The 71563-nt window shown below is 40.5% G+C and overlaps 3 protein-coding genes across 5 annotated transcripts; 2 read left to right on the forward strand and 1 right to left on the reverse strand.

Annotated features, from left to right (window-relative positions):
• Positions 1-10035: 10035 nt before the first annotated feature.
• PTDSS1 (phosphatidylserine synthase 1) lies at positions 10036-38400 on the reverse strand. 3 transcript variants are annotated; one of them, XM_018078241.3, is made up of 13 exons: positions 38204-38400; positions 32961-33052; positions 31395-31439; positions 29089-29213; positions 25920-26078; positions 22895-23046; positions 20796-20937; positions 19731-19843; positions 18271-18336; positions 15585-15684; positions 14363-14431; positions 13782-13851; positions 10036-12496 (listed from the first exon to the last, which is right to left on the reverse strand). In XM_018078241.3, the coding sequence occupies exons 1-13, from the start codon at positions 38314-38316 to the stop codon at positions 12384-12386; spliced, it is 1359 nt and encodes a 452-aa protein (XP_017933730.1). In that variant the 5' UTR covers positions 38317-38400; the 3' UTR covers positions 10036-12383. The 3 variants fall into 3 exon arrangements, with proteins under 3 accessions (XP_017933730.1, XP_017933723.1, XP_017933714.1); XM_018078234.1 differs by lacking the exon at positions 38204-38400 and adding an exon at positions 34707-34777 and having other exon boundaries at positions 10036-12493; XM_018078225.1 differs by lacking the exon at positions 38204-38400 and adding an exon at positions 34707-34777.
• Positions 38401-38672: 272 nt separating this feature from the next.
• MTERF3 (mitochondrial transcription termination factor 3) lies at positions 38673-51873 on the forward strand. Its single transcript, XM_008924050.2, has 8 exons — positions 38673-38794; positions 39243-39593; positions 41058-41210; positions 42154-42343; positions 45501-45648; positions 46869-46940; positions 49693-49854; positions 51620-51873. Exons 2-8 carry the CDS (start codon positions 39263-39265, stop codon positions 51812-51814), a joined length of 1251 nt encoding a protein of 416 aa, XP_008922298.2. The 5' UTR covers positions 38673-38794; positions 39243-39262; the 3' UTR covers positions 51815-51873.
• Positions 51874-53366: 1493 nt separating this feature from the next.
• On the forward strand, positions 53367-58009 carry LOC103757868 (cytochrome b-c1 complex subunit 7). The gene is made up of 4 exons (XM_008924051.3): positions 53367-53429; positions 54661-54732; positions 56417-56583; positions 57770-58009. The coding sequence occupies exons 1-4, from the start codon at positions 53411-53413 to the stop codon at positions 57845-57847; spliced, it is 336 nt and encodes a 111-aa protein (XP_008922299.1). The 5' UTR covers positions 53367-53410; the 3' UTR covers positions 57848-58009.
• Positions 58010-71563: the final 13554 nt, after the last annotated feature.

A 71563-nucleotide genomic window follows, 5' to 3' on the forward strand; every position in this document is an offset into this window, starting at 1 on the left:
CCCCATGCATGCAAGCAAAGAAAACAGGACTAGATACAAATACTAAGTGAATCCCCATAATTTAAATGCTGTTTTTTACTATCTGCTGTTTATTACAGGTAGTAGTCTTGATATGTTCCTTGTTTTCAGAATGCTCACATGGTCTGGGAATGCACAGCTCTGCATCTTTCTAAGTCATCCTTACATTAAAGAAAGTTGAAAGCCCACTGTTTTGTATTTCATGAGCAGAGACAGGCAGAGCAGACTGGGTCCTCTGTGGAAGAAAAACAACACGTGAAAAATAGTAATGTTTGGGGTGATTTTACCCAGCCTATTAAGAACTATAGTTCTGACAAAAGATAAATTGCCAGTATCCGAAGATGGCATAACAAGGAGGACCTGAAATACCCTATATTAGCATGTATATTTGCTCAGTAAATGATCTAATTTCTGTTTTTCTATCTTTGGTCCCTGCCTATCCACTGCATTACTTTATGCAATAATAAAATGTTTTCTAAATAAAGCTCCAAGCCCAAAGACCCCGCACTGTGTCAATTAATGGAAGTAAATAAGCAAGCAGCTGACTGGAGCTAATTATATATCTGCCAGCAGACTTGCTTTAAGCACCTTACAGGTGAACATTTTAATTACTTAATGTGCTCTATTGTTTCTCAAATTAGATATAAGAAAAATAACATTGATGCAATCCTTTTTTTATTTTTACGCACTGGAGTTGGAAGGCAAGTGGCTTTGTAAGGGGATTATGTGTGTGTTAATCCTCTTTAGCTATGATAAAGTTCTCTGCTTCCTAGTGAGATTGTTTAACCCTCTTCTAACAGCTGCAGTGCCTAAAGAAGGAAGCTGGAGAAGATGAATTACAGCTTGGGAGAGTTGAGAGAAGAAAGAAAAATAGGTTTGTCTCTTATCTTTTCCCATGCTGAATATTGCTTATCACACTAACAGGAATACAGCCTCAAATTTAGCAGGTCCTGTAAGAAAGCAGGTGAATGTCATGTTTGTTCCACCATGAAACCCTTAGTTTCCTTTTTGACACTGTGATGGGCTCAGAGTACCAGGAGCATCCTAAAAGCACACCATCAGGAAGAAAGGTGACAAGTAATTCCCACCCCATTAGATGGAATTGTCCATTGCTGAAGTACAGTATTTCTGCATTTGGAAAACAGTGTCATGCTGTGAGAACCAGTGGGGAAAAGGGATGGATGGCTCAAATCAATGGAGCAACAGGAGCAAGGGCCTGGACTCATCCCTTGTAATTTAGGTGCTACCAGGAGGTGATGCATTTAGAAGGCTGGCATAGCTACACACCTGCTATCAGCAGTGGAGGATCCTTTGGAGGCCACCTCAACTCCAAAGGATGATTAAACCATGTACAACCTCCCCTGCTCTTTGAAGGGACCTACTGAATATTACTGACTGTCAAGGAAGCCTACGGGGACTCTGCACCTAATAAAGGCCCTTCTGTCAATTGTCTCAAGTGGAGATGAATCCAGGCATCCCATCCTGCTGCTAGAAGGGGAGAGGCTGGTTGCCTGTGTGTGGGAAAGTGATATGGCTGCTGAGGGAGAGGAATGAAAAGTAATTGTTAGGGGAGCAGAACAGAGGCTGAACCAGACTGTCACCAGAACACCTCCATCACCTGCTGAAAGCTGAAGCCTTGTGGGGTCACATTAGGTGGAAGGATAGAGATGAGCCAGGAACCCTGCTCAGAGACAAAAGCTGTATTTTAATTCCTTTTTCTTTTCATTTTAAAATGACCGGGATTGTCCCATCAAGTTCAAAAAGTAATTAATCCTTGATGAAAGATCTCTGACGTATCAAGGCAGAGAAGCAGGGCTGATGGAAGCAAATTCCAGGATCTGGACAGGTTCAAGAACATTGAAAAGCAGAACATTTTAACCTGGCACAAAGACACGTGACATCATCTCCTTAATTCTTGCTATAACGAAACAGGGAAAACAGCATGATGCCAAGGAGATCAGCTCACTTAGCAATTACAATAAATGCAAAACCAAAACCATGAGAACCTTAAGGTCCTGCTGTTAAGTAGCAGGACTGTACCAAATCATCCACTTCTACAGTTACAGTTTCTTCATGCAAGAAGGCAATGCATGCCTGGGCACACAAACTCACAGCAAACCACTTTCTCTGGAGTCGTTCATTAAAAAAAGAAAAAAGCGGTGGTCAGATTCCTACCTCATCCCAGCTTTGGACTCTGCAGACATCAGGATCTTCAGAGAGACAACTGATGTTTCAATGCTTGGTGCTCCAAGGGATCTATAGCAGTGTATTTCTGAGCCAGCAGTTGCTTGGAAATATTGTGGTTATTTGGCATGGAGCCATGACCCATGCCAGTTTTAATAGCCAGCAGCACACAAGCACTACTCATAGCCATCTCCATAACCAAGCTAAGGAGAATGAAATCTGAAAGATTTGCTTTTGAAAGAGACACAGGAGGAGTGTGCTATCAGCTAATCACAGCAGCTTTTCTCAGAAAGGTCCTCTGGAAAATTGCTAGTGTTCAGGTGTCAGATAAGCAAGAATCAAGTGATGGTGACTGTGGATGCCCAAATAAGGACAATCTGGCAGTAAGCTGAGAGACAAAACTGATTTGGGCTCATGAGAAATGGACACATCTGAGAAAGGCAAAATAACCTCATACCCCAAGAGAGATGTGGAGCATCTCAACAGAGAGTGCAGCTCTGCAGGGAGAATGGGTAGAGCACCTGCATGTGCCCAAAGAAGTATAAGGAGCCGTGAGATCCAAATAGTTTGTCTTGTTATTAATTTCAGAATAGTTCCAGCTGCTATTTTTTTTATGTACATGGAGAACGAACAGTCTTTCAAAGGACTAAGTTTTCCCTTTGAAATCAGTTCCAACTCCAACACAGAACAAGAACCCCACTCACAACCTCTGGCTGCTGTCCCTTCTGCAGCCCTGGTTCAACCAGGACCATTGGACTTTGTGAAGTGTGAAGCAGGCAACATAGCCTGCCTGTTTCATTCCCTTGGAAAGTCAAATGTATTGGACTAGAAGTGCTAACAAGAACAGCAGAGAGTCAATACTTTGATTCAGAACCATGGTGCCCCAGCATGCCTTTGAGATCCAAAGATCACAGAATCACAGAAGAGCTTGAGTTGGAAGGGATCTTAAAGAACACTCAATTCCAACCCCCCTGCCACAGGCAGGGACACCTTGCACTAGACCAGGTTGTTCAGGGCCCCATCCAATCTGGCTTTGAACACTTCCAGGGACCGGGCATCCACAGCTTTTCTGGGCGACCCGTTCCAGTGACTCACTACCCTCACACTAAAAAATTTCTTCCTAACATCTAATCTAAACCTGCACTCCTTTAGTTTAAAATGATTCCCCCTCATCCTACCACTATCTGCTCATGTAAAAAGTTGCTCTTCCTCTTTTTTATAGGCCTCTTTCAGGTACTGGAAGGATGCTATTAAGTCTCCCTGGAGCCTCCTCTTCCCCAGGCTGAACAACCCCAGCTCTCTCAGCCTGTTTTCATAGAAGTGCTCATCCCTCTGATCATCTTTGTGGCCCTCCTCTGGACCCACTCCAACATACCATGTCTTTCCTATGCTGAGAACCCAGAGCTGGAGGCAGCACTCCAGGTGGGGTCTCACAAGGGCAGAATACAAGGGGCAGAATTACCTCCCTTGACCTGCTGGCTACGCTGTTTTTGATGCAGCCCGGGACACGTTTCGCCTTCTGGGCTGTGAGTGCACATTGCCAGCTCATGTCCAGCTTTTTGTCCACCAGAATCCTCAAGTCCTCCTCCACAGGGCTGCTCTCAATTAGTTCTTCTCCCAGTCTGTATGCAAGATCTTCTACCTTGCCCTACCTGACCCACCTTTAGCAAACCCTACTTTTAAATCAACAGCCAAGGTGTTGGTCATGAAAGCTCATTGGAAAAGGTAGGTAAATTGAAGTAAGCCAGTGAAACAGAATATATCACCTCCTGTTCCCTCTTGCATTATATTTTCATTTGTAAGGACTAAGAGACGTGGATAACATTCTTGGATTTACTACAGAAGCTCTTTCTTAGCAAATCCCATGGTAATTTCCTGGTAACAGCATGGGAACCAAAGGTCTGGGATTTTACTCTTCTCTTTGTCTTCAGCTTCCTGAGGAAATGTAGACAAGTGACTTACCCTTTGTCCCCATTTCTGTTCTTTAACATGAACTTACTGACTACTCCCCCAATCAAGTTTGCAATATCCTATGCATTGTTTCAAAGAAATTTCTCCAACAAGAAGAAAACTCTACAGCATGAAAGATCATTATTGGTAATCATGTTACCATCCCTGTGAGAAGCACCGGGACTGAATGAACAGCGCGTGCTGCTGAAACCTGAAGTCAACAAGTGGAACATTTCACTCTGAGAGATATTTTGGGATGTTTCGAGAACATGTCACCAGGAAGTTGCATTCAGCTTTATCTGGTTTCTCCGCCCCAACCTCTATCCTACTATTCCAGATGCCTTTTAAATGTGGGCAAAGGTAATGTGCAGATTTGGATTTGGGAGCCAAATATGGAGAAGTCAGCAATGGGCAGAAATAAGAATATTTTACAAGTTGTAAGCATCATTTTGCATCACCTACAACCCTCATAGTACATAAATAAGAAAAAAACCCAACCCTAAATGTCTTAGCTAATTTAATAAAAGGTCTTGGTTTTCTTCCAGGTTATTTATTTAATGGAAATATGTGCATTTTAGTGAAATTTTTCACTGTATTCTTTTTCCTCTCCATTAAGTACTGAAATCAGGTTGCAAAAAAACCCAACACAGGCTTATTTATATTATTAGTGGCTACTCTATAGAGACCCAGACTGAGAAGAGCAAGGACACTGTTTCCTCCTGCAAGGAATAAGGGCTGCAATTTCTTCTTTCAGCTGATCACATAAAAATTAAATGATTTTTTTCCCTGAGCCAATAGTAACATGTTAGTGTTAACAGACAGAAATCATAGTAATTGGAAAAAGTCGGATGCCCTGTTGAGGTTTGTGGCTAGTAGAATTTTCCAAATCTTTAGAAAAAACACTTAGTGGCTCTTAATGGAAAAATGGGAATTCTTTGCAGATGGCATGAAGTTCTGAATGCTTGCTGATATATACTCTGAACCATCCAAAACTCTGACCCACACAAAGATATGAGGCAATAACACTCTACACACAGTGGCTTCCCTGTCCCTAAGAGATTGTCAGGGATGAGGGACAGGCTCATCTGAGCAAGCAGATAAAACTCACAACTTCATGGCTACAGCCAGAAACTGAAGCACTGGAGATTGTGCCCTGGTCCAGCTGAGTTCCTGGGAGCAAAAACCAAACCACCCTTTCAAACAGCAGTCACCCTGTCCCACCCCAATGCCCTACACAAAGGGCAGTGGGAATAGCAGGAAAGCCAGAAGAACCCTGCCCAGAGCTTCATCCCAAAAGTCCTCTGGAGAAATCAGTGCTCCCTTCAAACGGGGAAGGTACCCAGACAACAAATTGGTAGTCCGTATATGGTGGAAACTGAAATAGAAGTCTCTTGCCCTTGCTCTACAAAGACCAGAGCTATAATTTAACTAATTGAAAGTCTCCTCAAAGCTACTCATTCGATTTTATTATGCTTTGATTGTTCTGTAGCAAGTTTGACAACAAGGGCACTTTGCAGGGCTGTGTGTACAGCACATGTAATTAAAGTCAACAGAACTTATGAAATCTTTCAAACTGAGCCAGGGTGGCTAAAGCCAGTCACCCAAAATTAGAAGCAATGTTTGAAAATCCAGGTCACGTTCTCTGTGGGTTTGTGTTACAGCATCCCCTAGGGGCTGCAACTGAGATTAATGCCTACTGATCCTGGACTTTACAGGGTACAGACAGACCTGGATGCTTCCAAATGTCTAGATGCACAGTAATCTTTGTCACAGAGACTACAGTGAACCAGGCCCTGAGCATTTTGATGAGAAAGTTCATCTGGTAGATTTATATATATATATATACAAACACACACAAGTATTTTATGTATTTTTTTAAGCAAGAACCACTGAAATACTGAACTGGAGGGCACAGTAATTGTAGAACATACTTGGATCACAGCCATAGGAATGCTGCTGCTGTAAATTCCCCTACTTTAAAAACATTAAATAAGCCATCCAGTTATTTCATGATCATCAGCAAACTGAGATCCCCAAAAATGAAGAAAATTAAGCCCATGTGTATCCTTAGTATAGTCTGGCAATTACATTGTTGCTGATTATAGGAATCTAATGTTTACAATTTGCATTCTTTCCCACATTTTCTTTTTTTTCTGCATTGAAGTAAAAACTCACTTGGTCTTACCATAGCATAATTTAGACTACTGAGGGCAGGACTACTCCTCTGTGAGAAAACCAAAATCCAAGGATGAGAGACCAATTCTGGTCTTTTGTTGAGAGGTGATGGAAACACAAGAAGATACAGTCCAAATTAAAGACAGGGGAAGGAGCTGGAAATAAAAATTGATATCCAAAATTTCAAAAGTCCTTTGAGATAACCATGACTTGGACTCATCTTTAGAGTATGAGGGAACTTGATGAATTTTCCTGATCAGTTCTCCAAAGTGAACAGAGAGGTGAAAAACACACTACAGACTTGTGTAGGGTCTGCTCTTCATGATGTTCTGGAAATGTATAGCAAACTGTATATTGCCAAAAGCAACAGCGGGTCTAGAATTGTCCAGAAACAAGAACAAATAATAAAATAAAAAGTACTTTCTCCAGACCCAAACTGGGTTTCTAGAGCCAGCCTTGTTGTTTATACATAGAACTCTCACATACAGGCAGGTCATTAGCTTGATTGGTACCATATAAAATGTAAGCAAGCCTGAAAACCTACTCACTATCTTCACACTGTCAATGGTAAGCCCTCTGGTCCCAGATGTGCTGAGAAGTCTGAAAGGTGTATCACTTACTCCAAAAAAACCTGGGAGCAGCAGAGCTTGATTATCGACTGGCTTCAGAAGGGGCTCGTGCACATGAAACCAGCACAGGGGAAGGCACCTGAGGTGCACCTGCAGTCACAGACACAGCTCTGCTAGATGAGTGAGCAGGCATAAAGATAACAGACCATGCAGCTTGTTGGGCATAAGCCACGAGCCTGGTTGTTCTTGTGCTTTTCAGCCCAGTGTATGAAGAGCTTGTGGTTTTTTAGTTCCACTTTCTTTAAGTAACAATGTACATCCCCAATTCCTGACCAGCCATTCAAAAGCAAATGCAAAGTGAGTAAGGGGAGCAGGTGTTTGTTCAAAACACATTTCCACTTTAAGGGAACTACCTTAATTTGCTGAATTAGGACCTGGCCCTGACAGGGCTCCAGAAAACAGAACTATGTAGTATAGATAAGGCAGCAGATCAGACCTGCAGGGAGAGGGAGCCAGAGTACTGCAGGAGGTATTTTGAGCATACAAGGCTTAAAATCAGCTCAGAAACCTCTGGTTAAACCTAATCATGTAGTCCTTATAGCGCTCCAGCATATACCCGTGGGAACACAATGGCACAGGAGAGTTTTTAGGCCTCTGCACATGTTAGTAGGGTGTAGCTGAATGTGAGCAGACACCAAAGTAAGCATGGACACCAAAACCTACTTCAGTTTTTGGCTGTTATGACACCAGTTTTTGGCTCTGGCTTCCAGTCTGTGACAAATCACAAGATCTAAATAGCATGCAAGTTGTGCCACAGGGCAACCGAGCAGAAATTGAAGCCATCTGGCCCATTTGACCCTATCCTGACACTGCTCATTAGAGCTCCACCCACAACAGCAACTACCAAGACACACAACAAAGATTGATCCTTCAAATATAGTAGAGCCCAATGCTTACAAAGGAGCGCATTTTTCAAGTGGAAGCAGAGGGGCTTCACCCTCCTGACCAGTGATAGGACTCAAGGAAATGGCATGAAGCTGAGTCAGGGGAGGTTTAGGTTGGACATCAGGAACAGAGGGTGGCTGGGCACTGGAACAGGCTCCCAGAGCAGTGGTTACAGAACCAAGCCTGACAAAGCTCAAGAAGTGTCTGAACAATACTGTTGGGCACATGGTGTGATTCTTGGAACATCCTGCACAGGACCAGGAGTTGGACTTGATCTTGATGGGTCCCTTCCAACTCAGTATATTCTATGACTCAATGTAGTAAGCAGTGTTCTGTGAGAGGGGTGGCTCTTATAAATTGTTTAATCAGGTACTTTCCCACCCTTCAGAAGAGATTTACAAGCTGAACAATTGCCTCGTAGCCATTTTTCCCAGGGAATGAACAAGATTAAGTTCTGGCTATTCTCGATTTTACTACAACCTCAGAATTTATGGGCTCTCTATATATCAGTATTCAAAAAGATAATTCACGTTGAAGAAAAGCCCTTCCCAGAAAGGCAGAAAGTCCCAGTATTCAATGTCAGTATAGAGAAGGAACTGAGGAAGAAAGGGAAAGCTATGCTGCTTTACAGACTAGACAACAGGCTAGTGCCAACAGCAGAGGAGCAATCACCAGTTCACAACAGGTTTTAGGTATTAAAAAACTTGGAAATTGCTGTTGTGGAAACTGTGCTAGCAGTAAAAACCAAGGCAAAGTGTTTCTGAGACTCAATGACACCTTTATATTGGCAAAAGTTTACTTTCCACTAGCCTGTCTTACAGGTCCTTCTACAAGAGGTCTCATTTCATTTTTGAAGGTCTGCCATGAGATCATCTCGCAACTCAGCTCTCCCATGCAATAGTAAAACAAATCCAGAAAGAATAAGTAAGACAAGAATTTACCCTGTATACTAGAAAGACTTCAGAAGGGGTAACATAACTGTTCATATTATCAGATCTGCTGCTCCAAAATAATAAATTACAGCAAAACTTTAGAGTTTACTGTAAGCTGCTCAAGAACCACTGCATTTGTCAGAATGCAATTACTTAGAATAAAACATAATGGCTTCTAAAAGCAGTATGTAATCATTTCCTATGCCTTATAGGTACAGACAAACACACATATTGGTGACATGGGTTGATTTACTCAATTATTGCAAAATACAGTACTTTGCAACCAATACAGAGCAACTCTATTCAAAAACTACTAAATATGTGGCAACATCTGTGTCCTCTTATGATAACAAAGTAAAAAATATTAAAATTTTAACAGCTGGAACATGAAATGATGATCTTCACAGCAGAGTAACAAAAGAACTGGTTGAAATCACACTCCAAATATTTAATTAGATGCGGTGTATGATCCACGCAGCAACTTTAATACTGGAATTCAGTACCCAAGGCTAGCTCTAGTTCACTGTACACCTGCATTTTAAAACTTTCCATTTTTATTTAATCCACTACTTAAAGTTCTTGCCACTACCCTCTGCTTACACCACCCTGCCTTGAATTAGCCTCCCTTCAATGACTGACACTACTGATGGTCAGCCTCTGGAGAGCCAATTCAGATCTCTCCATAGCAGCAGGGGGGATCACTAGAGGACAGAGAAAGGAAAGAACGCCAGAAGCAGGAAAGTAGGAATGAGTGGCTGTGACAGAACAAGTAGTTGAAAACAGGACAGTGCATCCATGACTGTTACAAAACACTGTTTAAGCAGCAGAACTCATACATGGATGCTTGTTGCTAAACAGCTCAGTGATTTGTCATTACAGGTGTTACACACATACAGAATTCAGCAGCAGCACAGTAACTGATAAAATTGAGATCACTAATTTTACAGCAGTGATCAAAAGCACCTTTCTAATGCCTTCCAGTGCAAAGCTCATGTCCAAAATGATGGGCTGAAAATACAGCTGTCAGTCAGTGGAGGACTTGTGACAATTCCAGCCAGAACCGCTGATAGAGACAAAGTGACATTTTCCAAGCAGCACTTGAATAGTTTACTTAAGTTTCACCTCTCCCTAGCCATCCCTCTTTTAAAATTGAAATAAAACAGAACAACAAACCCCCAAACCAAACAAACTAAAAAAAAAAAACCCAAACAAAAAACTCCCACAACCACAAAACCAAAAAAAACCAATCAAACACAAAAAAATTAAAGTAAAAAGACTTCATTGGAAATATCTTTAAAGGTGTTGTCAAACAACATTTCTTCAAGGTCAAGCTGTTACAACAGTATACAGAAGTCAGCTTCCAACAAGATGACACTTCATATTGACCTTTCCAATATTTTTAGGGTGCAGTTCAGCAGTGTGAGCACCAGGTCTGCATTTACAAAATATGTGTTTGTCCCCACAGGCAAGTAAATATGGTACTTCATAACCATATTAAAGCTTACACATGTAAGCTTTGTATACATAGTTGGTGTGTATACACCTTGCAAGTACAAAACAGGCTCTCACCTTTGAAAACCACAGTACTTAAAATATCTAAACCATTAGACTTCAAATCTCTTGCTTTGGTATTGAATCAATAGAAAATTTACAATGCCATTTTTCAGTCTTACTCAGACTGAGTTATTAGCCAAGGAAATAAAAAAGTAACAAGTCTCAGTATCCAAAGAAATCTACAAATACATTCATCCATATGTAGTACATTACGAATAGGAAGGCAGCATGTGGAATTCTTATAGCATGAATGAAAACCAAGTAGTTGTAGAAGAGCCTGAAAATCTTCCTTACATTTTTCTCATGTAACAGTTAATGTCACTGTAGCAATGATGATATTGCAGCTTCTACTGTGTTACTTCCAAAGTTGTACACTTATGTTTGATTGAAGAGCAGGGTGGGAAATGAAAGGCCTCTGAGGAGTTCAGCAGCAACACTTAAGTGCATTGAAAACATTGATAATCTACGGCAGGTAGGAACTGATGGATTACAGAGGATACTTTTTTCTATTTACAGTATCATACACTTGTACAAACTCTCTGCTGCATCTTTTTTTTTAGTACTTAGCCTGTGGCAAATCACAGTAATATTATTCAAAGAAAAAGGAAATCTCATTTTCTCATAAAAACTAAGCAACTTAAGCTCTGAACACCTTGAATCCTAAAATTTAATTGGCACAAAAACATTTGGATAACTTAATACAGGAGCTGATTGCTCATGATTGTTTACCTCTTGACTTAATAATTACATTCACTGCTGGAGATTTATCCACTGCCAGATGTCAGAATTAATACACTTAAAAAAAATAAACAAGGCAACAAAACAACACCCAGACAAAAAGTAAACCTCACACAACCCTCAGAAAAAAAAAAAAAAACAAAACTGCAAGAAAAAAACAACTTTGCTGCTCGGTGTCTGATGCATGATAGGAAATACCAAAGCAATGGGGTATATCAGAGTAACATCATGCTGCCTCTCAGACACCAAAGACTACAGCAAATCTTCACATGTAATTACGGAGATGGTAAGCAACTCTGCTTCAGCGAAAGACTGCCTTATCACCAAGCTCAGCAGGGCATCTGAGCCTTCAAAGCAGTTTCTGGTATCAGTCTGAAAACAATGGGATTTCTGGTTCCAGCTGAGATGGAGGCAAATTAGAAGGGAGTGGGAAGGACCACTGTACACAATATGGCACAGCTGAGAAAATGACATCTTTACACCTGAAAATGCAAAACACATTGCAGTAAAGGAGGAAAAACAATGAAATAACAGGACATCTGTCTCTGAGGACAGGAGGCATGTCCCTCTACTATGGAGCAGGTTTGTATATATGTATTTTAAAAATTCAAAAGAAATTGAGCATGTATCAATGAAGCAGGACAGTATAGAACAAAAAAACTGTTAGAAGATTAATGTCACATGCTTTACAAGAAACCTGGACTCATTTTCCTTGCTGATAAAACCCTGACACAAGGTCTAAAGAGCCTTTAAGCAAAAGCAAGCAGTATGAAATTTTTACTAACTGTTGTATGGAACAAGTAGCTGCTTTTACTAACTGTTGTATGGAGAAGTTTTGGTGCGAGACTCAGAAAGAAGGGCAGAGTTGCTTTTAGTCAAAGGATTGCATACTCTTGTAGAAAACAACAAAAACAGTAAACCAAAACAAACAAACAAAAATCCAACCGTGACAACTATCAATTTACTAACCTTTGTGTTTAAGTCCTCAACTAAGATATTAAAAATGCACTTGCAATATCTGAACGCAAAACAGGGTGTACCTACTATGACAACAGTACACTTTTTTCCAGCATACCCTTCATGAGCTTTTGGTGCCACATGCTGAAGAAACTAGATTTATATCAGTGAATGGCAAGTGTCAGCAGGCAATTATCTGCACTACACTGGTGGCTCCATCTTCATCATCCTTTTCTTCCATTCTTCTTCATCCTTTTTTAAACTTTTTAATTTAAAAATCCACCTTCCATTTGGCAATTCAGAGCCAGGTCTGATCTTCATGACCTCTGGTCACACTGTAGGATGTCTTTAGAGACCACTCTTATTTCTTGCCAACTCCATTTGATAGTTTTGATTTGGAATGCCGATTCCTCCTTCTAGATGAGTGGCTTTCACTATTGACTGAATGTTTTGGTGGACTATTGTCAGTACCTGCTGAGAAATAAATATTTTTTTATTATATATAGTTGACATTGTCAAGTTCTTGTCTGAAAGACAGTAAGGCTTTTGAGAGCTACAGTGTTTACAACAGTATGGATTATTTCAGGCTAAACTGGTTGATACTTGTACTCCATCTAGTGGCCTATATTTTTTTTTTAAAAAGCAATTCTCAAGACTCCTGTAAAATTCTTCCTCCACCAAAAAAAATAAAATCAGAAGTTTGCTATAGCAAAATATAGTGGTGAAATATTTTCCATTTAAAATCACATCAATAATTAAACTTTCACATTTTTCTTAGTGGCAGGTACTACTATTAGAAATTAAGAACTATGTAAACGAGGTCACAGATCCTTGCAAGAGTACATTTCAGGTTTTCATATGACAGGCCATGTTTGACACTGAGAAAACAGAGGAGACCAAAAGAAGAAATGAAGGACAAAATGTGAAAGAGGCTGAAGTGTGTAATTCAGAGGTCAGAGAAAAAGACTTGCTTGGCCAGATTTCTCCAGCATACATACAAGGGAAAAACATTTTGAGTGCAAGTAATTTTTCTTGAAAATATAAAAGTCCACAAATCTACTTAACTGAGAATAAACATCCAGAAAAATCACATATGAAATATAAAGAAACTCTGCTGTAGGTGCTTTGCAAGCATGTGATAAATAAGAAATATTTTTAACGATACAAACATTTGGAGCATAAACTCTGACAGAGATAACTTCCAGGTGTGAATAAGCATGACCACACTAAAGACCCAATGGAGGAGGCAGATAACTGACCTCTAGCATAGGGAAAAGAAGTCAAAAGAAGGCTGCCTTTGCTTAATACAGAGAAAGCTGTTTATTATGACCATCAGCACTGCACTGACTAGGCAAGTGTCAGTAAGAACACAAGCTCCTGGGCACATTCTTGACTGTTTCTTAACAAGCAGAAATAAAAGCACAATTCACATTAATATGTTTCAAATCAAACACAAAATGTTCAGAGAGAAAACCTGTCCAAAACAGTTATGAAATGCATAATGCCCAAAACATACAAGAATGACCTGGAGTAACAGCAGAAAAATTCAGTTGATTCATTAAAAAATAAATACTTTTCCACGAGTTAGAATAAAAAAGGCAGTAAAGCAAAATAGCTTTGCAGATGATTTATCCACATAGCTCCTGCAGGGATATTAAATAAGTCCAGCTGTTTGCTAGCTAAGTTTCTCAAGCCTCATTTTCTAGTGTTGAGCCTTAATGTTACCATTTCAAAAATATAGCTACAGAAGTGCCAATACCTGTGGTGAATTTAGAATGAAGCCAGGAAGCATCTGGACTGTATGGACTGTCTTCACTTTCTGACAAGGTCTGCAAAATCAAGGACACGTCATTGGGGTGCTGGTGATTCTTGTGATCAGTATTGGACTTGTAAACTTAAACTGTGGCAGAAGTCCTCATAAAGCATTCGTACAGTACTTAAGAGTTTTCCCTTCCAAATTAGAAGGTACAACATAAATGATACAATAAGAACTCACCACTTGCCACATGATATGTTGTGTAACCAAGTATTCTTAATATTCCCCTAGCATTCCACCTGTACAATGGGAACATTAGCTAACCATTCATCCTTGAATGCTTTGCTAAAATTACAGCCTCATTTTGAGCAACTAAGAGGACAGCATTCTTTAGAAACCACAGTGTAATTTGGGATCTGTCCAAGGCCTGCTGAATTCAGAGCTCTTTCTATTGACTTCAGTTAGACTCTGGACCATCCCCCCTCATCCCCATTTATACTAGCTCTGGTAAAGAATTCTAATATCTAGGAGCTTTGCAGTTTTAACTGTTATAAAACAAACCCAGGTTTCTTTAATTTAAGTACCTTTTCTCGGTGGCCGTAGTACTCTGCGTACCAAACCATACCATACAGACAAAGGAAAGTTGTAAAGGCCTAAACAAGGGAGGAGAAGAAAAAGAAAAAAATAATCTGTAAAACTTTTTCAAAATTTCTTGCTGGTTCAAGGTCTCAGAGTCCCTGGAGATTTCACATTTAGATTTCATGCTCTGTTTCTTCCTGTATCTTTTGTCAGATGAGTAGAGACTCGTGCTTTAACTTCAAGGTACCCATGGATTCTACCACCATGGGGTATGCAGACCAATTCTCAACAGGAGCATGAAAATACATACAGATCACCCACAGTGCCAGCACGGTTTCTGTCCACAACCTGACAAAAGGAGTCAGTAGGCACTTGTATTTATGTTATCAAGAACAACCAGTCTAGGAGAAAAATGAGTTCTCCTTCTCCCTGCCCCATACTTCAGGCTAGGCTGCATGTTTGTTTTTGTGGTGCTCTGATCCAGGAAACAATGCAATACTTTTCTCTTCTGAAGCTTCAGGAATAAAATTAACATGCTAAATAAGAGAACAATAAGTTCTGACTCCCCATCACCTGTTCAAACTGTGTTACCAACTAGAAGGGAGAAGTATTTATCTGTCAGCCCATTATAAATGCCTTATTCTTCACTGACCATGAAAAATGCGTTTGGCATCAGAGTTACAAGTCTGGCAAGGCAAACATCCATTTACTGTTATAAAATGGGCATTTCATGCTGCATTTGCAGTAATCACACTGAAGTACAGAAAGTTACAGGCTGAGTGTGAATGATTTGCCTAATAGAGCACAGTTGTTTATGTAGTTGTAAGACTTCAGTGTGACACAACACACACTACTTATTAGCACTACCTATTAACTCCTGTTCACTTCCAGCAGGCACTACAGCAAGCACCACCAAAGTTAGGCTCAGTTGAACTGACACCTTCTCTCGTTAGGATAAAGCACCCTAAAACTAGTGTTTGTTTCATTGTCAAGCACCAGTACAGTCGCTATACTTTGCTATTTATAGATATAAGAAAATAAGTTATTCTAGTCCCTTCAAAGTGAGCTCTAAGCAATCTAGCATTTGCTTTTTCTAGGACGCGTACAAAGCTCTTTACCAGCATTTCCCCACAATGATCCCCTGCTGCCAATGTTCCAGAGGAAGCTATTTAGATGCTTTCAATGCTTTTCTCATGCTTTAGGTTTCACATGAGAAATCTCACTTACCACACAGAGAAGCCAAAACACAACATACAGTATTTGTGTTTTGGAAAAAAGATCTTGTCCAAACTTTATACACACAATAGCTTCAAGGAAAGCAATAGCCCTGTGGATAAATGAAAAAGGGGGGAGAGTGGTTACAAACACTAAGGATTTAACTCACGTGATCACAACCCAGATCCCAGACTGTCAGCCCTAAACAAGCACTACCCTCTAGTGAGCACACACCTCCCTGACACCACCATTAACTGAAATTCTTTGAGAAATTTCTTTTTCTTTCTATACTTTTTTCAGCATAAACAGCACACACAAAGTGGTAGTTTACTGTTCCCTGGGGCTCCAGGGAACAAGCAGGAGTGTGTGCCAATAGGAGAGAATTTTTGTTTGTACCTACCACTATGCTTCAGCTCTCATCAGATATAAATTTCTTTTCTATGCTGAACAACCAACAGACTCCCTTGTTGGATGAACTAGAATATGCTTTGTGTATTTCTCTACTGGATGTAAATTTACTACAATTCTAAACTGTATACTTTGCTTGCCTCACATGGATTTTAATGAGAAAATTCATAAGAAACAGCATTTCAAATTCTTTGAGAATTCACGCATTTGCTGTGGTTCATCTGTAAACTCAGGTCCACACTACAGCATCAGAGGATTTGGGGAGAAATGCGAGAGGAAAAAAATTTAGTTTTTACTTTCCTCTCTGACAATGAAAGAATCAAAAAAGTGCCTCCATCTCTCTCCCTGCCACCACTCCTTTTCAGGTTCAAAGCTATGGAGGCTTGTCCACCACTTGGCATGGAACATGGGGTTATGAATCCAAAGCTTCCATCGCCTGCCATGGAAATACATTTAGTTTGTATAGGTCCTGAATACAAAATTAGATATGTTTAACCAATACAAGAGTAGAAACATGACTGGTGCAGCAAAAGTGTAGAAAAATTACTTGTCTTAATCTGAAGGAAATTATGAAAACCACTATTAAATTCATAGAAGTTTAATACTTAACTTGTTCAATAGAGACTTTAAGGTTGTACACACGAGCAATGCATGAAAACTCCTCCTGTGCAGACACACTTAACATCATGTGAAGTGTTCCAGTCTGCCAAGCTTGATACTGCAGGACATATTTCCTATCAGCACTCTCCAAAACCAGGGAGTTCCCAAAAATGGCACTACTACCTGTCCAAGAAGACCCAGTTTCCTCTGATCAAAGAAGGAGGAAAGACATGTGCTTGACTAAACCACTGGTATTGCAGACATGATCCTGGTGCACATAATAAATGACAGCTTTCTCTGTACTATCTAATGTGACTTGCAGCATGATGAGTGGGGCCAAAACTTACAACTGTGGAAGTAACACCCAACTGATTAATACTAAAAATTAATGAGGTGCATTTTAGTAAAAAATTGAGAGCAGTGTTACTCTGCTGGGTTATCAACTATTTTTCTTTCCTGGTTTTATATTATTCTTACTGATTCAGCTGCAGAGTAAAAAAATCATTAAACCATACTACAGCAGTAGGAACAGAAAGACCATCATCAGAAAAATAGTGTGGAACAAAGGAAACAAACATGGAGTTGCAATATACTCAAAGGTATAAACAAAACAATAGACTACTTTCAATAACAACTCAAAAAACAACACAGCTGTTTGTCTGGCATTTATACATTCTTTCTGTTATTCCTGTCAAGAATACTTGAGTTAAGTACACTGTACAATAGGACAGCTATTACAGTTTATGAAGTGGTAAAACAAAAGATAGAAGAATGCTAACAGTGAAAGGTGTTAGTGTCCTACCGAAGGGTGATAAGACTACTCATTAGAACTAAAGACAGTAAGTTTTTATTCAATCGAAATGGTCTTGCAACATCCTAACAGATATTCCTTTTTGGAAGGCTCCATCTTAATGAAAATGGTGCAATTCCAGTGGGGCTGTTGCATTGGCCTTCTTCATACCTTACATTGCTTATCAAGAGTGATGCTTTAGTATATCTCAAGTTGAAAAGAAACAGTTTTGTGCTAATGAAAGGCACTAAATTTAATTATTTCCATGGTTAGGCTGTTAAGAATTCCATTTGTGCCTTTAGAAGTGTGTCTTGGTCACCACATATACAAATATTCTATATGTTGTAAAAAAATATGCTTCAGGTTTTCAGAACGGTTTAGTCAAGCCATCTAGCGAAGGAAGTTCTCACCAGAAGCAATCATGCAAACTCTTCACTTAAAAATCTGCTCCAAGAGACAAAGAGATTGTAGCCAAGGTAACCATTGCTCATAGCACCATTCCATAGAAATAGTTGGTAACTGTGGTTTCTTTCACTGTCTTCTGCTGTGATTCTGCTAACTGCAGCAATGCCCACTTTGACAGCCTGGGAAACATTACTCTTACAACCAGTTGTAGAGGCAAAAGCTTTATCCTTCTCACCTGACTGAGAATATGGGTAGCAAGGCCAATGCTACTCTGAAGGAGCCCCTAGCTTTATCCAGTCTTCCTTCTGTTCTTCTCCTTACCCATTCCATCACTTTCCATGCTCTACCTCCAAATTCATAATTTTCCTTTCCTCTGAACTTGCAAAATCAAAACCAACACAAGACAAGGACTGGCTTCATGGAAAGACTGTTCCTGTGCTGGACCCATACTTAGCTCTTATCCAAGTGCTCCAAGAATGCAGCAAGAACACTTACCCAAACACCCAGCACTGAGTTCCCACCCTCTTGCACTGTGTATCTGTGAGGTACGCATAGTATTGCCTGAGGAGGGAAGCAAGAAAATTCTTCAGTAAAGTTGAAAGTCACAGAGTCATTATACTTAGAAAACAACTTTATGTTACAGATGTATCTATACTGAAAATGAAGTGCTGATGGTTAAATTCACATGCAATCATTTTGGATGTCTACCAGATGGCTTCAATTCCAGTGGGACAGATTATCACACAGATCAAATAGCTTGAAACAACACAGAAAATAACCCTGAGACTGAGGACTGGGAAAGTCCCCAAACTAGTAGGCTAACAAAGCAACAAATTTGTCTCCTGCTTCTCCAATGAATCTCCAGTTCTTATGGGCAAAGCGCAACAGCTTTGAAAGAATTAGAGAATCCTCCACGTTATCCACAGTTTGTCTTTATTAACAATTGTGTTTTCTTGAAAAATGTGGGTTTAAGTCTTGAAAGAAACTGAATATGGCTATTCTATATCCTGTTTGAGTGGTCTAACCATCGGCATATTTTCCTCTCAAAACCACTAGAATTTCTCACTATTTTGAAAACAGTCAGGGGACCATTCTGCCCTATTCTTTATGATCTGGAATTTTAAGACTTTATAGAGAGGAATTACAAAGAAGTGGAACCAAAGTTCCTTTTCCCAGTCTCCGATTTCCACTGACAGATCGGGAAGACAAGTGTTATTATTCAACAATACAAGGATTGCTAAAGAATTAAGACATCCACAGGTGTGCAAGTGCCATAAAAAACCCCTTAAAAGTGCACCTATGTGACAGCTCACAGGATCTTTAATGTGATTCTCTGCCTGTAACTTCAGACTTGTGTGCATTCTGTCTACTGCCAACTATGGCATGGGAAAAGAAGAGAAAATGAAGGTACTCTGCTAATAACATGAAATCACATGCATGACTAAAAGCAGATCAATGTTTCTATACAGCTGTTAATGCTGCATATATACTGTTTTGTTCTCACAATATGCTACTGCTCTCTTTTCTTATAACACGCTAATATTTCCTGTAGACAGACACAGTAAGGAGCTGTTAGAAAAACAAATAACTCTATTTATCCTCATCTCCACTTTTGTGAGCACCTGACTCACTAACTTGGATACTTTCACAAGCAGTTCTCAAGGACAACATATGCAGCTATCTCACAAAACAGGGAGATGTCATGAAATAGAAGATGGAACAGATTAGTTCTGTATCCCTATGGCAATGCAATTGTTTATACACATTTTACCTCAGTTTACTTGTCAGAAAATACATTTTTTTGAAAAATATGATTGTTTTGCTTTTCATGGCAGCAAAAGCATAAATTTCTTGAAATGTGCCATACTTATTCACAAACTCTATGCAGTTCTTGGATGCCTAGAAGTTAAACTACTTTAAAATGAAGAAAAAAACCACTTAATCAAAAAAATTACCTTACAGTGGGTGCTGTAATGATTCCTATGAAGAGAATTCTCCCCCAGCTTAAAGGGTGGCTTGCTTGGAACACAAAGATATGTTTCAAAAAGAATGTGTTCAATTCAGTCAGCTAGGGAAAAAAAAGGTGGTTAATAGTGTCTAACTTACATGACACCTAATGAATTAGTACAGAAAATGTGCAAAGATTAATGTAGAAACTAAAACATGGAAGAAAAACTATTTATGCTCTACTATAACCCTGCTGGTTAGATTGAACATTTTAAGAGTCTAAGACTCCTGCTCTAGGACAAGCAAGGAATATACAAGTAAAACAAAGAACTCTGCCCTAGACACCTCTATGAAAGTATTTGCTATCTTTCCAGAAACAAATTAAGGGACCAGACACTCATTCACACTGCAGAGGTCTTGAAAACTTTCGTATCCTAAATCGGGTATGAACGACAAAGGCAATTTTGGGAGAGAAGGAGAAGAGATCACACATTAAAAAAAATTTTTTAAATCTCCTTTTAAAAACTAAATTAGCAAAGTAAAAAAAAAATTTAAAAAAAGTTTTAGTTTTATTTTCATGATGAAGTACCAAAGCAGTTGGGACATGTTACAGAGTCAAGGCCAGTATCCTGAGCATCACTGATCCATTCAGTAGTCAATGGGAAAGTAAAAAAAAAAAAAAAAAAAAAAACCACACAAAACCACCACCCCAAACAAAACAAACAACCAAAAAAATCCCCCAATCAACACAACAAAACCAAAATAAATTAAAAATCCACCATCTCAAGCCCCCACTGTCTAGCAGTTTTTAAATCTGTATCAATTGGAAAGAGCAATCTGATGGCCTGTACAGCAATCTGTAACATTTGGGTTCTTCCATAGGCTCTGCAATTACATTCATGAACTATCATGAAACTTCTCTGAGCAATATCCTGACCAATTGTGTATTATCAGTTCATTTAATTGTGTATTTCTAATGCAATCTACATTGCATTAGAATATTTTCTAGTCTAACATAGCCAACAAGTAACTGAGCTGATGGCAGCTTTGAGGTCACAGAATTTATTTCTTACCTGCCAAATGATCATGAAAAGATAGATTCCAGCCACTCTCTGAAATGATGACTTTGGGTCAAACCAGCGGACATAGGTCCAGCTGGCTGGGGTGAACTGCAGTACAGCTCTTTTGATTTTCCCTGTGGTTGTGTGAATGTCCCTAGAAAAATAGAATGGCTGGAGTAAATACAAGGAATATGCGAGGGAAAGAAAAACAACAGCCGTGTTACTGATGTTTTGGAACAATTGCACTTTTTTGATGGACAGCAGAGACCTTCACAGACACAAGGGTGAATTAAGGAACTACCTACTAAGCATTTCAGTCAGGGTGCTATTCTGCTATAAAAGCCCACCCTTCTCTATCCTCAGTCACTAACTAACTACAAAACATTTATCATCCTCTCCACGAAGGAAAGATACAAGGATTGCAATTCTGCAACCCCCTTGGAAAACCTAGAGGATATTTCTTCCTAGTCTATGTTGCCACTACTGTTATCCCAAAGACTCCTTGTGCTAGAGTTCACTGACATCAATCCTTCAAGAATCTGTCAGATTCATTATTCATCCATTGTATAAAGGGTTGGCTCCACACGTTTAAAAATTCTGACACAGATTTTACTACACTTCCAGTACATATAGCCCCTGCTGTTCTGATATAAGATACATGTGGACCTCCTGGAGAGGTGCGATAGCACTGTTAAAAGCTAGAAATCTACTAAATTCCAATTAGAAAGAGGATTTTAATGGAGGCTCATCTGACATATGTATTACTGGTTGGTTCTTGCTTTTGATAACATTGATTCAGATGAGCAACAGCATCCAAAGGACAGGGAATCTAAGAAAAACTCAGAGTTTCTTTTTATGGAGGAAGACTAGTAGGGATAGAAGTCAGTTTTCACCCTGTTATTTCTCTGGCCCTTCTGAACAAAAAAAGAGACTCAGATTTCATATTTCTGATATTTGTGTTCTTTTAGGCTAGAGAGACCTTGGGTGAGAGAGTATCTTCTAAATTTTAAGATCTATATTTATTCAATGAAAAAAAGAGAAAAATAAATTAAAAGGGCCCAAGCAAAAGCTTCTAATTTTATGCAGCACTTTCATATTAAAGATCAAAAAATCTACCCATGCATTTAAAAGAATGTGAGGAAAAATCATTCCACAAAGACAGTGAAGACTAGTTGTGCCATAGATATTCTGTTGTCTAAACTTTCAGTGAACTCTAAAAACAGAAGGATCATCGACTCTATTGGAAATGAAGGAAAACTGAATTGAGGCTAAAGGCTGGATGGTGCTTAGAACAATTAACAAATTTGTGAGCAAGAAAAGAAATCGGTACAGAAATTCACATGGCGTACAAATTTGGAAGTCAAGATTTGAGCTCGTTTTCCATCTCTCGAGGCAATTCATTGTACTCAACCTGTTTCATCTACACCATTGCTAATGTGCAGATAACCATGCTTGCTACCAACTGGCTGGGAAGAAGGCTGGAGAGATGTTAAAAACTATGGAAGAAACCATGTGGACAGCTAGGAACTGACACTTACTAGGTCACAATCTGCTGCCCTTTTACACAACAAATACCTCTTTATTTTGCAATTACTCCATTTATTTCAGAGGGTCAGCAATGGGGTAAGGCAATTCACAGAATAGGTGCAATCAGTCTGATGCCTCTTCTACAATTACAACTAGTGCTGACAGATTGCCACACTAATGCATTCTCAAGCTGAGCCCAAATCTAGTTTAAAAAATGTATAATGAGAAAACAAGTACAATTTGTTTTGCTCCCTGCCTTCCTCAAAGTACAAAATTAACTGAAAACACAAATAGCTTTACTACATTATATTTTCCATTGGCATCAATGCTTGTAAGTTAGGACTGCAAAGGAAAATTATATATACAGTCATATTTACAAATATATGCTGTACAGTAGCATTATGATGAGATTGATATTTAACATTTAAAATAAAATTACAGCCTTGTTAGCACAGGCAGATTGCGTGCTATTTCTATACTACATGTATTTTACTTAAGCAAAGAAGGTGGTCTATTTCCCAAGGACACAAATTTAACATTATAACATCGAACATAATGTTTATCAAGCTTTAATTTAGACCTACTTGAAGCTTGCCCAGTGATAGGTCCTCATCTCCAAGAAACGACAAACTACCATGCCCAACCAGATGCCACCCCCGTTACAAAGCAGGATGTCCAAAATGACTTGATCCCACCAGCATTCAGCAAAATTAGGCAGAAGGTGCATGAAGAAGAGCTACAGAATACAGCAAAGAGATTCTGGGTGAGGAACAGCACAGAATTCATATAAATTCACTTTTTAAGTACACATTCAAAAATCAGCTTTTCAGTACACAGAATACTTCAATGACATAAGCCACAACCACTGAAATCTGACAGACATCTTTTCTTTAACTTCAGAAGGCCTTGGACAGAACCACACAAGACATCAGAGGTTTCCTTCTCATGGTTTCCTGTTGGGGCTATGCTGTATATAAGGAGATCATGCAGCTCTTGGCCTCTCAAAGGTGATACACAGAACCTTCATAGAAATGCATGAAACAAGCAGAACTACTGCATTTCTTGGAGGAAATAAGGTGGTTTGTGCTTTAAAAGTAAGTTGAAAAGAATCTTTGTTTTACTTTTGCTAAATAGTTTCAAGAAGTATGTTTTCTAAACCAGCAACAGCGGTAAGTGGAATGGATGCACTTGTAACAATAGTCAGTACTTAAGCATGGTGGTGTTCAGGACTAAATACTTGTTCTTTTTCAAAACCCTATCTTTCATTTATTATTTTCATCTAAATTTAGTGACTCTAAAAGATAAGGAGTTCACCAACATTTCAGACTCTACAAGCTTTGCTGCTAGACTTGATCCAGATTGTGTCAAGAATTTAAGAGGACATTCCACTCTCCCTTCCTGCTTGGTCTCTGCTAAGCACTATAACAATGAAGGCACTTTTATGATGAAGATACTGGAAAACAGGCCAGAAAAAAACATTATTAGATTGAAGAGCTGACACCACCTGGATATATCAAAACATATCCCATGCCTTCAAGATTTCCTCTGCAAAGTGTGCAAATCATTTACCTCTGAAGCAATCTATTCCTTTCAGAATACTCAAGTGAAAATCACTATGAGGCATTAGTAAGGCAATTAAATGTACTTAGAGATACATTTGGTGACTTTACATTACTGCTGGAGTGAGGGGAACAACTGGCCAGAGTTAAAATAAGATATAAATATAATTTACCAAGAGCTAGAAATGGATTCAGTGGCTTTCCTTTAAGAGAAAATAATTGTACACTCTATTTTATGAAAAAAAATTGCTGCAACCCAAAAAACAGATTAGAAAATTTTAGCTATAGACTGGAAATCAAGACAGCCATGTGTTAAGCAGTCTCTTTGGAACACTCAAGGAGATACTTACAAAACACACAGCAAATTAAAGTATATTCTTACCTTCACAGAAACAGTACAACTTTTGTCAGTCAGTGCACACAGACTCTTTCCGTGGAAGATTACTGATATGATTTTATAATAAAGTATCTTTTACTAACAGATGTATAAATAAAATATTGAAAAAGTCAGATGCGGGAAAAGGAACAAGAAGAATGTTTTCTGTATAGAGCAAGAACGAATACTGATCCATTTATAGCACATTACAGTGACTATTATTGGCAATGACAGTTCCTTAGAAAACTCTTGCAAAAGCATATCAAAATCACTTGTTTTACCTTGACAAGGCTATATGAATTTCAACCTGTAAAAAAGAAAACCTGAATTTCTCTTCAGGACCCAACCAATATAATGTTGTTCATTTCCCACTGAAGTTTCCCTTTCATGTTTTTAACTAATTTAACCTAAAAGGGACAATAGGCTACAAATCTCAGTCTACGATGACCCAACCAAAGACACCAGAAATTAGAGAATGTAAGGCAGCAAAGCCCAGAGCACGGGTGTTAGCCAGATCACCTCTAAGGTGCTAGCTGCTTTCTCAGAATGAGAGACCAAGGTCTGCCTGCATCCCAACTTTAATCCTACAGTATGGAGCATGAGCCAAGTTTCCCATTTCAGAATGGGGAGTCAGCTGTAACCCATAAATGCTAATAGGAGATGCACAGCTAAATCCCTACGTAATTGCCCTGACAACTTCTGTAGGTTTCAAATTACTCTCCTGAATTGTCTAATTCATCAAAAATCCATTTAAGCGGTGATAATATATCCATATGTTGAACCTTATCCAACACATTGTCTGTTCCAATAATCTGCCTTTCAACAAGGGGAAGACACTCCACGTGGTGTCAAATTGAAGATGATGGTTGTGTGATGATCAAATGCACAATAACAGTACAAGTGAAAGAAATCCAAATACATTCTTTTCCAGAGCGAAAATATGAATATAATAACTAGAAAAATTATTTTTTTGCAGATGGGTACTTGTGAAATCCCAATCTTAAGTGATTTCAAAATAACTTAGAAAATGGCATACCCTTCAATGCCACAGAACAAAAATATGTTTTGAAGAGGAACTCATGGCACCAGTATTTTGAAACCCAGAAGTTTAATTTTATACAAATAAATCCTTATCTATGTTTCTGAATTATAAAAGCTTTGTCAGATGAGGCAAGCATTCTCAAGAGGGCAAGCTTTACAGAAAACTGATTTTACAGACTAAATTCAAGTGTTAATCCCCAATTGCATTTCACTTGTACATTATGCATGACTATACACAATGTGTAATCCCGTTGTATGTGGAGTAAGGGGATCATGACAGTAGACCATAGATATTGCAAGGTGAAAAAGGAGAACAGTTGCTCTGAATCAGGAAATATCTGAAGTAGCAAAAGTAGCATGATCTCCCTAACAGCAGGAAAATAAATTATGAATGGCACCAACAAGCTGGCCTAGATCTCCCTCCCATTCAAGCAATAATAAGCCACTTACCTAAAACCCAGCTTGCTGTTGTCTACTAATTCAATTGCATCAATTACTCAGCACCTGGTTTATAAGGCTTAAAATGTAAATCTATGCTGAGGACTAGAGAGTCATCCTTCTAGTAACATCCACACTTCCCACAAGAACACATCTCATACATTTGCTTACAATTAAGATACAAGGGTGGCCTACCTCAGTGAGCTCCCAGGTGATGCTGATAGTCCAGCAGAGCCCATAGCTGCGGATCAGCAAAGCCTTCATAGCCCAGCCCCAGAAATGTCCAAAAGCAAATATATCAAAGTGGCTAAGGATTCTTTCCCAGGTGATAACATGACAGTTCACTGCATACTCCTGTTATGAAAAAAAAAACCAACAAAAAACCCAAACCCAACAAAAATACTCAATCAACAGACAACTTCAGAAAAACTAGAATGAAGAAACATCTTTCTATTTAGTGCAACAAGTCTGAAATTATAAGGGTATTAAAATAAGCATTATTTGTTTTCTTGTCCTTCTACACTCTGCCAGAAAACTTCCAGTATTAAGACTCAGTACCATCATAGTACAGCTCTAATTTAAAGGGAGATACAATAGATCCTGGTGCCTGAAGAAGCATATATTTCTTATGTGATAGAGAAACAGCAAGAACAGTAAAATCAATAACAATAAAACCAGCAACAACAAAACAATAAAACCCTTCTTTGGAGTCTTGATTTGAAATAACTCTCTTTCCCCATTTTGATGCTGCTTGGTATTGAGATGTGGCTCATCAGTGGCTAATCCTCACCAGTTTGTGATGTAATATTACTTGTATCAGTGTTTACTTGAGTATCTTTTGTGTATTATTTTCCTCATGAAAGCAATTTTCCAGAACCCATTCATATTGAGGAAGTTCAGTCGCAGGCCTGAATTGAAAAAATTTAAAAAAAAAATCAAAGGGAGCTTGCAACTGTGTTGTCACAGATGAGTGACAGATTCCTTAAGAATATTAATTAATATTCTAGTCTCCAATAACAAAGGAAATGGGTTCTCTCAACACGTTGTACAGCAAGCGCAAGAAAACACTGCCCAACAAGAAATAAAATCTGTGTGCCATCAGGAGACTGCAGCTGTGGCATTCTGTTGTGTCACTGGGCATAAACTAACTATTCGTAACAGGAAACACACATTTAAAAACCCCTGGTCTCCAATCCTGCTAAAATATAGATTGCCACCTGCAGGTGACAACACGGCACCACTCAACACCGTTAAACCAAGAATTCTCTTTCAGGCCAGAACTATTGCTAATCCCACACAAACGAATCCTGATCAAGCTAAAACGGAGATGTAGAGAAAGATTTGAATCCAGGCGACCACAAAGAGAAGAATGCACACTGTTACACAAATCCTTCTATCAGCAGGCAGTTAAATCTCACTATAAAACCCTTAATGCTGGTGCTCCCTGAAATGAAAGCACAGTATTGCTTCTTGTGCATGCCTATGCTGCTGGTCCTTCAGAGAAAGGTGCACCACCTGTTCTAAGGATGGCAATCCTGCAGCTTTAGTGCATGTACCCAAAAGAACTGAAATGGGCTCATTTGCCAGCAGGAGAAACCTGGAGGGCACCACAGAAGGTGCAGGTTCCTAGCTACACCATGATATCTATGATGAGTGAGTACAATGAGGTTACTCCAAAAGTAAGTTTTTTTCCAAGGCTTTTGCTTTTTTGCTTTTATTTGTACTGGGGCTTTTTTCCTCTCTATCTCATCTTTTTGGCTGCAGCTCTGCCAGCCACACAGCAAAATGTGTTGAACTTTCTTGTATACCAAAGTAATTTTGCCGGTTCTGTGCAAGCAACCAAGCTGCAACCTTCATTATAGTTGCACTTTAATTTGCTCCAACTTTAAGTGACAATATCAGGATTGCAAAGTAGCACAGAGTAAGTTTCTGCTGATTGCTACAGTTGGGGAATCTGCTGTACTGTGGTTCTGTGCCAGTAGTAATACTAGTCCTCCCGTGACTTGAATCTATTTCTAACTTAAATGACAGGAGAGCCAGGTGAACCTGACTTACCAACAGACTCCTCGTCTCAGCTCCATCTTGTTGCTCAGCAACATCACTAACACCCATGCTCAGGCTCCATTTAGCCATGTGTCCTCCCACCACCCTAGGAGCAAGCTGCCCATGTCATCACCACAGGTCTCCTGCAGAACCGAAAGTCACGGCCCTACTTCACGTGCTGGAGTTGCACAATCTGGTACTGCTGATCGGCAATGCCTGAAGCATCCCGTTTTCCAGGTAAGGAGCCTGCCTATCACTATCAATTCATTAACGTAAGCTTACTGCATTGTAAATATTTCCACTCCTGATTATGTGTTACAGTTTGCAGCCACTGCTGATGAGGTGCTGTGCAGCGGTCGGCACATGCAGTAAATTGCTCTGTGCGAAAGACAACCAGAGTATTTCCTTACTCACGAGGCATGAGACTATAAGACTATACAAGAGGTGATCATGGTGGCCAGATGCACAAACCCAAGGGCAAGGGAGCATGCTGGTCAGGTGGCGAGCAGTAATTTGATGGAATAGTGAAGAAGGCAAGAGTGGCAACTCTTGCCTCCCCATGCAGTAACCCTCTTCTTCTTGGTGCCCAACTGCTCACACTGTCTTCCGCCTGCCTCCCAACGTAACTCACATACTTCTCCCAGGCCTCCTTTTACAATCTCAGCTCCCTGTGCTAGTGTCCCCACCCGAGGGGGAATGTTCTCTGTAAGGAAAACTTTTCGCAAGCTGCTCAACAGGCAGAAGAACAAGCCTGGCTTTCCATGTCACTCCATACTAAGGTCTATGGGAGTAATTTCCCAATGGTAACAGCATCAGTGCTCAGCTGAGTGACTGGAAGGCAGCAGAATCCTGCAGTTGTTGTACCTGCATTTCCACATACTCTGTAGTGTGCCAGTCACGTACTAATCTCAGAGCAACAAGGCAATACCCAAGTTCTCTGAGTGTAGCATTGCAGCAGCAATGGTCTGGGACACACACACCATGGAGGCTTCATTTAGGTACAACCTTGCTAAGTCTGTTTTCAGTATCCAGGCTCATATCTATTACTTAAAGGAATCCAAAGTCACCTCACTGTAAACACATATCCCATTTCAAATTGCACACTCATCTGAACAGCTGCATTAGAAAACAAAAGTTTTTTTTCACATCAGTTAATTTCAATGTAAATAAACAGTAGGTGACACAAAGGGCTCGTTGACTCTGTCAAGTATAGGCACAAACTTGCATTGCTGATGCCAGCAAATTCAAATTTATCCCTTTCCACTCAGGTAAAATATGCCTGAAGTAGCCAAAATGTACAATAAGTGCCATGGATACATACCATAATATCTGCTTCCCTTGTGGCATATCGAAGATTAGGATCCAGCCAGTACATCACTGCTTTTACCTGCTCAAAGTTAAGGAAGAGCACGAACACCAGGAACAGAAAATAGAGCACACTGAGACCTGCAAAAAGACTCAGCTTTAAAATCATGTTCACTCACAAACCTCCTTGGAACATAGAGAGTCCAAAAAGCTGCTTTCAAACTTGCTCTACATGTGCCCAGTTTGCACAGATGAGTTTCTATAAAGCAGCTACATGCAAAAAAGCTGAAGAGACAAGTCAGATCTCTGAGCACTCAGCCCTTCATATCACCTCCTGGGAGAAGTGATACAATATATGCTCCACTGCATGAACCTAATCAAAACAAAATCAGGCTAATCAGTTTAGAAACGTAGTACAAGTCTGTAATCAGGAAGCTCTTTAGTAAGAGATACATTAGGATCCACGATTGGATTAGCTCTGCCTCTTTGCTTTAAGTATTCTTGGTCTCAACTAATGCATGTCTAATGCCTATATGCAGATTTCAACACAAAGATCAATTTAATCATGCCATCTGGCAATTCTGAGCTGTGCTGGCAATAAAAAGTAATTATAAATATAAACTAATGCATGTTTGAGTTACTTTTGTGAGCTCAAAAATTCACTGCTTGAAGCTTTTAAAGATAAATATGATTATTTATTTTCTCACCATTATAAATTATTAAACACTTGCATTTGGGAGTACCAGTTCTCTCCTCCCAAAGCCTGAATATGGATTTTTTTTTTTTTAAAGAAAAACTTGTTACAAGTTGAGTCCTGGTTACAGACCCGTGGGTAGATGAAGCTGTTGTTGGGAGCATATCTTTACAATATTCACAGGTTCACCAATATCCAAGAGCACATTTGGAAGAGGCATATAAACACTATTTCCACAGTCTCGAACTTACTCGTATCCTGCAGCTTTGTCATGAAAGGCAGAAAGATTAATGCAAATAAACTTAGTATCTGCCATCCAAAATAAACCACAGCAATTCTAAAATGGTACTTTAAACTATAACCAGAACTCATGTGTTAATAATCCCCACTTTATGCTAGAAAGCAACTTTTGTTCAAGTACTCACAAACAGTCCTCTGCAGTCCCTCCTAAAAATACATCAGATAAACAAGTGTCACACTGCTGCAAGAAGCACAGCCTACAGGTGAGGGTGCATCTCGAAATGTGGAGGACACGCTATTCCTTCCTTTTACCTACTGAACAGGTCTGAGAACTGAAGCATGGCTAAATGAACCATGCCAGAAGAAGCAGAATTGAACACGGAAAATGTTGCTCTTGGTTTTGTGTGCAGCCTTTTTCCAAAAGTACAAGGGCTCAAGCTCTGACAGCATCAACATTGAGAATGACCTTTTACTTTACATTTGCTGAAACCACAAATGAGCAGTAGGACCTGAGTTTCCCAAACTTCCAAGAAGCAGGATTCTTTAACGAGTACTGTCTAGTCAGCAATACCCTCTCAATGTCAACAGATGAGTAATCATCTACTTTGAGAGGCTACTTATTTTTAGCTATATAAGGAGAGAGAAACATTCAGTATCCTTAAAAATAAACAGATCAGCTTTTAAATCAGATGTGCCTAATTCTCTGCAAATATGCAGTCTAGGATATGCTCTGTGAACCATGAATTATTTAAAAATGAAACTCCTTACAGTTTTGCTGTGTAATTCAGGTATTTAAGGAGCAGGATTTCACTTTGTTAGTTCTGTAGTTAATAGAACTATCTTCCAAACTACGAACGCGACTGATATTTACAGGTACTTTTAATGAAATTATAAGTTAAGAATATGAATATATATGTTACAAATATTAATAAAGGTATGTTAAGCTATACAATGACACGATTTAATAAGCATATAAAGTAAGAGCATATTTTGCCAATAATGAAAAGCAGCACCCTACTCGACTGGATTTAGAAGTCAGATAGTATATGCAGTAGCTATAAAAATGCCAAACCTTTCTGGGGTTGGAAGAGATGGCAGTAGAAAAGGTGGGGGGGAAGGAGATTAGGAAGCACAAACACAACAGGATTAAAACAGTATCAGAATGAATAATCTCTTTTTGATGATTCAGTTTACACCATCCTGACACGCAGTAACTACAATGACATTCCCAAACACAACTATGAATAGATTTTAAGGAACTGCTCAGATGCAGGAGAACCTTCATAGAGGCTTGATGCACAATTATGTTTCATGATAATTCCATTTTATCAGAAAATGGCAGATCCTGCAGAAGCAGTGAAAAAGTCAAAAACATATCTTAAACTTACCAAAAACCATCCTCCATATTGCAGGATGAGGACGTGTAAAGGGTCCTGTGGACAGTAAAACCAAAAGCTTATTAGAAGCCAGTCAGTAAGAAACACAAAATTTATTTTTTAGTATATCTCATCTGAGGATTTGGTATGAGCACAGATCAGTTTTCCATCAAACTATGAAATACACCTGAAAGTTGGGGCAGCTATGTTAAAAAAAAAAGTAATAGCAGATTTTGGAGTGCAAAAAGGAGACTGCCAATTAGTAGCATGTAGACAAAATTTTCCACTATTTTTATGGAGTTGTTTTCAAAACAGTAGAATGTTGTTTGTTCAGCAGACACCACATCTCAAGTGTCACCTGGGGATCTCCTGACCTGGTTTCTAGACTACAGGTCACACATAACTTGCTCCCAATTAAGTAAAAAAATACCAATTTCTGTGTGTTACCAAAGATACATGGTGCGGAGCCTTCAGACCAACATGAAATGTTACCAAAGAGGCCTCCTGAAGCTTCCAAACTGAGTATCATAGATATCTGACAATAAGTAAAATACCTGTGCTCCTTACCAGTGTCCATATTCTTTACTTTAGAGCCAGTGATCAAACTGATTTATTAGATTAAAAACCTCTCAGTTAATAGGAAGAGCAGAGAAGGTAAGTCTGATGAAACTGGAAAAACTCTAAATACGAAATGTACATTTAGGTAGTAAGAAGTGGCTGAAAAATATTTTCAGCACACACTGAGGACTGCTTACCACTGTATGCACAAAGTTCATTTTTCCCTGGCATTCAGTTTTTCAGAGAATACTTAGTGAAAAGTGTGGATTAAGGATTTTTAACATATGGAAAAAACACAGCCACCTCTGAAGTACAAAGCTGCCCTGACCACAATTGGTTTCTTCCTGAACGCTGCCAATCGTGAGATAGTTTAGACTTGACACAAGAATTATGATTCTGCTGACAGCAATAATGAAAAATAATAATTAAAAAAACCAAAACCAAAACCATGCAAACCAGGTAGAAGCATTTCTTCCACAGAATTGACACACAAACTTGTTTACCTTTTTGCACTTTCTGCTCCTCACACAACTACCAAAACTTTTGTCCAACTTAACCTTCTACTGAGCAACTGTGGGTTTGCATTTTAATATGACTTAGACCATTTCTTTCACTGCCTTCTGGTAAGGTGCTGTATGTAAGGTGTTGTCTCAGAATTTTCAGAATGACACTTCTGTTAAAACACACTGAGGCAGAGTCCTTTTAGACATTATTTAAGGGTCTGTTAGCATCATTACTTAGCAATCTGAGCTGCAACTGCACATCTGCAAATAGGACACCAGTTCTGAGAACCTGACTTCCCTGTTAAACACAGGCAAGCTATAAATAACACATTTTACTGTTATCTCTGCTCAGTATGACTGCAAAACATTTTTAGACTTAACATAAAGGAATTCAAAAGAGTAAAGAAAAAGTACACTGAAAATTGGTATTTAAATAAAAATCAAAAATACAGTGGCAATAAAGAGAAATTCACATGTAAAAAAAAAGTGAAGTACAAACTGTGTAAACCTTACTCACCATTAGGAAAAGCTAGAACACTGATGATTAGAAAGAAGAAAATCACAGAGAGGATACCCCTCCAAATATTATCCTCTGGTACAGAATCATCCCTAAAGAGACAGACAACAGTGGTCAAGTACATTATGAGGATGAAGCCAGAAGGCTCTGAAGATATATTATTCAAATAAAGACTACATGGAAATTAAATATAAAAAATATGCATGCTGATTATATAACAGTTAAGATCGTAACTCCACTGAATGATTTTCACACTACACTTCTGGGTGTTCCTTTCTTACAAGAGAGTTAAATATTTAATCAACACATGCAAGCCATAAGCATTGTTAGAAGTTTATGTAGAAGCAATGACTAAATTTAACATAAGGTGAGAAAATCTTTCTGCTTTAATGTTCACAGAAACATCATCAAAAGTACTTTTACACAGCAAACAGACCTAAACTAAAATCTCTGGAAGCCTGGATGCAATTCCTAGGTTTCTCTCTGCTGTTTTGGTGGTACTCGCAATTCATTTCCCTTTGCTATTCCCAATGCCAAATGCTTGAGGTGAGTGCAGAGAGGGCAAAAATAATTACTATAATCAGCCTTTGGAAATAATGAATATACAGCTTAGAATCTGTAACAGAGACATAGCAGAACTTAATAGAGCCAAGGAAAAATATTAATTTGCTTCCAGATCTGTTAAGCCAAAGCTCTGAACAAAATAGCTGGTATTATCTCTGCTACTGTCATATTACGGCCAGAGGATAAACTTAAGAATTCAGTTTGGAATGCCAAGGCAAACTTGACTAAGCTCTTCTTTTTTAGGCAGGTAGAATATGGTATATAGCAGCAAGATTAACCCTCACCCAAGTCTTCTAACCAGCAGAAAGCTTCTGGGATACTTCAGTAATACAAATAGAAACAAACTTCAGACTATCATAGTATGAACAACTACCATTTCATAATGTATCATCCAGTACAGCTGAAGTTAAAGTTTTACTATCTGGGTAATTTTCATGTATTTAGGATTCGTTTATCTATTTAACTATATTCCTTTACTTATTCCCAACATGCTAATAAAAAATTCCCAGCAAACTTCAGAGGGACAAAGCTCTTCCTGGCAGATTATCTGTAAAATTTCTGGATGGTTCAGTAAAGAACCCATGACAGCATAAATGCTCTCCACATTAGATATTTGCTGTGGTAGAAAATATTTCTCACTTAGCCAAATTATTTCTCTTTTGTTCAAAACTGAACCTTAAGAGCTCCAGAGCAGGCTTTCATCACTGTGAGGCATTTAAGCACTGTGTCAGGCAGGTAAAATACATTAAACATGAATGGTTTCTCTGCAGGCCTTTGGGACTCCCCACAGCATTTTTTTTTTTAAATCAGCTGAGTCCAGATTTACCAGTCATTTTCGAGCAGCCATGCTGCATAGGATGACACTTTACACCAGCTATAAACCCCAGGTTCCAGAACTTAACTGTGGCTCCCCTGGCAATCCCAAGAGCCTCATGCCATCCACTGCACTTCCTAGCCAGCGCCTCAGGCTCTGATGGCTCAGACAGCAAAACCATACTCCTCTTTTAACACAGGCAAATAACACACACAAATGTGCTGTCATGGCTGCCACCAAGAGGATGAATATTTATTTTTTAAGAGAGAACAAATAATGAGAGTCACATAACATCAATTCATCATGGCCAAGAAAGAAGTGGCACTGTGATCGCATCACTTAACTGTTGCACAACTGAGATGACTCACCTTTGCGTATCAGGATTCTGAGTACTACTCAGCTTCAGGAAAGCTGTCCAAGTCATATTGGCACTACCCCCAAAATCAGCAAAGATGTTGTATGCAGTGTTAAACTGTGTTTCATTCCAAGTGGGTGGCAAAGGCATTTCATTTTGGCTTGCAGATACATTTCAAAAGGGACAGACATCCAATCTCCTTGCCAGAAGCAGGTAAGAACAGGTGAGAGCAAGAAACTCACTGCTGTGCACTAGTTAGTATAGTGTTTGCCTGAAAAAACTATTTTGAGGAATGCCAAAAGGAAAGACACAATTACGACGAGCTGCAATCGGGAAAATGTGCTAAATCATCTCCTCATTTAGCCCCATAAATGTTGGAGCTGATTTTGAAATATAAGCATTCATGCAGTAAAAACAAGGTTTCTAATGCTTGTGTGGGAGGACAGATGAGAATTCTCTCAATTTTAACCCACTTTACCATGGCATATTTCAATTCTGTGACTTTTTAGGGAAGAAGTAATAAAAAATAAAGCACATAATCTCTCTCTCCTGCTCTTCTTGAGAGCACTACATTACACTTGCACATTACAAAAACGTCAACTAATAAGTTATTACATCATAAAGAAAAAGAAAAAAAAAAGGATATTCAACTGAGTTAAAAACAGCTAGGACACTAAATTTGGAATGGGGGCGGAGGTGGGGGAGAAATCTTCCATAAACTCAAGCAAATCTAAATGTACAATAATCCAGTTTAATCAATTCCATTAAATAAGGTACATGAAAGACAACAGCCCTACATCCTCATAGGTCTTACTCCTGCTTCCACAAACCCTTGAAACTTCATGGGAGCAGCTACTAATCTGTCACCTTTCTCAGTCCTATTGTTGTATCCCACAAAATATCCCCTCCAGCACTCACCTGCCCTCCTGCTGGTTGCCTCTGGGCTCAGAGAAGGCCACATCACTCTCTCTAGGGTAGAGGAGGACAGGGAAGGCTACAGCCACTCCATGCCTCTGCTCCAAGGTGCAGAGCAGAAGCAGGGGAGCCTGTGTCTGGCTCATTCAGCAGGAAATAACCAAGGCAGCTGCAGCCATTGTCAGAACCACTAGAAGGATGTGCTTTAAAGAACAGGACACCCTCTATTCCCCACTTTGTTCAAGTGAAATGAAACACACATTTCTTTTTCTAAATTATTATTATCATTATTGCTACCTGAAAATTATTGCTATCTGAAGTTCAGCTTCACCCTTATCTGTCACCTCAAAGATAGTATCAGCTGCTCTCAGTGATCCTAAGGGAAACTCCACATTATGGCTTAGTATATACAAGGGAAAAGCATTTTTCAAGTTTCTCTGGCACAAAAGAAGTACAGAAGTGACAAGAAAGACTTTAAGGGAAGCAAATTTCCTCTGATGAAGTTCCTGAAAAAAACAAATTTTACTTAACAACATCAGTATGAATTTATCATAGAAAATCCCCTGCTTAATAAATTGACCAGGAGAGCTACGGAACAACTGACAGCACAGGAGAAGCAAAGAATCAATCACTTGTGACACCTTAGTGGGAAGTCTACAGTGCCTTCCATTCAGGAGGTGGAAAAATGAGCACAGTCAGTGGAGACTCAAGGCAATAAGCTGATGGAAGTAGAACGACCAGACCTAGGAGCACACACTGTAGGCACGTAAGGCAATATCTCCCCTCCCCCTGTTTCTCAAAGACTGCATACAATTTGGGTACTGTCCCAAATAAGGCATGGAGGCAGCACTCTGATTTAGGAAACTTCTACAATAGTTGGAATCAGCAAAAGGGGGATAAGGGAGAAAACAAAATCTGAGTAGCTTCCACAACCTGAGAAGAGGAGAAACAGAGAAGACATAAAGAGAAATCAACTGGCATTTAAACACAGGAAGTGAGGCAGAGAGAAACAGAGGGAAGCAAATGAAACCGAAGAAGTTGGAGTTAGAAAGCTAACAAAACAAATGGAATGAAGAGCTAGCAGTACTCTTGAAAAAATGCTAGCAGTACTCTTGAAAAAATGCAACATCCCAGAAGCAAAGCAGTATTATTTGGGACTAGAAAACACCATAGTTCTGAAATCGCTCTTGGCTCGTCCTCTGCTTGAAAGAATTGGCAAAATTCCTTCCCCAAAGGTGAGCCATCAGTTCCATTAATCCTTCAGAATTATGTCTTGATGAGAATATCTTATTAACTCACAAGTTTGACCTAAATTGGCCCTTTGGAAGGAAAAGTGATCTGGGTGAGGGGAGACAGGACAAGAGGAGCACTTGTAGCAAGGTCTGTAATTAAACATGGTAGCAAAGCACAGAAACATGTCTCTGATTTAGAAGTTAAGAAGGGATCCAAGTAGAACAAGGAATGTGTTCAAAAATATCTTCCTTGGGGCTATGCATAAGATGAAACAAGAAAAGGCACTCCTCAGACCATTTGCAGTTACACTATTTTACATTTCCTTATGCTTCTGTCTCAGCTCAAGCCAGGCTTCGCCATTATTTCCACAGCTAATAAAAACTATACATTTGGATTCTTAGAATGAAATACAAGATTATACACTGAACTGTACATGAGGCCTAGGGATAAATCCTGATTTTCTTACACCTAGTGGTAAGTTTAAGCAACAAGGCCATTGAAATCCGCAATTGTGTGCACACAACGCCACGAAAGTTTAAATGAGCCCCAAACATGATGCACTACTCAGTCAAAACCTCCCAGGGATCACTGTTTCCCTACAGACTGCACAATTTACTCTAAAGGACGAATTCGCAATCCTCTTCACAACCCCATTCAGTAGGAGGCAATAACAAGTATGTACAACTTAGAAAAACATGCAAGATACTCATCAGACTGCTCTGCTATACCCTTTGCTTTCAAACAAGGCTCCTGAAAAAGACTGTGTCCATTCCTAGCAGTATTGCCATAAATGACTGCAGGGGCGATGCCCACAGAGCTCTCCCTGTAGTGTGCAAAGGATGTGGCTAATCCTATCGCTGCCAGGGTCTAAGCCGACCTGTGACTGGCCACAGACAGTGCTGTGTAGAAATGATGCTACACAACACTCCTGTCTACTGCACGCTTGTAGATCATCTGCTTGAGTGATGTCACTGCTGGGCCGCTTGATAGCCCAGTAAAAGCCATTTTTGGCAACTACTTGAAATGCATTTTAATAAAGACTTCAACAGAGAGCCTCGAAACTATCACCAAGTTCCCAGGAACTGCAGTGGGGAGGACAGCAGCTCTGGGAAGGAGGAGAGGATGCCCGCTCTCCAAACATGGGCCTCCCGCGCACGGGGCTCCGGACACCCGGCCCAGGACCGCCCGGCGGGAACGGCCCGGCTCTGGCCCTGCCGACAGCCCGGCCCCGGCAGGGACCGCGCTGCCCGTGCCCGCCCTGGGGCCGGGCACGGATCCCTGGACCCGGGAATTCCGCCTTCGCTGGGCGCCGTTCCGCCCGCACCGGGGGCGGGGAGGGGGATCGTCGTGGCGGCCGCGCACCTGGTGAAGGCGAAGGCCATGAGGCTGAGGGTGGTGAAGCTGAGGAGGGTGATGGTGTGCGGCCGGTAGAAGAACTCAAGCGTGATGTCCTCCACCTGCTGCTCGTTGATCATGCGGAAGTGCAGGCGGTAGTTCACGTCGTTCTTGCTCAGGGTCCGGCTCCCGCAGCCGACGCACAATCTCGGCCCCCTCTTCTCCCCTCGTCTCAGCGGCAAGCTGCGGTTCTCACCGGGGCGGGGCAGGGGCAGCGGCGGCGCGCCGCGACCGCTGCCCGACGCGCCGCGTCCCCCTGCGGGAGCGAGGGGGCCGAACGGGGCGAGCGCCGCTCCCGCCGCGCTGAGGGGAGCGCGAGGCGAGGCAGGGCAGGGCAAGGCAGGGGAGGAACTCGCCGGGCCGCGCCCACGCGCGAGGGAAGGACGAAGGCAGCGCCAGAGGGGGAGAGGTGGAGCCACACCGCCCCCTTGGAGCAAGCGGTGGGAAGCTCTCTGGTGCCTGTATGTTCCCCCTCCCCCCCTTTCCTCGCGGATGGTCTCGCCTGGGTTGGGCTGGGGGCGGGGCACACACGTGGTCAGGCCGCGCCGAGCGGGGCAGGTGAGGTGATGGCGGGTCTCGGGGGCGTTTCCGTGATCTCTCGATGGTCTCCACATTCTCCTGCACACGCAGAGGCTGCCGGCATGGGGAGGCCTGCGAGGGACGGCGAGCGCGGCGCGCCCGGGCCCAGCCTCCCCCCCCTGTGGCGCTGTGCGGTGACGGCCCTGCGCAGAGGGCCCTGTCCCGCGGAGAGGGTTGAGGTCCTGGCTGGGCTTCCCCCGTGCTCCCAAAGGGACAGCTGTCGTACAGGACGGCGGGCAGTGGCCCTCAGACCCGGCTTCTCTCCCCAGTTTTGCCTCCTCCGTTTGCCACGCGTTTAAAGCCTTAAAGCCTCTCCTTGGTGCTTTGTAGTGAGCCATTGCTGTAGCGCCCAGGGTATTCGCGCTCCCGGCTCTGCGGCCAGGCAGGCAGCGCCTTTCCCGCCCCTCAGCCCTTTTTCTCCCGGCAGGATGCTGTGTTGAGGTGGAGATGGCTCTGTGGGCCCGGCAGGCCTCCCGCTGGTGTTGCCTGCTGAACACGGCCCGCGCTGCCGGGTTTCCTCGGAGGCTGAGGAGCTGCGGGAGCCCCGCACGGACCTGCCGTGAGTTCGCCCCTCTGGCTCTGCTGCCCGCCGGAAAGGACCGTGTTCTGTGGAGACTACAGGCATGCAGGCATGCGTCTGTAGGAAGCTGTTTCGCGCCCGACAGTGCCAAGGATGGATCCTTCTCTCCTCTGGAAAGTAATTTGCCTTCACCAGTAAAACAGGAACAAGCAAAAGTAGAAGCATTACCTGATCTGAATGCAAAAATACTGAATGAAGGTAAGAGGTTTTAAGGGATACCATTTTTCCCGAATCTTCAAATCATGCTTTCAGTATGTTGTGGTTTAACCCCAGCTGGGTTCTTTTTTCTTGGCCCGTTTATCTAAAACACTTATCTGGAGTTCCTGACTTTCACTTGGTTTTAGCCCCGTAGTTAATGCAGATATTCTTGTGGTCACCGTGGCATCCAAAGCATACCTTTAAGGTGAGATGAAGATAAAATGTTTTGGGTAGAAATGTAGGTCTGGAGCTGCCATTTGAAGGATTTTTCTTTTGATAAATCTACCTGCAGCAGTTGAGCGTTTGCCTTTCCCTCACATACCTGCTGATACAAACTAAGGGGATTGGTTTGGGTGTTTTGTTTGGGGTTTTTTTGAACAAGGCTGGGGGAGTCCACGCCTGAAGCAGCTCACGCAATACAGCCGTTTGAATGATCAGGAACGAACAACAGGAGGCAGCAGTGTGAAGCCTGCTTTAAGCACTGCTCTGACGAGAAATGCTCATCCAACTGTCTCCTGAGGAAAGGAGATGAAAAAAGATAAATACAATGTGCAGCTCTTCCTGAAACATTAGGATCATGCTACTTACTGTGGAATCTGTCTTGGTAGTTCTGGTGTGTCTTTGTTTTCTCGACATGGAAGAGTGTTACCCTAGTCTCTAGGATGGCATTGTGCAAAGGTACAGGGGACAGAAAACCCCCTTCCTGAAGAGTTTATAATCAGGGCTGTTGATCAATAATCAATCTGATAATTTAGGAAGATGCTAGCAGCCAGCCTGGAAACAGTAAATCTAGCTGCTGTGAGCTCCTGTCAGTGGAAGAACAGATCCATTTATAGAAGTATTTTTTAAAGGACACTAAGCTCTGTGACATCAAACACTTAAGGGGAAACAAGCATAATAATGTTCTCTTTGAAACCTTAGTGAGTAGGAAATGGAGCTTGATTTCTTTTGCTGTTAATGGTGGTGGCAGTCAGCAGCCATTCTGTAATGGATAAGACATGATAGCTTGGTTGGAGTTGGCTGTGAAATGCAGTTGTTTTAACTTTCAGTATATTTCAGGCATCAGATTCAAAAGAGGCATAAAATAGTGGGCTTGTCAGGTTATGAAAAATAATCTTTGCGGTAGCCTTTTTTCTGGATATGATCAGGCAAGAATGCATTTGTGAAGACATGAAAGCAGATTCTTTTTCAAGAAGGTGATGTGATCTGCAGACTGAAGGCAGGCTGGCTGGGTACTACACTGATTTGGACACATGAGCAAGAGCTGATGAGCAGTGACAAGGAGATGGAACAGAGGCAAAAACTGGGAGTACAGTCTATGTTTTCAAATAATAGGTTGAATGTTCATCTCGTGCACAATGTTCCTGCATTTTGAACTGGATTTTAGGAGATCTGTATAGCATTTGGTGGGAGCAGCTTTGTCTTTCACAAAATGCATTTGGGTCATCCACATTTGTTTCTTAGATTGGGATGACATCCCACCTTCATCTGCCTTGGAAGAGATTTCTGAGGAAGCAGCTGTACAGATCATCGCAGAACCGATTCTTCCCCTTCAGTCTACCACGCTCCGAGATTATGTTGATCATTCAGAAACCCTTGCAAAGCTTGTCCACCTAGGTATGTGTGATTTTATTTGTGTAGTTTGCCTGTGTCTGGAGCTTTGGAGATTCTTCTGTTTTACTGGTTCCCTTGTAAACTTGAAAGAGAGAATGGTGACTAATGGCAAAAAGCAGCAGAATATTATCCAGAGTAAATGGAAAAAGAAGGGGACTGTGTCACTCAATAGCAATGCCATATTTCTTGAAAACAAAGCTGGCTAGTTTTAGTCCCTTAGCGCTTTGGGTGCCAGGAGGAGGCATCTCTCACAGCTTCTGGAGATGGGGAACACTCTATGTAACTTAAGTGGTCTCTCTTCTTTTGGGCTGGCTAAGGTTGTTTTAATTTGCTGCAAAAGAAAATGCAGTTCTCCATCCTTGGAAAGAAGGAGAGTGGTTGCTGTGCAGAACCTTAGAAGTGGGGCACAGTAAACTAGAGGCAAGAGTGAAGGATGGAAAAGAACCTTACTTCTCATCAAAAAGCAGTTGGACTGCAGGTATATCTGAGTTCAGGGTTGCTGGCCACCTCCTTGTTGCCCAAACATCCAAGGAACACTAGAAGAAGGTTGGAGAAATAAGTATTTGAGAGGGGGGAATCTGGCCCCATGTAGTAACAAATTACTATGTGTGAGTCAGTATATAAAGGCACTTCACTGCACAATTGTTCTCTTCCCTTGTATAATGGAGTTGGGAATTTCTTGCATATGGCACATGCAGGATTCACTGCAAATGTCTTCCTTCAAAAAATAAACTCAGCAAAAGTGTCTAAAATGACTGCTTGTTTTATCTGGAATCTTTCCACAATATACAAGGTGTTATGACCTTGCTGTGTCGAACAATTAAAGTATGCCAAATCAGTGCAAAAAAAGGAGTAGTCCTGTAAATTCCAACGTGCCTTTGTGAAACATTTACAGGAAGTAACATCTGAGTTTATTTAAAACAATTTTTAATTTTGTTTGTTGTAGGAGTTGACCTATCCCAAGTGGAAAAACGTCAAAAGGCAGGTCAGCTCTTACTGACCTTGGACTTTGAAAAAGATATAAGAAAAATACTTCTGTTTCTTAAGGATGTGGGTGTAGAAGACAATCAGCTGGGGCCATTCCTGACCAAAAATCCATACATCCTTGGTGAAGATCTGGAAGCTTTAGAAACCAGGTAAGACTTTCAAACAGCAGCGGGGTGTTAAGCCCCTTGGGTTGAAGATCTGCTTTCCCCTATGGCTTAACCTTGCCTGAAGGATCGTGTGTTGCCTCCTGCTTCCTTTCTGACTCAATCCCTGGCTCCTTGTTCTTGTGCCTTCCCATCTGTTGGCACTGACATGTGGTGATATCATAAATCAAGTCAACACCTTGATCTGCCTGAAAACTGACCATTAAAAAATTTTACTGCCCATCCCTATCTCTCTGCCACAGAGGAAGCAGCTTGCCCTCCTAGGCCACTTGCTTTACCTGCATCAGCTTGGATTCCAAAATGTCAGTCCCTGAGGCTTTGTAGAAATATATTAACCTCTTTAGTCACAATTTGAAACCACTCTTCTAGATGCTACATCTGCCTTGTAAATTCTGCAGTAAAAGAAGCAGACCAGATCTCTTCCGTGATGACATCTAATAGCAGCAGAAAGTTTTGGTGACACTCTTTTTTCCTGTTGTCCAGCTCAGACTGAACACAAGACTACAATGAACTAATTTGTGTGTGTGTGTTTTCATTCACACCTTTATGGCCCTACACTGTTCCTCAGTCCATAAAATGGACTTTTATTCTTAACATTACTTCAAATTCAACAGTTTATTTCAGAAGAACTCGTGTGTGAATGTACATACATTTTTTAATGAACTCAGAACTTCTCAGTATTTAAAAATTCCAGAAAAGAAAGTCTGTCTGCTTGGCTCTTGCATGTAGTAGCTGTCCAAGACAGAAATCTGAAAGTACGGATATTTGGAAACAAGCACATGATCTGGATATATAAGATAAACCTGACTTCTTTTTTCTCTGTTCTTCAAACCTCCTGTTCAGTAAGTGGCCTTTCAGAAACAATATCCAAAGAGAATCTGTGTAATTTTTCAGCAGTAGTTTTGAGTCTAGATATCAGTTATTTATACTCTGCTGAAAAGAGTATTATTTTTTTTTGCTATGATAAATATCCTGACACTTCTGTGAAGTCAAATTTGCTTTTCACTGACAGTCCTGTGGCACTGAAAAGCAAATTTGTGAAGTAGGGACTGAACAGAGCAGTCCAATTTCTCCTTAATTTTCTGCATTACAATTCTTCAGTAAGTTTGACACTGGTGAGTGCTCTCCTGCAAGCTTTAAAGCAAGTGTGCTGTGAAGGCTGTGAAGTGAATGTGTCTCAGATAGCTGTCTTTTGAAAGCTGAGTATCACCTTTGCATAAACAGTTCAGTGCAGATGGACATGGTATTGGTTACATCACTCTGGAATGTTTTATTGCTATGGATTCCACGTTGCTAGGAAACAAAACACAAATTTCAATAGATTTGGCATTTGACTTCAGATAAACATCATAAAAGTCAAAACATTCCATAATTCATAACAATTTTGACAGTTGCAAATCAGTGTCTGTACTGCAGCTGCACCAGATGCTTTGTTTTACGTTATTGTTAATGATGACTTAAAACTGTTAACATGCTACATAGAACTGCTGACCCCTGTAGTAGAACGAGGGCTAACCTTGGTGCCAACACTCACAGATGTATCTCAAACTTTGGCCAAGCTGGATGATTGTGTTTCTTTAATATACCAGTTTCTGGAGTCAGGTTATTACAATCTTGCCATCCCTCTTTTAAGTTTCTTGCCTTTCCAGAATGTGAAGAAATGCTTCAGGTGTGAATCTTAATGACTTGTTAACAGAAAACAAGTGGAGCCAGGACAGCCAAAAGATTTTATTTTTCATCTGCTCATTTAGCTGTGTTTCTGGGATGATTGGCAACTGTGTCCTTGAAAAATGAATGGAAGAAGTATAGTGTAGCCAAGCTGCAGCATTCGAAACATAATGGGATAATTTTTGAAGGGCCAGGTGGTTATTGTTGTGTTCTGATTTTCTCCCCCTCTTAACCTTTCCTTGTCTTTGAGGTTTCTGCAGCCAGTTCCATCAGCACTGTCTGGAGCCTAGGCTGCTACCTTCTCTGTTGGGGTGCCTGCTCAATCAGGAATTGGTCATCTAGAGCTTGTTCTTGTATCTTTCTGTCTGGACATTTTTTGGCTTGTGATGACTTCATTTTTGAGGGTTTGTGGAAAGAGGGAGGCTGTAGTGACTGGAAGGTAATTTTTTTTTCTCTGCACAAGATGTGGTTTAACACAGAGCCTGTTTTTTGCTGAATACCTGCTTCTGCAGAATACTCTGCAATCCATTTAGTATCTAAATTACTGCCAGATAAAAACAATTCTTATGTGCTTTCATCTGACAGAAAATACTTCCATACACTCTCATCTACAACCAAAGGAAATCTCTCCAAACTGTAGTTCAGTTGTTTTGTAGATGGAGACATGGATTAATTGTGTCTCTCTTTATGTGCTGTATTGGCCCTCCTTTGTTCCTTTTTCTGGTAATCCTGTATGGTAATCATCTACTGCAAGTAGTACTTGAAATAAGATTTCACATTCACTGAATTTAACAAAGTTTGGAAAAAGTATTGAGTTGGAAAGAAAGAAAGCTCTGTTAAACATAAAAACTTTAGTCGCTCCTTTTCCTTTCCGATGACCAGATATTTGTTACTTAATCGTTGGACCACTGACTGAAAGTAGGGACCTATTGCAACAAATGTAACTTCAGCTAATCTAGAGATGCCTTTTCGGACAATGTCTCTACACATAACGTTGTTGTAGGGTATTTCTACTCCAGTGCTATTGGCAAAACAGGGATGTATGAGGTATAGTACAATGTTCTTTCAGCAGTAGAAATGGAATTCATTAAAATAGCAAAAAGCTGTATATATCTTCTTGTCCATACCCTATGATGATCTATTAATGTGTTTGCAATCTAGGAGACAGGCTGGTAGTTAAATGTAGGTTAACATAGTTATCTGCTTAAGTACAGCTGGAAGGAATTAAAATCTGTCTTCAGTATTGACATTCTGCTCTGAGGTTTATTTTACTTCTAATTAATTGGAAGGGAGGGTATTTTGCTTTTACGATAACTGCAGAATTCATCCTAATTATTTTTGGCAGGGTTGCATGTTAATGCTAGAACATCTGTCCATTTATAAGATATCACTGAGGAATTTAAGCAGTACTGAATAAATGGAGGCAATAAAATTTTCATCACTGGATTTTATTTTGTTTTTGTTCTCTTTCTAGAGTGGCTTACCTAAAATCAAAAAAATTTGGTAAGTCAGAAATTGCTCAGATGGTCTCGAGAGCTCCATATCTGCTGTTGTTTTCAGTGGAAAGACTGGATAACAGACTGGGTTTCTTCAAAAATGAACTTGGTCTCAGTGTAAAGAAGGTAAAGACTGAAGTCTTTAGTTATTTTCTTATTAACAACTGTAAGGGCTTGCAGTATGAATATTTCAAGTGTTTGGAGGTTATCCACAAACATCAGTGACGTTACCATGAGAATATAGAGGGTTACAAGAGGGTAACATGGTTTTAACTGCCTATGGAAGTGATATAGACACCTAACATTCAGAATTCCTGAAGTACAGGTTTTGAAGATGACTGGCTACAGATTATTTACAAACAAGCTCGCATATGTCCAATTTTATTACTTGAGGTGAGTTAGAGGACTGAATTCATTACTGAAACAGCAAGCACCTTTTAACTTCTGGAAAATTAAATGCTTCTCTTCATCTCCTCAAGATACTGCAAAATACTTAACTCATGATTGAAAAATTGTCTAATCTGTGAATATTATATCATATCAAACTAAATGCCAAATTATACACTCAGTTCACCATGAGTAACCTCTGGGTTTGCTTGTGACAGTGTATCACACTTGTGCTTAGCAGGTATTCAGCACTCTGCTTTGGGATCTTCAAGGGAGGTAGTAGCTGGACTTGCTTGGAATAAGTGGGCAGCGTTAGGTGTTTCCTACAGTAGGTGAGGATTGCAATGAATGTCAAATTCCAAGTGGAATCAGGGTTGCTTTGCTGGCTTCTATCAGCTGAACAGTCATAGCTGTCACAGTGCCTGTTGCTGGCTGTTCTATGCTTGAGGTAAGAGACCTCCCCAGAAAAGGGTTTAGTCACTGCCTTGTGCTCAGAGTGGATTACAAGTGATTAGGGGACGTGGAGTAATTTCTTGCATTGCCATTATACTATGGTCTAACCAGATCCTGAATTAGACAAACTCCACTGAGCTGAAAAATCCTTTTATAGCCTTATTGGGTAGTGTGTTGTTAACTTCTTTAAAAAGATGGGAAGAAACAGCTTGAGCACTGAGATAGAGCTCTTGAGCATGCTTTTGACGCATGCTTTTACTCCCTTTTCCCATCTGCTTTACAACACCTATGTTGTTTTTTGTTTTCCATTTGAGTAACTTTTTGCATCTTAATATACTGCTGCTTCATACAAACTCCTCCTTGGTGTAGAAATAAAAATTAATTGCATCCCTCTTCCAGCTGCAAAAAAAAAAAGAAAAAAAAAGTTTATATGAGATCTTTCTTTCACAAATGAATTCACAAACAAGCTTTCAGTAATACTCCTTTTGTGTTTTCCCTAATTGTAGACAAAGGACCTGGTAGTTCGTCTTCCAAGGCTACTGACTGGCAAATTAGAACCTGTAAAAGAAAATCTTCAGGTGAGTTTATGAATAGATATTAAAAGTGCATTGTGTATCCATATAGTTCAAGAGTTGTCAGAAGATAAAATTCCTAGAGGAGACTCATGCATAGAAAGTATTTAATGAAACAATTTTAGTGGAGATATAAAATAACTGAGGATTTTGTTCAAAAATTTATTTTCCTCTATATCGTGCAAGTTTATAGAATACATGGAGCAGTATCTTATTGTCTTGTACTCTGATGCAGTGTCCTCCTGCCAAAAGTTGCTATCTGATGACACAAATTGTTACCCGTGTTTTATGAGTAGAAAAACATTCCCTCTTTCCCCCCCCCTTAATTATTACGGGTTTTTGCTAACTTGGGCCGTCCATGAGTATTTAGGAGCAAGAAATGTGCAGTTGATTATTTTCCTCTTGGCAGGTAGCTAGTCTGCCAAAATGTGCATTTGACACCTATTGTCTGATAGCAGATGGTCGTTATTAACAACTGTTGAGTAAATAACTTCAAACCCACAGAGACTCCTTTCCCTTTTGAAAATGTAACTATGTATTGGTTTAATTATTGTGCTGTAAAGCCATCGAGGCCAAACAGCATGATGTATTATAACAATTTGTGAAATTCCATTATCCTATAATGCATAACTGTGAATTAAAATGTATAATTTTCAGATGGACTCACTGCTCTGAAACTATTAAACGCTAGAAATCTTGCAATCTGAAATGTGTGTGTGGTAAGGGAGGAGACTGGAAAGTAGCAGACTGTTCTAATTAATAGTGCTTTCTTTTTAATGAACATGGTTTCCACAGGCTAGGGATTCAGTATATTATAATGAATGTGTTTTTAAGATTCTCAGTTCTATGTGACTATCTTGTTTATCTACCAAATATATATATATATAAATAGCATTTATTTTTAACATGTGTGTGAGAGAGAGGGAGAGAGAGGTAGGATTTTTAGGTTCTCACTGTTGAAATCTGCTCGTAATTAGAAGCTCTGGCCTTTCAGGAGGTTGGATATTTCGGTTTCAGAATCTGGGTTCAGACCTGTATGTCCTAAACTGATGGTGGGAGGGCAGTACTTGGAAAGTGAAACCATGTACCACCAGTTCAGAAGTGATCAGGTCATTTCCTTCATTTTGAATGGACTGTTATTTAGAAACAGCTACTGGCTGTCAAAAGATACCCGCCATGATAAATGATCTGAAGGATTATTATTTGTTCCATCCTCTGAAGGTTTCATCCAGCACGATTAGAGATTAACACAGTAAAACCTGACAGCTTGCATTACCACTGCCTATTGTGGGAATAATATAGAATAAGTTGAATATTGCTGAGACTTACACAGTAAGAATATTAGCATATGTGGCCTAGAGAGTTACTGAATATTAAATATGTTTGCTGTCAAACTGAGTGCAGTCAAAGCAATTTACACTTGAGCTCACGGGTCCTGGCATGAGGGAGCTGTTCCATTTCAAAGAGTAGAAGATAAAAGGTCAGGACTCTTGTCACAATTACCCCTACAGTGGGCCCAGCTTTACATCTGCAGTGATTTAACATTTGGTCTTATCAGGTTGTGTATCGTAATGCAGTAACTTACCACTGCCAGCTCAGATCCATGGAAGATACTACTGAATGCAAACACTTCTTTTCATGCCTGAATGCTGTCTTAGTTGATTGGTATTTTCTGTGATGCACAAATATTTATAAAGCAGATAAGGAAAAACCAGGATTTGAAAGACCTGATTACAGTCACCTCTTGAAGCAATTCCCTGTGAGGATCTGTAAGTCCTAAGGTATCTTCAAAACCCAGTTTCTAAGCCCTTCCCTTTGTATTTGCCAAGCAATTCTGGAAAAGAGCTGCAGTCTTGGCACATCAAACTGGACAAACAAAAAGCACCACATTTTTGCCAATTGAAGTAGTACCTGGGTTGGATTTAAAAGTCTGGTTATGTTGACTGACAAGCATACCCGCTTCATGGCTGGAAACAAGCTGCTTATAAATGTCACTGGAAGACAGAAGAAATGGCTGAGTTACCAGACACTCCTGTATGCTGAATTCCTTTCTCAACAACTCAATGAACTGCTTGCCATTCTGCAATCTGGGAGGAGTGCTTATGATTTTATTGAAAAAATGTGTTTTGTTTTCCTTTTGGGAAATCATAATTGAAGTCAAGGCAGTCTCTGAAAAAGACATCTTACTTTAGACATTATGAACTGTAAAATAAGTTGATAACACTGCATATTCTACACAGCTCTTTCAGGTTCAACAGTCTTCAGTTGAAGACTACAGGACTGAAATTATACTCCCTATTATAAAAAATGTAACTTGGATACATTAGCAAAGAAGTAATGTTTCATTGCTGTGTTTTACAGAGCTCAGCAGCTCCACAACAAGAAAGTCAGTCTTTGACAGCTTGGTATTGAAACTGGTAAAGGATCTTAGGGGAGAATTTTTATGCTTGTGACTGCCACGCATATGTAGACACTGGTTTTTGTTGATATCTCAGACAAGCTGAAAAAAACATAGCATTCACAGAAGTCATCTTTACTTTGGGGATACTCTGTAAACAAATTACACTTTAATCCAGAATGATAACTTGCATTGTCTGACTTCAGAACAACTGAAGGGGTGGATATTATTGTGGGATGCATTCTTGTTGCTGTGTGACAAAGGGTAGAAGAATTTTACATCAGTTTATTTCAGTGGACATTTAAATAAGCCAAGTTTGCTGTAGCTAACTTGTAAAGGTAAAATTGTGCTCTTTTTCAGGTTTGTCAGATTGAACTTGGTTTTCAACGCAATGAAATTCAACAGATAGTGTATAAAACCCCCAAGATTTTAACCGCAAGTAAAAAGAGGCTCAGACAGACATTTGACTACTTACACAACATAATGGGCATTCCCCACCACATGCTTACTCGCTTTCCTCAGGTGAGTTGTTAATCTGGGAACAAATTGTAGGTGCTTTTGTCACAGCCACTTCACTAATATGGTGCTGAAGGTGGAGCCTCACTGTATGCAGTGAATTCACGTGTGAATTCTTCAACTTGCCTGTGACTTTTACTGTAACTGGGACAACTTATATTGGCAATTCAGAAACCATGGAGGATTCCAGTGTGGAAGTGTTGCTTTTTTTTCCCCTGACACGTTACATCACTAACCCCAGTCTTGTGAATTTTTACGTTTTCAACAGAGGTAGTCATGCTTATCTCTTCTGGATTCATGCAAGAGAGATTACTGCCTGCTTAGGGATTTGCTTGTCCTGAAATCTTACCTAAGAGACACAAGGGAAGACTGATTATGCAGGAGATCTGTTCATTAGATAACATGTATACATATAAACATTTCTTTCAGATTTGTTTACTTAAAAAACTAATTTTAGAGATTTAGGATCTGAAAAGAGTGTAAAGAGAAGAGAAATTCTGTCCATTAGGCACTCAGATTCTCATTGGTGTTCCTATTGCTGTGGCAATTGCTAAAATATCACAGGATTGAAAATAGATTGGTTCCCTGATTACTAATTTTTTCCTATCTCCTCATTACTGTTATTTCCTCTCAAAAGTTGAAAGCTGTAGTCACTTCATTCAATGCTGACATGCAGTCGCACTAGTTTCTTAGAAGGTAAAAGTGAAAGGACAAATTGCAACTTCTGAACTGAAATAATTTTCTCATAAAGCAAGTCTAGTAGAGAAACTAACTGGCTAAAAAGCCAAAATTATATGGGGAAATAAAACTACTTCCCAGGATTTTGATTGCTTCTCTTCCTGTTTAATATATCTTTACTTAAGGAGGATGCTTGCAGTAACTCCGATCTGTGTCAGTTTTGCCCTCCTTGATATATAAGTGACCACAGGTCTTTCTCACTTCCTTCTCAGTTGTCTTATTGTTAGCTTTGTGGTTCACCTCATTATTTTTCTTCCCTTTCTTTGGAAGGGTAAGTGGAGACCTCTATTCCTTGTTCTTGGCACAGTCACTTCCTCTCTTCCCTGTTCTTCCCTTTCATCCTCAAAAACTGCGAGTTTCAGGATATGGTTGGTGCAAGTCAGTCTGGTGGTCTGGCCTTTAACTTGTGCATTTACAAATGTATATATGTCTCTATCTGTACTTGCTTCTATCCCAAATTACAATAATGCTGAAGATAAGAGGTATACAGGATTTTTTTCATCAAATGCTCTCTGATATTACAGCTGTTCTTGTAACCATTCTTTCTATCAGCTAACTCCACAAAAGGTGGTGAAATTTTTTTCTCCTGTCTTCTGACACTCTCTTAAAATTCAAGGAAGGCAGAGGAGGAACAGTAGTTTTGTTTCTCTCCTAGTTCAATTAGTTTGCATCCTGATAGTATAGGGAAAATGCTCCCTATTTCTGAATATCTCTTCTCCACTTCCTTGGCTGTGATTACACAAAAATAATATAGTTGTTATATATAAGTAAAAACCTAACGTGCTTGAAAGTTGTATCTGTCTGATTGTCTTTGTGTATGTAGGTCAGTGTATTGTATTGAGGCATTCAGAGTTTAGGTAATTTATATATAAATGTAACCTACCTGGTGTTTGACATAAATTAGAAGAAAATATGCAAATGATTTGTTTTCTTCCTAGATCTTCAGTTGGTCTAAAAAATGCTCTTATTTTAGATGCCTTGTAGTCTGAAATTTAGACAGCCTAAAAATTGCTTCCCTTTTTTTCTTTCTTAGGTTTTCAACTCAAAGCTGTTACGAATCAGAGAGAGGCACATGTTTCTTGCATTCTTGGGAAGAGCCCAGTATGACCCAGCAGAACCCAGTTACATCTCTCTGGACCAGCTGGTATCCCTGCCTGATGAGGTGTTTTGTACAGAGATTGCCAAAGCTTCTATACAGGACTTCGAAAATTTCTTAAAAACACTTTAGTAACACATGTAAAAAATAATAGAATAAAGTTATGAAATAAACATACTTTATAGAACCAATCCCCTTTAAGGACTCTAAACTTTTCTATTACTCGTTTAAGACTTCATTGCTTATGAAACATTTGTAGGATTTAAAGGCTCACAGTAATATTTATAGTAATATTTATAGTAACTTAAAGTTTTTTTCAGAAGGATTGAGTGAATACTCATTCCATGGATTGCTGTTAATGCAATCCTTGTCATTAATCACTAACTTTATTCAAAGTGGATGATGCAGCACACTAACAGAAAAGTGAATTAAAGTTGGATTCTTCTTTTTTTTTCTTTCGATAGTGGCAGAGTTTTGAGAAATGGAAAAACTAGCTAGTGACCTATTCCCTGTCTTGCCCATTATCTTTTTCTCTCTTCACCCTCTTTCCCAAAAGTTAGAATAGCAAGCTAATGCAGTAGTGAAGAAGTGTTGTGTTTACCTGCTTGAGCTAATGTTATTATTTTCCCTGTACAAAAAAGTACACCATTAAGTATGTGAAGTTCCTCATACAAAAAGGCGTTTTTTCAACGGGTTACAAAGGTGTTCCCTTGTGAAGCTGGCTGCTGAAATTAATATCCTAAAAGCTGTGCAGCCTGGTTTGAAATGTCAAAAAAAAAATCAGCAAACTGAATCCAGGCAAATTCCAGAAAGAAAACTGTTAGTGTCCCTGAAATCTAGAAGGATCTTTATGTAAGTTACTTTTTTCTTTCCCTTGTTGAGTTTTCCCCACACCCCAAAGAGATTTGTGAGGTTTTAATTTGTTTTGAATGCCTCACACTTTGAACTTTTACTTCCCTTGTTATTTTTAAATGTAAAAATGATCGCTGCCAGAGCTAAACCAGTTTCTTTGAAATGTTAAATGCATGTGCTTCTGCCAAAATAGCTTCCCAGAAACACTATGAAGAAAGGAAGCAAAAGATTTTATGGGAGTGCTAAAAGGGAAGAGAGGATAGAAGAACTTTCTGAGCATCATGTAAAAAATCTGTGACTCTAAGATGAAAAAAGAATCTTTAGAAGAAATGTTTGGGCTAGAATTACCCAGCTTACTGTAGTCTGCTATTCCTGACAAGGGCTGGCAGCCTTGGACTGAACACGTTGATTCGCTGGGGCTCGCTGGGTACAACACGGCAAAGACCATTTGCGGCCTGGGGCAGTCTGGAGTCTGCTGTTTGCTTTCCTGACTAAAAATTGCCTGTTGCAGCCGTATTTCTGGACTAATCCCACATATTCATTTTATTTCTTTTAAAACGCAGTGATCCCTTTCTGAAGGAACTGCGGGGAAGAGAGGCAGCTATCTGTGCCTCACAATGCAGAGCTGCTCCCCGGGCAGCTGCGATACCTGAGCAGAGAGAGGTTTCTGCTTCTTCCTGTGATCGATCGGTACTTTGCTTACAGTGCTTTACAAAGCTAAATTTTATTGTCGTTATTTTTCGCTAATATTTATCCTCGCGCACACACAAATTCCCCCACTCTAACCCGGGCGCATGCGCCGGCGGCGGGGCGGCATTGGCAGCGCGCGCCCGCCCCTGCGGGTTACCCAGGAGGCCGCGCGGCGCAGAGGTCAAGATGGCGGCGAGGGCGTCTGGTGAGGAGGCGGGGGGCGCCGGGGCCGGGGCTGGGGTCGCTCCGCCTGCGGCGCTGCGCTCAACCCGCACAACGCCGGGGAGCGAGGCGGCCCGCGACGGGGACAGGGAGAACCGGGGAGCCGGTGTGCACCGTGTGCCCTTGACGGGAGTCGCGAGTGCTGCGGCACAACCTTGGCGGGCGGGGTCTCCTTGTCGTCCCTCCCGTGGTAGTGGAGGGAGCCTGGCTCCGATACCGGGATTTTCTGGGTGCTCGGGAGCATTGGAGGAGCCTTTGGGCAGCTCCGGAGGGGCCTCGGGTGTCGCTGTCCTGCGCGGGTACCGACTGCACGCATGGCTGGTGGAAGATTATTCCTTCTCAGGCCCTAAAGCACGCAGGAGTCAGTAAATAACCGAATGGGATAGTGCGCTAATGACGCACTGGTATCACACGTAGCACTGTTTCTTTGGGGTGACTTGGTAAGACAAACGTCTTAAAAGTCACATAAGACAGCTCGCCCGGGCTGCATTGCCCACACTGTGCTGTACCCCTTGTTGCGTTACTTCAATGGTATTTGTACCATCGTACTTAATTATGTCTTAATGCACCTTTTCCATCCGGAATCACATTTAATGAAAGATGAATGTGCTATATGTGGTGTCTTTGTATTTTTATGTTTTCTTTTTAAAACTGTTTTTTGATCTTTCTGTTGGGGGGTACTTTTCAGTGTTGACTTTCTGGTTCACTTAGGCAGTTTCTTGATAAAGGAAGCTGTGGAATAGCAGTCAAGTAACTGGAGAGGAGAGCAAAAGGTTAACAACATATTAATATACTGACCTTGAAACCACATTAACCCACTGTTGTGAAACTTTGATAAATTATTTGAAAAGCATGACGGTTTTGCTTTCTGTAGAACGCTACCATTTTGGCTCATGTAAGAGTTATGGAGCGTAGAAGTGCTGGTGCTGTTTTGGAACAGTGGACCAATTCCTTGTTAAACTCTTAAAGCAGTCTCATACTGAAATTTCGTGAAACAGGTCGAACTGCAGTACATAATGAGAGTCCTACCTGGTCAGTGTCAGTTAAGGGATGTTGAGAAGTAAGAGAGGCCAAGTTTTATATGTTCAGATTCAAACTTGATGCAGTGTTATATTACTGCATATGAAGGAGGCCAGTGAATTTTTGTGTACTGTCATAGGAACGTGTAATGTTCATTTTTGTCTCGCTCTGCAACTGATGATGGTCACGTTCAGTCACAGGAGGTGGTCGCCTGATAGACAGCATTCGCAAGTGGTACTATAATGCAGCTGGGTTCAACAAGCTTGGTAAGTGTTGGATTGAATTTAGCTATGGTTCATAATTGGCATATGTACATGCAGTTTAGCTAAAGTCTTTTTGATCAAAATTAGCTACTACTTTTGTGGAGGAAAAAGGTTGGCAGTAGCTTCACTCATTGTGATTTCTATCTAGTAATGAATCAGTGACTTTTCTGTTATTTCTGTTTGCTCATGTTTTCAGTGAATTAACTTATAACAGCTAAGGTCAAGCTGGAGCAGTTGAAAAAGTTTTCCCAGAGCAGTCCTGAAAGCTTGATTATTTACCTTTCCTCACCAAGTCACTTTCACCGGCCAGTGTCTTCTAACTCGAAGACTGCTCTTGAAGCTGGAGAGGTTCCCACTGGTAGCAGTCAGTCCGTCCACAATACTTATGCAAAGTATCCAAAGTGCAGAAGAGGTTTTAGTTAGTTCTGCCCTTTGTGTCACCATAACTTCAGTTGGTGTCACCCTGGCCTGAACAGTGCTGGAATAGGTGTCAAAACAGTGTTTCCTTAAGTAGAGAAGATTGTCTTGATGGTATTGCCTTCACTTTGTTCAGAGTTGTTACCAAATTTGTTTCAACCATTTAGATGGTTGAACTGCTCTTGAATAAGAACCTGAATATTCAGTGCTTGTAATTTGCTGCTGACCACAATAAGTGCAAATCTTTTAAAGGAATGTAATATACCTGTCCTGGGGAAGCTAGAGCAAATAATTGCAAGACAACTGTAGAGGAATAAGCTTAGACCTTTCCTCCAGAGATGAAGTGTTTAGCACCTCTTTTTATGTCTACCTGCTGAAATTCTTACTTCTGCTGCTTTTCTGGAAATGTGACTAAAAACTGAGAAACACCAAATTTAATGTAGTAATTAAAGTAGCAGCAGTGCTCCCTGTGCCTTTGAAATAGGTTATAAAATTGAATTCAAGAATATATGACTCAAAAGAGATTTGTTTTATTTTGAGACCAAAACCTTTGACCACAAGTCAGTAGGTATACTCTTGTAATCTGCATCAGTCTTGGAATGCTACAGAAATAATATTTTGTCCTATTTTGCTAATACTGAACCTTTTAAGCAGGGTTGGTTGAATTTCAAGAACTCTTTGTTCCACAAATGGTGTGGAGAGTGTTCTTGGCTTTGAGAAGACAGGGTGCTTCTCCCTGATTTAGCTTCTGGTTTGGAACTCATGCGCAAACATAGAGCTTCAGGTTTCCGTGGTTTAATATAATCAGTGGAGATCTGGTCGTTATGGATAGGGGAGTTTAGAGCATAATTCTTCAGTACTGAAGGAGTCACATCTGTGGTTGAGTAACTCTAATGGATTCAGAGCTCTTAAACCCTTTGCCTAGACAGTCATCTTAAATATAGATATAAAAATAGATGAGCATAAGTCCACCCCTCAGATCCAGAAAAGTTACTGTTCTGTATGGATATTTTCTTATTAAACACATTGAATTAAATACTTATTTTCCTCATTTCTCTTTAAGAAAAGGAGTAAAAAAAAAAGTAGGTAGAGTATGTGAAAGCCATTGTTTAGAATTGCATGTTCTCTGTGAGCAGTTAATGGTTCTCCTGGATTGGTTTTCCTTCATGATTTTACATTTGGAAGTGTTTTGCCCATGGTACTTACAAACACTTGTGTCAATCCTAAATGTTGTTTAGGAATATTTATTCAGTGATACTTCTTGGTACAGGATTAATGCGAGATGATACACTGTATGAAGACGATGATGTAAAAGAAGCACTGAAGAGACTTCCAGAACATCTTTACAATGAAAGAATATTTCGCATAAAGCGAGCATTGGACTTGAGCTTGAAACATCAGATCCTTCCGAAAGACCAGTGGGTGAAGTATGAGGAGGTGTGTGTACAGAGCATTTTCAGGGTGGAGGTCTTAGATGGCACTGCTGTGACTGGTCTTTGGGATTGTCATTTGCTGAAGAGACGCATGCTTACATGTTCTTTATAATGAGTACATGAGTCAGTGTCTCACAGAACACCTCTGGAAAACACAGCTTTTGATGACTGTTTAGAAATCTCTGGTTTTTGGTAGAAATTACCAAATTTTTCTCACAATGACAGAAGCTCAAGCTGCAGCTCAGAATCACAGCACATTGTGTTCAGACAAAATATTTCTTCTAAGCTATTAGATAAAGAAATACTCCGTAAATAGCTTGGAAATTCTTACAAAAGGTCTCTTGCTTTTCTGATTAATATCTTAATCTTACAGAAAATCTCGAGCCAAAGGTTTTATTCATGAAGGTGCCAAGGAAGAATAAGTTAAAGGGAAATCTTGCACTAAAATAAGCATCATCTTGTAATTTGAAAAGCAAACTACACTTTCCTTTTCAGATCTAACTAATTTTTATTTTTAGAAGTGAATTGATTCACATACTTTGCATTACTGTCCACCTCAGATTTCTCCAGATTACCAGGCAGAGAAGAATCTTATTGCTAAACTCTTGACTATAGGATAGTATAAGGGGATTAATGTGTCTCTGTGTAAGCAGAGGATTTTTCTTGTGGTCTTGCTGGTATATCTGGGTAACTGCTGCGTCAGATAACCAGTTACATATTTCCTAAAGCAGCAGTTTGGTTTGTAAGTGTTAAACATGGTCAAGGTGTTCCACCAAATTCAAGTTTACAAGTTTCCACCAAATCCCAAGTTTTAGAAGTTAAGCTCAAAAAAAGATTCTCCAGAACATTATAGTTGGACTTTAAACTAATTAAAGTGGATCTTGTACATTTGGGTATCTGCCAAAAGAACGTGGCTTCTAAAGCTGTAGCTGGGAGCATCCCTTTACTTGTTAATGTTGGTGAGGAATTAGGCATTAGTGGTTGCTGTAGTAGAAAACTTCTCAATGCAGACTTGGCAGATAGAAAGTTTACCTTTTCAGACTAAGTAAGGCTTGATTTATTTTTTTTTCCCTTGTTAGGTTGGTGTTTAGTCAAATCTGAGGAGGAATGAGAGACAAGTAATCTGTAGGAATGACTTGAGATGTTTCTGGACCTCACTATAAATTTAAATATATTCTGTTCTTTTTTAGGATAACCATTATCTTGAACCATACCTAAAAGAAGTAATCCGTGAGAGACGTGAAAAGGAAGCATGGAATAAGAAGTAACTATTGAACTACTTCATGAAGATATCCACGTATTTCTGATATTTTTAAACATTTAGTTATAAAAGTCCACAGAGAGGCAATTGTGTGGCTGAAGAATACTATTTCAGCTTGTTCATTGAGTCTGTTCATCCAACCAAAATAAACATGTCAAAGTAAAAAATCTTGGATGAGTCCTTTTTGAATGTTAACAAGCTAACGTTCAGATCTTTCCTGTGAACATATACGTTACATATTAGTTTAGTGGTATGCAGACTTCAGTCCAGCTTTTTGATTCTTACTCTTTTCATAGTACAGCTGTTTTCTGCAGTTGTAGGATTAGGTAAGAAACATTGAAGGCTGTTGGTGCTAGTTGCTTTGTTAAATTAAAAAGGAGTTTGTATTTCATTTGTCACTTCTCTCTGTAGATAACAATACTGGACCAGTGTTTGATGTTACAATGGTATTGTAAGACAACAGAGTGTAATATCTGTGCATCTGAGCACTTACATATTAAAAAAAATGGAAAATATAGATGATTCCTTAGTCATAAAATAGGAAATATTTCACTAGCTTTTTGTATCATATACATTGTTAATCCTTAAAAGACTATTTTCATATAAACTGTAATGACTGTCTCACTTCAGCTTCTTTAGAATTTTTGTTCTTTAAAAGGGTAAAAGTGGTATTCTGATGTGCTTTCAAGAACATATTTAACTTCCCATGTATTTTTTTCATTACCTAAAGCATGCTGTAGTTTACAGTGTTTGGTGTCCAGAAAGTACTGGCTCTCACTGGCTGAAGACCTTTAGTCTTCATAGTTTAACGGTAGTGTTAATTTGAGACAGATATTGGTATTAGATGTGCCTGTATGAAGTACACAACTTCTGTGATAGTCTCAAGGTTTTTGTCTTTTTCATTTTGTTACACATGCTTGTCTGCCAAATGCAACACTCCATTTACCAAAAAGCTAGAGTAGTTTAGAAAAAAAAAAGAGGAAAACACACCTGCAGTTTTCAATTGATATGATCAGTGAAATATGATACTGGATTAGAAGCTGGAATGGAAGCTGTCTTTTAGCTTTGCTCATTGCCCTGTTATTAACCTTTGTCTGCTTGCTAAAGTCTCTTACATCTCCTACAGTAAAATCTAGTGATTGAATCATATATAATTTGATGTATTTTTGAGAACTTTCTGGTTTTTTCCCAGGAGACAAATAGGATGTGAAGTTTCACTTTTCTTTATGGAATTATTAGAGTATACTTTTCTGATGGAATTAGAACTATTTCATTATCTGTTAGGATAATATTAGAAGTCTAAAGAGTTACTTCCGTTAGATAATTGAAAGGCATAGCTGGTCAAATTTCTACAAAAGTTAGAATTTTGTAGAAAGACAGTCACTGCTTATTTGACTGTAAGTTTGGATTGAGGAAAAAATCTCTCAAAAATTACTTGGTTTAGAGAAAAGGACTTTGTTGGCATCAGGCACTTAAAAATAGGCTTTGAGTGAAGTGCAAAGCAGCCATGCTCCAATTGACCTAAAGCATCTGAAATCACTGATGCCCTTACACTCAAATGTAACATCTTAAGAGTCAGAGATGAGTAGTAGAAGTTAATAAAAGAATCTTTCTACATTTTTATGGCAGCTCAAGGGGAGGAGGGAAAATGAAGCCAGGTTAAGAGGTTGCCTTTCACTGAGGCTGCTTAGCAGCTTTCATTTAGATGTGTTTCCAGATGCTTCTGACTTGGAGTGATAATTTTTAACTTTAAATTTCTATAATGTGCAGTAATCTCCTGTTGAAGTATTTTGAAAAATTTCACTGAATACTATTGTATTTTAGAAGGGTGTTTGAAGGAAATATTATTTGTCTTTTTTTTTTTTAGCAGAGATGGAGGTATATTCTTTGAAACGTTTAGGATTATCTAAAAATGGTGAGGAAGGAAGTGGGTGCAAGAGTGATATTTGTTGCCTGGGAACCAGGAGCTGTAGCAGTTTTGTGTTAGAGACTGTAAACTCTTTTCTAAAATATGTGATGTGAGATTTGTATGCTTGTACTCCTGGCTAGTGCATGAGTAACTTGGAAGACATTTCATATTTCACCCTCTGGTGTTTCCCTCGGCATACACTGAGCAAACAAGCATTAATCTGTAGCTAGAAGAAACTGGAGTTTTCTTGTGTGTGAGATCTGAATCCTACTGGTGACAAGTTGAAGGGTCAGCATGATTCCCATCTTTGAATACTTGCATTTATCGTTAAAAATATCTGGGATGGGAAGGAATGGACTTGTAAAAATGGGTTTTCAGCTCTACCATTAATTGTAATGATTCCTTCCCACCTGTACAGCTCTCTGCGGGATCCTGCCATATTCCTTGTGCAGGCTACGTGCTCCTCAGTCAATGACCGCAGAGTGTGCAGCCGTTGGCTCACTATCTGCAAAGTTGCCTCATTTTAAGGAAAAGCTTGATAACAGTAAAAGGGGTCAAATTGCCAGAGGTGTAAAAAGAAGAAAAGTCTGATACGGAAGGAAAGACCATTCTTTGGTTTGGAGAACTGGATTTTCTTTCTGCTGCTGTCACCAGGTTCTTCTATAACACTGATAAAGTCACTTGGCTCACAGAAGCCCACTAAGAATTTTGCTAAATGCTTAATATGTGGGTGCTTGGGGCTACATCTGCAGAAGTGCAGAGTAATCACATCCATATCTAGGTTCAGTAGATCTGTTCTGTAAATATTAGGTGAAAGTGTTGATATTCGGCCATACACTCAATGGTGGTACAAGGAGCAGATTTCACAGGGATTCTCACAATCCTTATTCCTCTGATGGTAAGTGCAGAAATACTTACAAAGAAGCTGATACATTTGTGACCTCTGTACCAAGTGCTTTCGGGAAGCAAAGTTGAGCTGTGCACTGAAGAGGATTGAAAAGAATTCCTGAATGAGAGGAGTGCCTACTGAGAAAAATGCGAGCCTGCAATTTAAGGTCATATCATAATGCACAAGGCAATAGTGAATCTTGCAGTTCCTAATTCCTGATTTTGAAACCTTCATCTTGGTTAATGTAGGTTTTTTTATATGAATTTTACAGAGATTCCATAAATTACTGAGATCTTTTTGTAGTTTGAGTTCACTACATCGAAGTTATGTGTGTAAGAGTCTGAGCTGACACTGCTAATCCTATAGTTTGATGACAGTTTTATCTTGAATTATTTTTCATCACTTTTAAGCAAACCTGTGCTTCACTTGGAAGTTTTTTTTATTAAATACATAGTGAAATATAAAAATATGTTTTGATTGCTAAAGATCATGTCTGTTATGTCAGACTGATTTCTTTAAATTTTGAATCGGTCAACCCAGAAACAATGGATTTTTTTCAGCACTGTAACAAGAAACATATGCTTGTTTTACATCCAACTTCCATCTGAAGGAGAACTACAGCACATATAAATCTCATAAGAATTTTGATGAAACATCATGCTTGTCATTATAATGGAACTGTTTTAGCATTAATATGGTAAACACATTCCGACTTGAAGCATTTTCTCTCTAGATAGCAAAGGTCAAGATGATCTTCAGGGTTTCCCCACAGTGCTGCTGTGCCTTTGCAGTCAGTTTCCACAGACTAAAACTGTGGCCGGGGTAAGGGCTGACCCTGTGGAGCAGAACAGGCAGAGGCAACCTGAGCCACTGCTGCTCCAGCGTGAGACCAGGGTGACTTCTTCACTTCTCAAAACATCATTTAGCTGGTCTAGGGCCCAAAGGGCTAACAGCTTGAAAAATCTGTAGGCAACCAACTCCACTGTAAAAAATCTATGTTAGCATCTAAGTACCCTTGAACTGGGCGTGATCCCAAAACTCTGTTTCCTCAAACTCTCCTGCAGGCCATGCAGAGCTGTAAGCTTCCTTCAGTGTCGGGTAGTTCCTGGCTCACCCAGAATCTCAGTGCTGGTGGTGCTGGGACTAGATGACGCGGTGGTCTGATGCCCCAGAATGCCAGAAAGCATCTGCACCTCTGCCTTCCTGGCAAGGTGAGTGTTCTCATGGTGCGTCTGGAGAAGGAGCCCTCAGTGCCTTCTGCTCACTGGTGATTTAAAGCTATATTATGCTGGCAGCCTGTGGGCTCAGTTCCTTTTTCTTCCACACAAAAGGTGTGGATTCACAGTCCCCTTCTCTGAAAATGCATTAGATCTCTGACTTATATATTTTCTGGAGTGCAAGTGGGGCTATTTAGTCCCTTTGGCCAGCTGTTCTGCATGAAAGGTCTAATGAACTGTATCAGGAGACGCTCTTGGTTGGTTGGCTACGGCTGCTTTCTGGGCTCATTTACCGGCTGCTTCAAAATAAGGGCAATGCCTGACTCCACCTGCCTAGAGGTATTTGCCTGCTTGGGCAATTACTGCCCATGAGCTTCTGCCCTGCTCTCTCCTGTAGTATCTGAAGCCTGGCACCCAGATCAAGGAGATATGCCAAGGGCTTGAGCGAGGAATGCAGAGTGGGTGAGGGGTTGAGACAGACCCAGGATTAGGAAACCAGGTGCAGGGATCTGAAAGAAGTATAAGGAAAATAAGTAGACCTCAATCCCCTTTGCCTGCTTTGAGGGTGCATGGTGAGGATGAGATGAAGTTGATGCATTTATGCACAAACACAGTTGAATGCATTTTGGGAAATGGAATCACTGAGTATGATACTGAGGAGTGAGGTATGTGGTGGTTTGGCAAAGGCCAGGGTGATTGCAGGCCACTGCAGAGGGAGACACCTATGTGTCCTAATTTTACCAAGTTCATGGCACTCATTGAGGCTTAAGTTTTCACTAAAAAATATTTAAGGATCATCCATTGAACCTTAACATGAGTGGAACCCAAGCTGTCCTTGTCCTGCCTCCATGATGTCTGGACATGGCCTAAGTGCCCATCTCCTGTGGCCCAACCTCATGTTTCCTTTTGTGAAAACTAGAGCAGCTTCAAGAATAAGCCCCAACAGCTGTAGGGTAGGTCTGAGTTTTGGATGCTTGCATCTCTGCAGCAAAAAAGGAGCACTGGCTCTTTCTCTTCTAAACTCTAAGCAAGTGGTGGAATTGCTGTTGCTTTTTTTTATGAGAGTGTGCTGCTTTGGTTCCTGTGCTGGGAAAGGATCTGGACTTTGAAACCTGATCAGAAAGAGGTACCTCAGCACAGCTGGGCTGTGCTCTCCTCAGCCATTCCTAAAGCGGTTCCCCACTGGCCTGCACAGATCTGGTTCTTTGTGTCTAAATCTTCTGGATTGCATGGGGAGGCTGGATAGCGAGACATGGAGTTAAGCACTGCTGCACTTAGTATTACAACACCTAAGCCCTTTTATGAAGCCTCATACTCCCACTGCGGCCAAGCAGATTGAAGTGATTGTTTATAGGCAGCAAAGTTCAGAGTCCAAAGCTCAGATCTCTTCAAGGCACTTCAGAGGGTTTTCTGTCTGCAAGTTGTGTTCCCCAGTGGAGTATTAGTTTAAAAAGATTCTGTTATGAAATAGTCATAAAAGCAGCTTGATATGTTTGGTTTACTTCAATTAACTAAAAATTCTCCAAATCCTCCATGTTTCTCAGCTGCAGTTTCTCATCTTGAAGAAGATGGAAGAAAACTCCATCAGTGTGCAGGCAGGCCCCCAGCAATGCTCTGTGCCCAGGCTGTCTGCTGGAGCTCACCAGACTGTCACAGCAGTGTGGAGGTGGCTCTGATAAAAAGCAAAATGTATTCTGCTGGCAGGTGAGGAATGACTCAGCTCTGCTCTGTGCATTGCAAAAGCCAAGGTACCGGAGGAGGGGTGAGATCAGCATTTCAGAGCTCGATGGAGGTAGTCATCCCTGCCTAGGAGCGCTTAGGCTGTAGAGGGGCAAAGTCAAGACCTAGGTTGTCACTGGCAGCAAATGGATATGCTTAATTTTTCTATTAAAAAAACCCCAAACTAAAACAAACAAACCCCAAAAAAACCCCACACAAAAAAACTCAAACTACCAAAATCAACAAATCGGAATAAAAGAAATTCCAGGGGAAAAGTAACAGAGCATATTTCCTTTCAAAGTACATGTTTTACATCTGTCTTACAGAGAGGCTGCTATTCCTATTATAAGACTGGTGTTGTGATTATGACAGATTAAACACTTAGATTTGTAGTTTAATGTTTGCACGAGGTAGCTCATGTTCACCTGGCTTACCTCAAAGAGCATCAGTATCACCCCTTCTGTTGCCCAGATCTTCAGGGCAACTTCTGCTGGAAGCAGCATCTTTTGCTGGGCCAACTGCCAACTTTTAGGTTGGCAGCTGTTCCCCAGAGCTGGTTCTTGGTACAGAGCTTGGGTAGCAGAGTGCCTGACTTTGCTCAGCTTTGTTCTTATCTGGTCACAGGCTCTTACGTTTTCTTATGGAAAGAAGAGGTGTAGCCCTTCCGCCTCTGAAGCTCTGGGGGATCTCTTTCTCTTTGGTTTTTCATAAGTATATTGAACCTAGTGGCGTGTCTGGACACCTCCAAAACAGCCATTAAAGCCTTATTCAACGAGCTACTTCAAAAAGAACATGTGGAGGTATGCTTTGAAAGGGGACTTCTCCTCCAGCTGCTTCCACCCAGCACTTTAAAAACACATAAGACACAATAAAGCACGTGTTGACATAAGTGAGCTTCAAAAAAACCATTGGATTATTTTGAAGGAGTATAAACACACGCAGGGAGAGTTATCGTCCTTCACCCAGCAAAACAATTACATCAGTGCAGCTTGGACTGGGATATGCCTTAAGATCTCCCAGATGTTGCAAATGCTATAGTTGCCGATCAGTTGCTCTGGGTAATTATAAACTGTCAAATGGAGGAGGGGATGTTGGTTCTCGGAGGAAAAAACATAAGACCTTTTTTGGGAAGAGTAGAACATTCACTGTTCATAGCTGACACCCAGAGCCGCAACAGCCTCTGCTTATACTGGGCTTTGCCAGACTGGTGTCATGGACATGCCTCAGAGCCGAACTTATGCCTGAGCTATGGCACACTGCATAGAGGAGATGAGCCTTTCAGCAAGGAGTTTGCTGTGGGATGATCCTAGCAAATTTGCTCAGAAATAATTTTGGCAGCATCTCCCAGCCTGGGGTGAGGGACTTGCCCCTCACCTCACTAGCAGAAGCCCATCTGATCCTGAGGCAGCAGATGACATTCAGTGGGGAAGTCGAAACAGGGAAGAACTGCCACCTTGCTGGCCCTAGGGGAAAACAACTTTCCCAGCCCAAAGGCTGGTCCCCCACTTGGACTGGGCCTGTGCAGCTGGAGGAGGGAACTCCAGATGAGGTGTTGTGCTGTGCTGCAGCACAACAGGAGTTCAAGACTTTGGGAGCTGCAAGAAGATGGGGAGCAGGTCCCTGATGCTGTAGCTGGGTGGCTCAGACACTTACCAGAGCCTGTCTCCAGCTCAAAGGTTCATTTTTGTGCAGTTTCTGTGAAGCATTTGCTGTTTGTAGCATAGAGAAGCTGTGGGCTGGTGAGCTTATGCCAGGAATGAACCCTGACTCCTCTCCTCCCCTAGGGTGGCTACTACCATCCTTGCACCCACAAGCAGGGCATTGGCCTCGAGGGGCATGCTCAGGTCATCAGTGAACCTCTGCTCAGCCCTTTGAAGGATACTAGAAGACTCTAGCATCCTGAATAGCCTTTGGGACTCAGCAACCCAAGTGCTGGGAGAAGCTTCACCTCAGAAAGAGAGGGGATCTTGGAAATCCCCCATGTTGGTGTTTCCATGGGGTAACATGAGTTGGTGAGCTGCCTCTCCGAGGTCCCTTCTGACAACCCCAGCTCATAGGCCTACTGGGCTCCAGCCATGCCATCCCTCTGGGCTGTTTGCCCACTTCCTACATGGTGAGTAGCTGGGGTGTCCAGCCAGCTCCCTGCAGCCCAGGGCACGTGACAGAGCTACCAGCTTGCATTTGCTGGCTCACAGCAGTAGGTCAGGCTGTGAACAATGGCAAGTGAAAATGTGGCCTCTGGCAGAAGATGAGGAGGATAGGTGGGCAGCAACCCCCCATGTGCCCTGCCTGAGGCGGTGAGTGACAAACAACCCCAGAAGCTCACACTGCCTGGTGCCACAGCAGAGGAAATCCATGGCTCTGGCATCTGTTACTGGCATGTTGCTGCCTTACCAGCACCTGCTCAGGGGGATTGCTGACCCCCAGCAGAATGGGGTGTACACAGGAGGGGTATGCTCACCTATCACTCTTGCAGGAGCTGACCAGTGATGGAAATGGATGTGGCTTCAGCAGTACACGAGGGTGACAAACTCAGCAGCAGGTTGGCTGCACAAAAATGAACCCCTGGCAATGCCAGTGCCCCATGTGGAGGGGTGGTTTTGTCCTGGACACAGTGGCAACAGGGGGGGAAACACATCACCGATCTCCAGCATCACCCATCAAAGCCAGCTCACCCTGACTCAAGGTGGGGCTGTGCTGTAACAGTACAAGCACCACCAGAGCGTCCAGGCATTGTCTTCTTCCCTTTTTTAATTTCATTTTTCAGGATGACAACACTTTAGAGGTTTATGACCAACAGGAGAATTTACTACTAAGTCATATGCTGATGTAATGAAATCTAATATATGTTGTGTAATGAGTTATGAGATGTTATTTAGTTCCAGGGTTTTATTACTTCAATCAGTTATGACCATATTTCCTTTTATATGATTGCTCACTCTTTAAACATACCAGATGACTGTATAAAGAACACCTAATAAAGTCTGGAGATGTTAAAATATAAATGTTTTAATTTTTGCCATAAATTTGTTTTAATTCTACCAATGGTGGCTTTTGCACTGGAAGTGATACAGTCCTTGTTAGCAGTGCAGACCTTGGTAGTGCTGACTTGGATCCTTTGTAGAAAGGAGCTGGGCAACCCTGCTTCATTATAAAGCAGTTAGTCAACAATACTCACCCTTGGTGATTATACACAGAAATTGAAAGGTTTTTAGAATAAAACAAAAGACAGACAATTGATCTGTGATATAAATAATTGTCTTAATTAAATGCTTGTATTTATCCTCCTAAATGCAATATATGTGAGCTCTGGTTTCTACTAGTCTTCAAGAGGGGAGAATCAGGCTTATGGTCTTCAGCATCAAAATGAAATACATGGATGTTCTGCCCATGCATCATTTGGCAATCTTTCTAATTTTTCAACATTTATGCATTGTATTTTAAAGTCACTTGGGATAACGTCATAGCAGTGGAGTTATATACCTGTGAAATAAGATCAGAATCAAGTCCTTAATAAATCAACGTTTTAGGGAGCGAAGGACATCAACTGCTGGACAATTGCAGGAACCAAGCAGTGTAGAGTCCTGGTCGTGATATGCTCATAGTGAGTGTGGAGTTCTCAAAAATTATTGTAGAATAGATTTTATGATGGTTAACAACTCTGCAGTAAGAGCTTGGTCTGGATTAATACCAATTGTGGCTATTGTAATGCTCTAGCATGCTGCTGCTATCTTGCAAGCCACCCACTTGTGGGAATGCAGAGGTCTCCAGTGCTGCTGGCTGGAGTCCTGCATGAGTGTCACCTGCCTGGAGTTGACACCTACATGTAACACATCTAATTGCATCTAAACTCTGATTTCCTCCCCACCTCTGCAACAGGCAGTTCTTGCATGATTTGCTTAGCCTGATGGAAGTGCCTGCTGTGGGGGTCCAGTGCAGGACAAGCCAGGCTGTGCTGTGCTGCCTGGGAGACTGTGCTGCTGCTTTCCTGGGAGAGAGCTGAGCTGGGAGGAAAGAAGCCTGATATAGTTGGGCATACTGCAGAAGTTTTTTTGGCCAGCTTCAAGGGAGGGAAAACTGTCTTTTAGTTACAACTTAATTTAGAATTTGCAGCAACCAGAAATATTTTCAGCATGTTTAATCTGCTGTGACTGTGGCTGTCACCTGTACCACGGCCCAAGGATTACTTTGTTTGAAGAGATAATCTCTGCTGCTCCATTGCCTGTGGCAGAAAGGTACCAGAGGTCCAGTTTGACGAAGACCCATGCCCATCATCCCAGCTGTGGTTAGTATTGCTGCCATGTGTATTCCCCTTCTTCTGGTTCTGCAAGGCATGGTGCCATCTCAGGATAGTTCCTCCTGACAACTGTTTACCAGTTCAATATTTCTTTTAATTTTACGTACATCACAATGCTGTACTTCTCCTAGAATTTATTCAATTATTGATAGAGATACTAACAGGAGGGGAAAACTGCTAAATGACCCATCTTATTTCTCCATTCTATTAATATCTCTATCGTTAATTAGATAAATTTTGGAAGAATTACAGAATGTAATGAAATACAGACTTTACCATTCACAATTCCAGGCTAATAATTCAGCCAAAGAGAATCATACATCAAATAAATGGCCAAATGTACTTAAAATGTGTCTTTGTACAGTAACAAGGCACAATTTAATCCCATTAAGAAAATGTTGGCAGTGGCTCAATGTTTGGGAACATGCCACTGAACTGTCCTGCTGTAACCTTGGATGTAGGAAAAGTTGAGACAAAGCAGCATACTCAATTTGACACATCTTTGCCCTTTAGGTCCTTAACGATGCAATGATTTACTGAAACATTTAATATTGTTTAGCTGGAGAAACTGTCTCTTATGCAGAAGCTAAGTAATAACATGCTTGCTGAATGTGCCCTATCTGCTGCTTCATAAGCAAATTTATTTGCAACTCCATAAAACACAGATTTCTGAGCTATCTCGAAAGAACAAGTCCACATATTACTTTACTTTCCAAAGAAGGAAATCTTTGTTTCATGTATCTTATTTAAAAGATAAAAAGACAGGTAGGTTAGGTTCTCACTAACCAAAAATTTAAGAAAAACATTGTGATTTTTTTTCTCAGGTTTTAGTTTTCATCTGGGTTACTCTGCTTTTACTTTGGCCCCAGTATTTTCAGTAGGATCCGGAATACTTTTCTATTCTCCAGGTATTTTGTATGTGTCACTCAGCTGCCAAAACAATTGACTCCTCTTATTTCTAATTAAGAAGGATTTAATATGTACCATAGAAAAGATAGTATGGCTAGATGCATTTCTCAAGGCTACATATTGTATCCTTGGAGTTTTAGCTATAGATCTTGGAAAAAATGCTGTGTGAATAGTTTAAAGCATTAGATTTTCAAGATGAAATCACAGCTCGCTCAGTATAACCTATGGCCAGTGCATGCTGGGGGCTCAGCACGATGGGGGTCTGCCAGTGCCAAGTGCTCCCTGCTTCTCTGCAGCTTGGCAGGGCATTGGTGCTGGTCCTCCCCGTGCACACAGCTTTCTTCCCATTAGCTCATGTGGCACTTCCCTGATTTCTGTAAGCACAGAAGGAGAACGGGTGCTTTGAGTGTTATTAAAATACACAAACATTGCAAGTCAGAGGTATCAATATTCAGTGCTGTCCACTGATTCTTTACAAAGGTCTTGCTCTTAAAATATCATCTGTGTGGTTTTCCTCCACTGTTACTTGCAATATCGCCTTGTGTGGAATAAATTACTTGACAGAGCTTTGTGTCTCTTTGTACTGTAACAGCTTCTAGAAAAATTAAAATTGGCAGTTTCTTTAGTAAGGCATGAGGAAATATATTTGAATAGTGCATATGTTTTATAGTGCAAGGTCAGAGAGTACACATACATCACAGGCTACAATGGGGAATAAGAGGGTAACTATAGATATATGCATAACACACAAATATGAGTGATTATTTTTTAGGTGTTGATTCATTCTCTGGCATTTGCTGTCAAACCAATGGAAAAAAAAATGCTGTCCCCTTTCTGTGTGATTGCAGGAGTCTTTGCTCCACAGAATGCAGTTCAGAAACCATGGGAAGCAAACACTGTGGCCCATAGTGATGGGGTGGCCCGATTTTTCTTTCAGAGTCACAGTGCTAAGAAGCTGGCACAGATGCTCAAAGAGGCTGTGCTCCCTTGCTAGTGGCCCCATTGTCATGGCCAGAATGGGGTGACCGTGCTGCTTGCAGCAGCTTTACTTCAAAGAGCAGAGAAGCAGGACAGCTTGGTGAGGTGATGTACCCTAGCTGGGCTCAGCACCAGCATTGGCTCCTAAGTGGCTCTACTGCTGACAATCTGGTGTTGATGTTTTAAGGGCAGCTTGCTGTCAGTGGAAGCAATATGACAAAAATTAGGTAGACAAGAGGGATTAAAACATGTACAGTCTTGCAGAATTTGTTAGGCTCAATTACACAAGTCAGGAACTAGTGAAGTGTTTGAAGACCTGGAAATAATTCCAATTTGTCATACCGGGAGACTCCTTCCCAGAAACCGGCTGTATAAGCAGAGGCAAGTCCACCATATGGAGAGCAGATGTCTCAAGGGAGCTGAAAAGAAGATACTTTGCTATACTAAAAATATTCAGTATGAGGAGGTGATAACAAGTGCTTCTAAAGAAGAAGCAATTATTTACCATTGAGTAGACAATTTTTACTGTTTCCTAGAACACAAACCTATATGCTTGAATAATCTTGGACTGTCACAGTGAAGAGGCACTAATTCACAGCTTGGGGTAGAAGCTATAATAGTAAGCAGATTGCACATCTTGTTTAACCATCTGCTTTTTAAATCATGTTTTATCACAGGCTGTATCACACACAAAAAAAAGGTAGGGAAGTCAGAAGACAATGAATTACCAGCATACACTTGTTTTAATGTACAAAGCAGTATGGTTGCCTTTGCCATTTACAGCTGTGATATTTTACTTTTCATCCCTTTAAATAAGAACTATGTCATGGAGATTGACTCAGTTTAAAACCTCAGTACTGTGGTGTTAGAATGGTGCCTATGAGAGCTGCCTCTGAGGACCAAATCTGCTTAAACATCAGGAATGACTCGAGAGAAGCACTTAATTGTTGCCTTTGGGTGCCTTAGGAGATGTGTTAAAGGAGACCCAACTGAGCAAGGAAGCCCAAGGACAGCTTGAACTGGAGTTCTGCAATGACTTGCTCTATAAGCCAAGGCATGCAGCTGTGGCTAATGCCTGTGTAACTACCAGATCACACATGCTCATGTTACTCACGTCCCAGGTAGATGGTTGGGTTTTCCTCTTGCCAGAGCTGTTCTGCTTCCTGAGCAGCAGACCAAGAGCCATTGGCACAGCTTCCTCAGCTCCTGCAGAAGTCCTGTCAACTACTGCAGGGAAAGATAAAATAATCCCATCAAGGTAGGGCCATGTGGCTTATTCTGTGATGCTGAGGTGAGAAGAGCTGTAATAGACTGTCTCTGACAGCCATTCATCTAATCTGTTCTTAAAACCCTCTAATGACTGCACTCCCCCAGTCCACAAAGGCAGCCTGCTCCTGAGCTTTTATTTGATTGTAATTGGGACGTTTTTCCTAATATCAAATCTAAATCTCCCTTGCATCCTGTTAAATCTAGTACTCCCCATGTCCACTCTCAGTGAACATCAAGGCAACATATTTTCTTCCTCTTTACAGTAAGATTTGAAGGCTGTTACCCTGCTCCCTTCAGACCTATCTATCTTCTCCTCACTAGACTAAACAATCCCAAACTCTTACAATCTCCCCTCACAGGTCAGGTTTTATAAATCTCTAAACATCCTTGTTGGTGTCACAGGGCTTTCTATTTCATTTATGTCTTTCCTAAAAGGTGATGTCCAGTTTCTGGATGCAACACTTTTGCTGAGAAGTCCCCAGTGCCATGAAGTTACCACTCAACCCTTCCCTTTCACACCCCCATGGGTACCTTTG

Source organism: Manacus vitellinus, unplaced genomic scaffold, assembly GCF_001715985.3.
Source record: "Manacus vitellinus isolate BGI_N305 unplaced genomic scaffold, ASM171598v3 scaffold_1_pilon, whole genome shotgun sequence".
Classification (NCBI taxonomy): domain Eukaryota; kingdom Metazoa; phylum Chordata; class Aves; order Passeriformes; family Pipridae; genus Manacus; species Manacus vitellinus.

Bases quoted from the DNA above. Each gene is read 5' to 3' on its own strand.
- PTDSS1 (XM_018078241.3), bottom strand. From the start codon at position 38,316: ATGATCAACGAGCAGCAGGTGGAGGACATCACGCTTGAGTTCTTCTAC. The intron at 33,053-38,203 runs GTGCGCGGCCGC...CTGTCTCTTTAG, and splicing joins ATGGCCTTCGCCTTCACCAG to GGATGATTCTGTACCAGAGG. The intron at 26,079-29,088 runs GTATGTATCCAT...TTTTCATAACAG, and splicing joins CAAGGGAAGCAGATATTATG to GAGTATGCAGTGAACTGTCA.
- MTERF3 (XM_008924050.2), top strand. From the start codon at position 39,263: ATGGCTCTGTGGGCCCGGCAGGCCTCCCGCTGGTGTTGCCTGCTGAAC. The intron at 45,649-46,868 runs GTAAAGACTGAA...CCCTAATTGTAG, and splicing joins TTGGTCTCAGTGTAAAGAAG to ACAAAGGACCTGGTAGTTCG. The intron at 49,855-51,619 runs GTGAGTTGTTAA...TTTCTTTCTTAG, and splicing joins TGCTTACTCGCTTTCCTCAG to GTTTTCAACTCAAAGCTGTT.
- LOC103757868 (XM_008924051.3), top strand. The intron at 54,733-56,416 runs GTAAGTGTTGGA...TTCTTGGTACAG, and splicing joins AGCTGGGTTCAACAAGCTTG to GATTAATGCGAGATGATACA. The intron at 56,584-57,769 runs GTGTGTGTACAG...GTTCTTTTTTAG, and splicing joins AGTGGGTGAAGTATGAGGAG to GATAACCATTATCTTGAACC.